This window comes from Ambystoma mexicanum, chromosome 14 (assembly GCF_040938575.1).
Source record: "Ambystoma mexicanum isolate Mex_15411 chromosome 14, UKY_AmexF1_1, whole genome shotgun sequence".
NCBI classification, from domain to species: domain Eukaryota; kingdom Metazoa; phylum Chordata; class Amphibia; order Caudata; family Ambystomatidae; genus Ambystoma; species Ambystoma mexicanum.
The window spans coordinates 143,082,693-143,154,781 of record NC_090940.1 but is presented as its reverse complement, the minus strand read 5'-3'; the positions used below and the strand labels follow the sequence as shown (position 1 = coordinate 143,154,781).

Genomic DNA, 72,089 nt, shown 5'->3' with positions numbered 1-72,089 from the left:
CAACAGTACCGTTACTGCCACTTGGTCCAGCGGTATCACTGCCAGATTCCAAGTGGTGGTTTGGCGTTGTTAGTCCCCAATTATGGAGTCTGTAGCACTCCAGGGTGGATTTCGTCGGTATTTGTTGATAGAAACCTAATGTGGTGTCATTTACATTTTATTGGAGTCTGTGACAAATCTGTGGGTGCTGTCCCCTTCTCCCCGATGGGGGAGACCATTCCCATGGGGCCAGGGCAGTACGTCCTCGGTACAATAGCTCACCTGAGGGTAGTGCACAGGGAGAGGATCACATGGGAGAGGAAACTCCTCATGTGACTAGGAACGACCCTACCCTGAGAACGCAATATCCTCGCCAATCACCAGAGCCTAGACTCCCCCCCCTTCCTATAACCCAAAGAACAATCCCTTCCCTAATAGGCTCATGAGCTATAGTCGCCCTGCCGTTGCCCTAGATAAGTACTGGGACTATGAAGAGCACAACCGACCCAAGGGAGATCAAGGGTAGAAATACTGAGACAAGGAAGAATGGGGAAGAGTTGAAAGATATGCTATTGACAACCACTGAGACAAAGAAGATGCATGGAGGAATGTAGAGTGTTCCACATAGCCAACATGAGCATTCTAGACAACTTGGAATAAGTAGTGGGATGAAGAGGAGGAGTGGAGGCATGAAGAGTTCTCCTAAGAACTACAATGAGCAGTCTAGTTGTTGCTGGCTGCTCTTTGGCCAATGCAGAGCAGAAAAGGAAGAGGGACTCAGGAAGAAGTTGTCTAGTCCTCCATGAAGGAGCTGCAGGAGCCAGCACAGTGCAGGAAGGTTCAAGGAAGCACACTAGGATGCCAAGAGGGGAGCTGGAAGGACAAGGGTCAGTCCACAGTGGAAGGACCAGAAGGCGAGCTGGCAGAGAAGCTCCCGGTGTTCCTGCAGACAGGGAAACGCGTGAAAGGAAGACCACGCTGCCCTGGGAAAGATTGACACTGCAGTGTTCCCGGCAGACCAGAGCCTACTACAAAGGGTGAGCACTCAGGCTGGCTGGTAGGAAAATAAGACGGTGCAGTCAGCATTTTAATAGTCACAGTACCTGGCAGGCATGTGCACCATGTCTATCCCCCAACAAGAGAAACGTATGGGTCTGGGACCCACCAAACAAAAGCAACAGGAGTCCTCTTCCTTGTGGTGGTACTTGGACGGAAAGGGCTCCAAGTATCCACACACAAAGAAGAGGTGCCTGGGACCCACTACACGAGAACCACACAAGTCCTCTTCCTTGTGGTGGTACATGGGAGAAGAGGGCTCCCAGTTCCTGAACATAAAGAGGGGTCTGGGGCCCAATCCCATGAGAAGAAGGTAAACCACAGAGTAATTTACTAAGGACCATACTTGGCAGGGAAGTGAACCAAGTTGGCCCAAGCGGAAAGAGAGAGAAGCAGAGATCTGGGACCTACAAGAGAAGGAACCAAGGCAAAGGAGTCATTCCCCCTGGTTGTGGTCCAATAAATAGAGAGTTGCCAAGAGAAGGAACCAGGACAAGGGAGTCGTTGCCCCTGGTTGTTGCGAAGTTTGTGCAACAGAGGAATATCTAAGAGCTTTATGGAACTTTGTTTTACATTTAAGAAATTTGGGTTTGGAACCTTTGTTACTTGGAACTCTTTGATTGGATCTACAACCTATTATTCTGAATTAAGAAGACCTTTTGTTTTTTATAGGTTAGTGAATAGTGTGAGGGATGGAAATAGGCTTGGGACTTGTGACAATGGACTATTTACTTTAGACAAGACATTCTGACAGTTTGCTTAGTTTTGCTTGAGGAAGGGAAACCCCTCTTAGCTTTAGGGAAAGGCAGGCATTTCCCCAGTCCCCCACCCTTTTACTTTCAATAAAAGTATATGTCAATCAACATGAGCCCACTGTGTCTGAGTCCTACTTCTACATTCATACAGGTCACTAATGGTTTTTTAAGTCTTATCCAACGTGATACCCAGACATCTCAGCATCTGTCCAATATACAAGATTGTGGAATTATACACTGTTTTCCAACTCCAATAAAGGTGACAAGCAGGGATGTCAGTTGGTCCCAATGTATTCCTTTTGGATGTTTATTCTAGTACTTCTCTTAGGAAAGTTAATCCACCCTCCACCTGAAGGGTTCATTTTATAGCATGTTTCCTTATGCAGAAGACACAGCTGTTTTGGACTTGCCCCCAGCAGGTCTCCAACAGGGCCTGCTAAACACAGGTTACTATTTTGGGAATTACAGTTTGAAATTAAATATAATAAAAACAGAAATGATGGTGTTCAGGCAAAGGGTGAAATCTTTTAGCTAGTTTTTAAATGAATGTAGAGATGAGGGGGCAGTCTCATTTTTATTTTTGTCTACTCTTCTGCTGAAAAGGCATCATTAATGATTAAATGGCTGTTTACGTTGTTATTTCAAGTTTGCAGCATTCTGATTGGAGAAGTGTATGGAGGTATAGAAGACAGTTCTGCTCCATGATTTTAAGGCCACAAAATCTAAGGTGGTGAGAACTGTCATTTCCTGGAGGTGCTGCAAAATAAATTCCTGTGGCAAATAGCAGGTCTCCTTGCAGATACACCTGCTAGCGCCTTGTGAGCTGAATTCGGGGTGTTCAATTTGAAAGTGTCAGGCCAGTTAAGAATGTTCCTTATTTTTTAAAAGCACATCTGGGATTTTTTACTAATCATAAAGTGAATTTCAGTGCAAGTGCGTTTGTAGTCCCCCTGGTGAAGAAAAATACTTATGTTTATGGGCGGTTGTAAGGCACTGTCCATTTGGATAGGGATGGGCTATAACTAAATTTGGTGCATTTAAGCCACCTCAAAATAGCTCCAAAAGCAAGAGCTTGTCCGATGGAAAAAGAGTCAGATGTCCAAAATATACACAGGCTGCCCACTTTAGCCTTATATACAGACTTACGTACACATAAGATGGCAAGGAGAAATCTGTGAAATAAAATCCCCAAGAATGCAGGAGGCTGGTGGTAATGGTACATTCAAATGTACCCACTCCTCAATAAATTAAGAAAGCGTGCAGGAGAAAGTGCGCTTGCAAAATAGGAGTCAAACATTTGGTTCATTTTCTGTTAATTTGCTGTTGTTTCTATGTTTTGCATAAGCGTGGAATGCATGGGAGCGATGTTATATATAATTAATTGTAATGATCAGACTTTGATATATAGCAGGTTTGAATATGTTAAAGTTGCTTTTTTATTTTGGGCTTGTTCTGTGTGAATTATATGAAAAATATGAAACATGTTTTTAAATGTTGCTGACTTAATGGAGAAATACAATTAAATATTAATTAGTACTTCAGGTCATTACATGATAGGAACAGAATATGCCAATTTTCTCCATGACACAAACATGGTTCAAATATTGTACTCATTAATACATTTGTCAGCTGGGAAAGGTAACTGGAGATGACAGGGTTTTAGCAATGACACTACCATAACAAGTAAGGACATTTACTGAAAAATGATGTGCATGGTGGCAACAAACACAAATCTTGCATGTATAAAAATAAGCCAGCTGGAAACACAGGGGCTCATTGGCCAACATTCCTGCACAGTCCAGGAGTCTGTCCTGACTACAGTGCTACTGAGGTCTCATCCATTCAGCACCTCCTTCTAGGCCTCCACACCATGGCCCAGAGCAACTGGCGAGCAACAATTTATGGTGCCACGAGCAACATGTTGCTCCCGAGCTACACGTTGGGGATCCCTGCCTTAAAGGTTAACTTGCCTACAAATAACACCACCCATATGTCTGTCCAAAACCATTTAATATTTAACAATTTCATAAGACAATGGCCCTCATTACGACCCTTGCGGAAATCGAAAAACGATGGCGGAAATGCAATACCGCCATCGAATAGCGCTCGGTGCGACTATGACCCGTCACCGCAAAGTACGAAGCCATTAGCGACACCGTAGTGAACGCCAACGCTAACTGCACCAAGCACGCGCGCGCGCGCCATGCCAAACCGCAAACACCACCATGGTGCAACGGTACGCCAATTCCGACCCTAGCGGACATGTACCTAACGCCATCAGGCATGGCGGAATGTACCATTCCGCCATGGCGAGAAGTACGGCATCGCGAATCAACCGTAAACGGCCCCACTGAGTGCCTGTACACCGCTCCCTGCCCACAAAGTACAACTCCCCGTAGGTGCAATGAAGCCACAATGCAACCATTGAAATGTACAAGTCACCCATGCATGCCAACGAACAAAAGAAACACAACAGGGGCCAATGGGAGCTGCAGGGCACAGATGGCACGAATACAGAAGCCATCCCAATGGACATGACCACAGTCCCCCACCAAGAAACGCACGCAAACACAGGCACCTGTGACCAGCAATATACCGAAAACCACATCATTCAACCAGTCCACCTGGCTGACCGGCATCTGTCACACAAAACCCAATCCCCCGCCCCTGAGCATGACAACATTCAAACTGGCATATTGGCAGCCCCCATCCCTGACCTCACTGGGCTTCGTAGGCAAACGCGCACAGCACAGTACCACGCAACGAAACCCCGAAGCTGGAACCCAATGCAGATCTCCTCACAATACATCGCCCCCCAAATAGGCATATGCCACATCACTTGCAAAGAAAAACGCTACACGGGCCAAATCAGAATAGATATTTATGCAGATCAAAATCACCAAGCACATACAGCCATCAGGCCATGAAATCCAAAACACCAATCACCATTGTGGGCTGCTTCCGCAAGAAATGACCAGCCACTACCTGTGTGTCGCCCTGTTCCCCCATGGTACACAGAGCCACATTCACGTCCGATAAGGCAACATGGAAGCGCACAGAACCGCAGGGCCGTCCCAATGGGGAGGCACTAGTCCAGCTGAAAGGCCGAAATGTTGCTCCGAGCCACCAGTACTGCGTAAGGGCATGTGGCCCATTGGCGATCGTCCCATAAGATCGTAATGCTGCTCCACTGATTAACACGAAGCAGCAGGTGTCGGGAGTAAAATCCATCTGCAGGAGTGGCATACAGATGGCAGTGGCAAAAGGGGAGGAGATACCTGTCAACCAAAAGAAAAGAAAAAGAACAGAATGGCCATCAGAACTACATACCAACAACTCACTTCAATGATCACACTAAATCCACAGCCATATGCATGCTAGCCCACTCCAAAGGAACATCACCACCCCAAAACCACTTGCGACTCATAACCATCTATATCGAGGTGCAAACACCATCGCAAACGAGTGTCTGAGGGCGCCTCGAGACAGGGAGGGCTCAACAAGGCCAGATGGACGATGGTCCCACTATGGCAGCCCTGCATCACATAGCGTAGGGGAGGCGGATAGATCCCAAGAAGCCCTGTACATGGCTAACTCTGTATCAAATCACCTGGCCATGCATCCATCCATCATTCCCTCATCCCGGGATCAAAATGCCTGATTAATTACTCACATGACATTAGAAACATCCATTGAGTCTGTGCGTTATGCAGCCTGCTAAATCCACAGTGCCCCAGCCCGTAATTCCAGTGTTGTGAAGTAACATGTATTTGGGAACGGACGGCCTCATCGCCCACGTAGCTATTGCGCATCCCAAACTATTCATATCAATCATTGCTCCCTCGCCATGGGCCCTGTCTCAAGGACATAGAACAATAGAACGTTACATTTGCAGTCAGACCTGTGGGCATCTCCTCGCCGCTAGCTGGAAACCGAAAGCGCCGCCCTTCGAATTCCTCATTTGCAACATCACGTCGAAAAGGCATCTGTGGCCGTTTGAAATCACTAATCATCCCATCGAGTGCGGCTGTGTGTGAAAATGGCAACTGCCTTCACCCACGAATGGGACGCCCCGCCCGTCGTTGCAACTCGGTACAGTGATGCATGAGGGCCCACCGTTACTCGAGTACTACGTCCCACTGACCCCTCACAAATCTGTTCGCGACTGCACAGATAGTATGTGAAACAATGGGACCACAGCAGAATGAACATATCAACCAATCTTACACGGCCATCGGGTACTAATACATGATTGCAATAGCAAGATACAATTCCCCGAATTGCAGCGTTGTGCGCGGGACGTGCTCGGCCAAAGGGGAGAGCCGTTTGCACAGGTGGAATCAATCACCACAGGTGGAGGCCATACAGCCTGAAAACACATAAATTGCACAGCCAGTCTCCTCCCACAACCACACCGAAATGCTACCGGCAGGACTCGCGATGTTGGCCCTGGGGGACCTGATAGCACTGCAAGTGCTCCGACTCCAAGAAGTAGACGAACACCAACTACAACCAGCCGCACGGAGGAGACGCAGGAGGAGGAGGAGGCCAAGGCAGGGCCAACAAGGCCCACCAGCACAGCCACTACCACCACGCAGGCAGCCCGCAATTCAACGCCTCCGAGCACATCCGTTCAACCTCACTGATGAGCAGATCCACACCCTCTACCGTCTGGACCGGGACACCATAGCCGCCATTGTGGACATGACACAGGCTGACCTTGTCAGCATGATAGATAGCCCAACCGCCATCCCACCCCTACTGAAGGTGGTGTCTGTACTCCACTTCCTGGCCACAGGCACCTACCAGCACACAGTCGGACAGTTGCATGGCATTTCTCAGCCACTGTTCTCACGGACACTATTGCAAGTGCTCGATGCCCTCCTGAAGCACGCAGACGACTACATCTCTCTACCACGCTTGGAGCAGGAAATAACCAACACAAAAGTGGGATTCCATGCACTTGCCGGCATACCGGGTTGCATTGGTGCCATCGACTGCACCCATGTTGAATTGGTCGTCCCACATGCCATGGAGGCCCAGTACCGCAACCGAAAACAATTTCATTCTCTGAATGTACAAATGGTGTGTGACTCCAACAGGATCATTACACATTGTTGTGCCCGATTCCCTGGATCAACCCATGATTCTATGGTCTTGAGGAACTCTACAATACCACGCTACATGGAACGACACGCAGGGAACAGATCCTGGCTACTCGGTGAGTCTCATTACATGCATGATGATGTGGGGTATGTGAATTGGCATTGACCTGCCAGGAAGGGGGGGGGGTGTGCGTACGTATCAATGGCATTCCACATCATACGTTTCTCGTCCACATACAGGTGATGCTGGATATCCACTGAAGAGATGGCTCCTCACACCAGTCCGGAACCCACGGGACCAGCATGAGGAGGACTACAACCATGCCCACTCACGTACCCGTGTAGTCATAGAACAGGCATTCGGCCTACTGAAGACCCGTTTCCGCTGCCTCAGCAGGTCTGGCGGGGCACTCCTGTACCGCCATGAGAAGGTTGCAAAGATGGTGATGGCATGTGTCATGCTCCACAACATGTGCGTACGTAGAAATGTGCCCATGCCCCCTGACGCAGAACTGCAAGCACCTGATGATGGTCATGATGAGGGTGGGGATGTGGCAGCACCTCATGGAGTCTGCGAGGCACCGGAGGGCCGTGACATTCGTCAGCATCTCATTGATGTATGCTTCTAGCACTCACGCCTGGTGGCTGATGCATGGACACGGGACTCGTGGCACTGCGTGTGTCTGGGACATGCACAATATGGACTGTACGCCTATGATGGCCTAGTACACAAAGATCAATGTCCACACTTCTCATTGGTTGATCGTGCACTTTTTATGGCATATGTGATATCATGTTGAACACCCTATCGACCCGCCACCCAAGTGAGCCCAACACACCCCCTCCACCCTCCTACCTCCCACCCGAACACCAGTGTCCAAAGATGCTCATTGTCAGTGGGCTGTCGCTATTGCATGCCCCCTCTGCGGGTATCAGGGGCACCCCTGCCTGTGGAGCGCAGGTTCCTTCCAGATCTACGTTGGGGGCTGCCCTGGACGGAACTTGCAACGGATGATGTGTCTGCCTGCTCACGTCCATGCATGTCCCTAAGGGTTTGCGAGAGCTCAGTGAGCACACGGTGCACTGCGGCAAGTTCGGCACATACGTCTTTGGACGTCGCATGCAGTTCCCCCCTCAGGCTCTCGGTGCTACTCTCCATTTGGACTCTCAGGCTCTCGGTGCTACTCTCAATTTGTGCCCTTAGCGTCTCTGTACCTCTCTCCATTTCTGCCCTAAGTGTCTCTGTTGATGTTTCTATGTCTGCCTTGGTGCCCCCACATTCATCGGCATGGCCCTTGAGGAGTGTGGCCATTTGCTGCTGTTGGACGATTAACTTGTCGAGGGACTGTTGCCTCTGCTGGGCCATGGCCATTTGCGGTGGTGTCACAGAGGGGCTGTTGTCCTCATGTTGCCTTGCCACAGGGCTTGTGGGGGATGGCCAGTCGTCGTCTTGTGGCTGCACCTGCGTGGTATCCTCATGTTGTACGGGAGGGGACAGACAGGGGGATTGGGACAGGTCATGGATGGATCTGACCTCGACATCCCCGTCTTCTGTGTCCGAGCATGCTGCCATCAATGGGGTGTCACCTATGGTGCTGCTGCCACCAGAGGCAGTGCCTTCTGTGGCATCCATTGGGGGGACCTGTGGTGGTGGTGTTGTGGCCATGCTGGCTGCTGGGGTGCCTGTTGATGTTCCCTCCTCTGTGCTGCCACCTGATTTGTGCTGCTGCCGTGTCTTGATGCGTGCAGCTGAGGTGGAGGGTCTCTGGCCGTTGGTCTTGGCCCTCTTTGCAGGTGTGCTGGTAGGGGTGTCCTGTAGCTCGTCGTTTGGATCGGACCCTGTGGTGGAGCAAAGGAGGGCGAGGGTTATTGATGGGTCAGTGGGAATTGGAATGGCATTGTATCACATGCATTGGGGTGGTACCTGAGGGTGATTTGGGTCGGGGTCTTGGAGGTGCTTTGATTTGTGTGTGGAGTGAGGGTGCAGTTGTTTGGCAGCCTGCAGTTAGGGTGTGCCTGCTGCACGTGTAGTGCGTGTATTAGGGGTTTTTAATTATTTATGTATTTATTGTGGGTTTTGACGTGCGCTTTCAGGCCGATGTGTGTGGACGTTCTCCTGGACATGTGTTTCTGTTGCACTATGTGGACGCATGGTACTTCACATGGTTGGACTTTGTGGATTTGGCATTGTTTTATCTGGCCCACCTACCTGACTCTTCGGATGTCTGCACTCCTTTCTCCATCCCTCCGACTCCCTCTATGCTCTCCATTCCGATGGTGGAGGCACAGATTTCTTCCCAGGGGGTCAACTTGATGGGTGATTCAGGACCTCCCCCGGTGGCTGTGGCAATGTTGCGGTTGGCAGAGAGTATGCTGCGGACGCGTATCCGCAGGTCGTCCCATCGCTTGCGGCATTGCTGTGGGGTGCGGGGTGCGGTCCCCACCGCACTTACCCGCTGTGCCACCAGAGCCCATATGGCCTTCTTGTTTGCAAGTGCCGTCCTGGTCATTTGCGTGGAGAAGACGACGGCTGCATTCTCCTGGAGGGTCTCTGTTAGCACGGTGAGTTCCTCACGGGAGAAGTGGACCTGCCGCTTGCGGTCGCACGCTTTCTTCGCTACTTTTCCCATTTTTCGTGGTTTCGCTAGGGTGGTTGACGGGTTGGGGTGTGTTTCAGGGTAGTGATTTTAGTGGTTGTGTGGTTTTGGTGTTTTTATAGGTGTACGCCGGGATGTTTCCCGTTCCGGGCCCATGTTTTAACTTCCGTTTCCGTATATTTCCGGGCACCGTACTTTCCGGTAGGCGCACACTGCGGTGACCGCTAAGTGGGGTGGCGGTATTGCACCTAGGGCGCCGTACGGCGGCGGTGTGGGCCGTTTTGGGGTCATTTCCGCCATCGCGGACTTTGCACTTCCGCCGTGGCGTGGTGCTCGTGCCCGATGGGTCGGAATGGGCCGCACTTTGCTCCTTCGTACAATGGCGGAAACGCTATTTACGCTGTGGCGCTCCGGTCAGTCGCTTTCCGCAAGGGTCGTAATGAGGGCCAATGTCATAAAATGATGTAAACCAACACACAGCAAAATTAAAGTAAATAATCAATTCCAAATTTCCTAAAACAATGAAACAGAAATCAAAAAAACAAAATGGCATTACAAAAAGTTAAAATATACAAACAACATTCAATATGACAGAAAATACATGTAAATTGCCATTCGGATCAGTTCCCTAAAATCTATAGTTATGCTCCCCAACATTTGTTTTTGAAGAAACACCTGTTGATTCCAGGTTTGGATTCCCTCATGGGAGAAATTAATACCTAATTAAAAACAATGGGCCTCATTACAAGTCAGCCGGTCCGGAAACAACGGTGGCGGTAAACCACCACTATTACCGCTTATGCCACTACCGCGGGTCCCCCTGGCACTGCCAGTACTATCACTGCCACTACTTCTATGACTGCAACTGGCACTATTGCTACTACTGGTAGTAGCAGTGCGTCTTCCAGTAATCCTACTACTGGTAGTGGTAATAGTAGTTGTTCTGGTAGTAGCACTACTGCTGCAATGAACCCAGTAGCTGGTAGTGGTAATCGTGCTACTACTTTGACAACTGGTAGTAGTATTGCTTCTGAAATTGGGAGTAGTTCTTCTGCTATTGATAGTGCTGCTATTAGCACTACTACTGTGACTACAACTACCCTCATTGGAAGCAGTGCTAGTACTAGTAGTTATACTACAACTACTGGTAGCCATACTACTACTAATGACAAAAGTAGTTGCAATACTGCTGTATGTAAAATTACTACAACCGGCAATTCCACTGCTACCAATATTGGTTGTATTAGTAGTACCACTTCTGATGGAGCTAGAAGTATTATTACTAGTAGTACTACCACCACTACTATTGGTGTTAACAGCAGTAGTAGGAGTAATAATGCTTTATGTAATACTACTACTGCTACTAGTAGTTCCACTGCTACCAATAGTGGTTGTATTAGTAGTGCCACTCCTGATGGAGCTAACAGTATTATTACTAGTTGTACTACTACCAGTACTATTGGTATTAATAGCAGCAGTAGTAGTAATACTGTTTCGTGTAATATTACTACTACTACTACTGGTAGTTCCACTGCCATCAATATTGGTTGTATGTTACGCTCACCTGCTCTCCACGGGGGCGTCGCACAAAGCTGAGCGATGAATGGCTGCACGTGCCTTCTCAGTTGTCACTACTTCCTTCATGAGTGGGCATTTGCCTTTGGTTTATTTATGGCGGGCTCTCCATCCTGCGACTGTATGCAGGGGCGCGTTGATGTTTTTTAGCCTCTCCACTGGATCTAGTTGCGTCACTGATCCTGCGGGCTGTAATGGAGTTCAGAACAACTGTGGCTTTGTAGGTAAGTCTCTGTGCCAATAGATTCTTGGTATAGGTTTGCTTAAAAGTTCTTTGTTGCCAAAGTTCTCACTTCTGTGCTTGTTTCTTTTTGCAGATGCAGTTTTCGGTGTGCCAGGTGAACGAGTGACACCTCTCTGCGATGTTGAGCAGAAGCCCTGCAAGTGAGTACTAGCGCGAAAGCGCGGCATTGGAATGTTATTTTTTAAAGAAATGGTTCTTTTCCCCTTGCGTGACTAACCTGATGTTTTCTTACTGTTCTGCAGATGCAGCGACACCGGAGCGGCGTTCGCGTGTGGACGCTTTAATGGATCGCAGAAGAATGCAGCCTCCGGGTGAGTATTGTCTCTTTATGCTTGTGTTTCCTTTCTGCAGGTGCGGCGACTCCGGAGCGGCGATCACGTGAGGACGCCTTGATGGATCGCAGGAGAATGCAGCCTACGGGTGAGTATTGTCTCTTTATGCTTGTGTTTCCTTTCTGCAGGTGCGGCGATTCTGAGAGCGGCTGAAAAGGAAGCCTTCCGGATGGAGCTTCTCAGGTAAGGACTTAACCGCTCTTCTTGTTCTCATTCTCTCTTTTCTTATCTTCTCCACAGGTGCTGATGGTTCGTGGTTCCCAAGGCTGCGTGGCTGAAGACCGGGTAAACTGGAGCTAGCAGACACAGTGAGCGTTACGCTGCAGGAGTGCAGAATAACGCGAAGCGTGTTCTGTTCTTAGGGTGTGGTTTATATATCCTTGTACAAGTAGTCCCAAGTTAAGTAGTCCCTCCAGCCACACCCTGCACAAGTAGTCCCAGGTAAAGTAGTCCCTCCAGCCACACCCAAAATAGATTGTATGGCTCAATACCTTCAGGCTGGACTGAATGTGTCTCCATGCCCCCTGAAACCTGCCTTACATGGTGGAATAATATGAGCCTGGTGCCAGCAGTGCCAGGACTGACTCCAAGAAGTCTTGAGGTAAACTTTTGGGGCCTTACAGGTGCCCATGGGTGCCAGCGGATGGGGTAGGCTGGTCTGCTCTTGATGTCTGGGGGCATGCACCATGACATTGTATTAGTAGAATCCTCACAGATGGTGCCAGCAGTATTATTACTAGTGGTACTACTGCCACTGTTAATGGTACTAATAGCAGCAGTAGCATTAGTAATACTGCTTTTTGTCATAATACCACTACTGACAGTTCCACTGGTACAAATATTGGTTGTATTAGTAGTACCACTTCTGATGGCAATTTAGCAAGCCCCGCCCACCTGGTGCCTTCCTGCTTGCCACTCTGTTTCCCTACTTAAGGAGTCCTCCAGCTTATTTTCCTTTGCAGATGGGGAGCAGGTGCAAGTGGATCTAGGTCACCTGGCCTAAGCACCACCCACCTTCTTATCCCTGCCTCTTCCTTCCTGCTCTTGACTATTAGATCAAGGGACGTCTCTCGCCCGGGCGTTTGCAGTGAAGGGCAGACGAAGAAAAGGGCAATTCCTGTTTGGACCAGGAGGACCCAGGCCCCGACCCCCTGCTCAGACAGCAGGTAAGCATGCACCAACATGTGTTACCACCTCTGTCCCCACAGGCCATCCCCACCCCCTCAACTCCCCCTGTGATGTTTCCTTGTGCCCCCCTTCTCGCATGCAGGTGTTGCCTTTTTTGCTTGATTCTTCTACCCTGCTCCCCCTCAACCTCCTTCAGCCTACTTCTGCAGGAGTCCGTCCTGATACATTCTGGTTTCAATATCACTGTCTTGTGGCCAATGCTGGATTTGACTTTTATAGACTTCATTCATTCACGGTGTGTCACTCTTTCTCAACTCTCATGCTGGATTTCCTTTGCATCTTGTACTCATGGTGGCCCTGAATCATGCTGTTCCCATCTTCATCTTGTATCCTGGCTTGCAACATTATGTGTTACTGACTTCTGCAATTGTATTCGCTCTCCACTCTTGCTTCTCCACTCTTTTTGACTGCTTACTCTCTGTTCTCTCCTCCTTTCCCTTCTCTCCTTCCTATCTCCTCCCCTTACTTTCTTCTATGCACTTACTCTATCAGAATTGTCCCTGGACCTAATATGATAGCAACCTCGTCTGTTTCCTCCACCCTCCCATTACTGTTTTTTCCTCCCCACACCCCCTCCAGCACTATCTGAAATGTCGTCAGGCCTAGTATGATAGTCGCTTGTTTTGTTCCTCCCCTCCCTTTCTGCACCCCTCTCCCACACCTTTTGTTTTTCTCCAGCTCTACCAGAAATGGCGCCAGGCCTAGTGCGGTAGTCGCCTGTCTGTTTCCATTTCCTTCCCACTCTACCCCTCCCTTCCTTATCTATGTCTTAGCTCTTGCACTATCTGAAATGTCATCAGGCCGAGTATGATAGTTAATTTCACATCCTTACTGTTCATGGCCTGTAAGAATGTCATTGTATTTTCCCTTGTTCCCTCCCTTGCCTTGAAGCGCTTTGAAACACATTGTGTATAGGCGCTATATAAATAAACTAGCATATCATATCATATCATGGAGCTAGCAGTATTATTACTAGTAGTACTACCACCACTACTATTGGTGTTAACAGCAGTAGTAGGAGTAATAATGCTTTGTGTAATACTACTACTGCTACTAGTAGTTCCACTGCTACCAATAGTGGTTGTATTAGTAGTGCAACTCCTGATGGATCTAACAGTATTATTACTAGTTGTACTACTACCAGTACTATTGGTATTAATAGCAGCAGTAGTAGTAATACTGTTTCGTGTAATATTACTACTACTACTACTGGTAGTTCTACTGCCATTGATATTGGTTGTATTAGTAGTAACCCCACAGATGGTGCTAGCAGTATTATTACTAGTGGTACTACTACCACTGTTAATGGTACTAATAGCAGCAGTAGCATTAGTAATACTGCTTTTATGTCATAATACCACTACTGGCAGTTCCACAGGTACAAATATTGGTTGTATTAGTAGTACCCTTACTTATTGGTGCTAGCAGTAGTATTACTAGTGGTACTACTACAAATATTACCACTAGTAATTACTAGTTATTAGTATTAATAGCAGATTTAGTATTATTAATACTGTTTTGTGTAATTCTACTACTGCTGGTGCTTCCACTGGGACCTATTTTGGTTGTATTAGAAATAACCCTACTGATGGTGCTAGCATTGCTTTTACCAGTGGTACTGCTACCACTACTATTGGTATTAATAACAGCAGTGCTAGTATTAATGCTGCTGTGTGTAATATTACTACGCGAGCAAACTGAACGCTGTTCCAAACTATCTGAGTACATTTCCCAATAAATCAGTCAGAAACCTGTTCATGAGAGCTTGCTTAAACTTACTCGAAACACAGGACATTTTGGCAGTCCGAGGTCAAAGCAATTAAAACACGTGTTGATTCTGCCAAAACGCCAATGAGATCGAAACTATTCGTCACCTACTGCTTAACTGCCCTGGCACAAAGCCAATCGGAGAAAAGTATCTGCTACCACATCTATCGGCTTCCTACTATGGTGGGGCCGGCTAATGGGCGGCGAAAGGACTGCTTGGACAATAGCAGCAGCACAGACGCTCAAACATATTCTAGCGTCAGTCAGCTAATGTGAAAGGACTTGTGTTTCTTTTCCTTCTTCTTTTGTAAAAATCATTAATTTGATTAAAACAAGTAAATACATAAAATATTACTACTACTGCTAGTAATTCCACTGATACCAATATTGGTTGCATTAAGAGTACCCCTACTGATGGTGCAGCAGCATTATTACTAGCAGTGCTATTACCACTCTTATTGCTATTACTTGTAGATTATACTGCTCATAGTTGTACTGCTATGCCTGCCAGTACTGCTGATGGTGAGGCAGAAGTACTATGTATTTAAATGTGTTGGTAGGAAGTGGAAACATGCATCCTTTAAGTTTTCCATTTTGCTGTCTCAAAGAATATGTAGATTGCACTTCCTCTCCGCCTCTGATGTCACTTCCTATTCAATGGATTGAGAACAGTTCACAAAATGAATGACAATCTAACATTTGGTGTTGTAGATCCTCCTGAGTGAAGACATTCCATAAAGCAGGTTATTTGGACCATGTTCGTTCTCAGGAGAGGGGTTCCCACACTCTTGCTTAGTTTGTAAAATTTGGGGTGTCACTCGAGGTAACGAAGGGTAATCTAGACGTGGACCCCTTGCTCACTTTGCCTTAGAGAGGCTCAGCTTCACCTCACTGAGGAGGCCCAACAAGCCGAAACACGTGTCTGTGGTAGCTGATGGTACTCTTGCTGGACTACCATTGTGGGTGGGACCAGAGTGATATGCAAATGGATATTTCTCCCCTGACGAGGGTGCAGTGAGCTAAAATGTAGACCCTCCTGAGTGGAAGGAATGACCTAGAACAGGTTATTTGAACCCTGCTCATTCTCAGTGGAGGGGCTCCCACACTCTTGCTTAACATTTGGGGTTACATTGCACATTTTTTCTATATTGGAATATGCATTTACCATTATTTATACCACCAAACAACACTTCATCACAGTATTGCATGATGAAGTGATATTAAATCTCATGCCATCCTATGCTAGAACGCTTTTATACTGCGCCACACCGCCGCTGTAGTGGTCTCAGAGCACCAGACTTTTACGGCAGTTAGCAGCTTGCGCCCCCACAGAGGGTACCAAAACCTTAGGAATAGTCTCTTCATGTGGACACCATGGATGTAATCATCTTGGGATGGGTGGCTTCTGGTGTGTTGGGTAGAGGTCTGCCTATATAGGCTGATGTCCTGTCCCTCCCCAAGGCCCGACTTCTGCAGGTTTATGTTGGCCAAGTCCTCTTGTATCATCTGGAACTTCTGAAGATCCTATACTTTCTGCCTAAGCCACTTAGTGATACCATTCATTTCATTTGTAGGCATCTGAACGTACATTATATTGCCCTGATGAAGACACGGGTGGGCTCAACCTACACAAAATAGCTGTTTGCTAAACATCAGTGAATAACTATAACTGATCTTGGACAACGGCGCATGGACGTCGAAACACGTTTCGGCTCCCTTAACGATGTTGATGCTTTTCCATTGGTGTTCACTATGGCTTTTTCAATGATGATTTTTTTGTGATAAATATTCATAATCATACTCAGGAGTAGTGATGAGTGATTGAACTAATGAATAAATCATAGAGCAAGTTCTGTTTTCTGTATGATGCATATTGATGTACAATGTTGATTTAATCTTAACATAAAATGATGACATTTATTCACATATTGATGATTCCGAGTGTTAACTGTTGATACTGGAGACAGTAATGTAGGTGCCTGCCTCTAAGTTTGAATTTTTAACAGAGCTTTTCATAAATGAGTGGTAAGTCACCCCTTTGGTCGCTCCATTCATTGTTTGTGAACCACTTAATAAAGCAGCTGCACACAGCTTTATACCGTCAAGCGTATCACACATTCTTAGCGACCGGGATGCTTTCTACTTGCTACGTGATGGGATTCCACTTCTGGACCTGCTACAGAAAGTTCTGAAGGCGGAGACCTGCCTTTTTAACAGGCTTAGCAGGACAGCCACATCTCAAAGGCTCCAACAGCCCTGCATTTTTCGTTTGGTTGGCAAGAGAGTTCCCTTTGAGACTTTGTGGTCCAACCCTCCATAAGGCAAGTCCTTCATTTTTCATACTATGGTCATTGTATTTTATTGTATTGCATTGTATTGTATTGTTTATTTATATAGCGCCTGTACACAGGCAAGTGTTTCAAAGCGCTCAAGGAGGGCGGGAACACAATGAAAAAACAAGTCACTCACAGCCCTTAAAACTCTGAGACGATAATAGTCTGCACAGGCAGAGTAAGTGCATAAAATAAATTTAACAGTGTGGGATATACCAAATAAGCCTGACGGTGATTCTGCAAGTTTTTAACAGTACAATTGGGGTGAAGACAGGGGAGAGACAGGCAAGACGATCTTCAGGCGTTGTGCATATGGATCAAGAAGTGCACAGAGGGTCACAGGGAGGGTCAAGTGCCCCCGGTCGGTTGAGACTGGGGTAAGTGCAGAGAGACACTCTCTTGGGTACATTTTTCAGTGCGTTGAGTGCAGGTGGGGTGTAGGGCCCTGAGGCAAGTGCGAGAGGACTGGTGGGGTGCCGGGGACCCGTGAGACTCTGAGGTACACCAGACAGCCAGTCAGCATACTGTAAGGAATAGGAGTGAGAGAAGGAAATGCAAGTGAACTAGGTTAGCAGGGTAGAGAGAGAGAGAAAGAAGAGGAGAAAAGGAAGGTCTTCAGGAGTTTCCGGAATTTTAGGAGATCCAGCTCAAGTCGTGGGGCGGCAGGGAGGCTAGACCCTTGAACATCATTTTATAGAATGCACATACTTTGTCTCTCAAGTGGGAGTTGTATTTGATGCATTTCATTCATTCAAAAATCATCCTAGATAGAGGGGTGGACTGGCCTACAGGAAACTCTGCAGATTTCCCGTTAGGCCTCCACACCCTGGGCAGGGGTGGACTGGCCTACAGGGAACTCTGCAGATTGCCCTTTAGGCCTCTGCACACCGGACATATTTTGTGTAGGCACTTTCAATTGTTCTCATAGGACAAGGGTTGGGCTTCCTCAGAATGTGTAATATTGGGCCACTTTGAACATTATTTCCAGAGCCTCTTGGTTGCCAGTTCACCCCTGTGTATATACAGTGGAGTTCTGGAAGTGTACACTAATGGGTAATCAGACCTCATTAGTAATTGCTGTTTTAAACTTCTTATGTGACATATTGTGTACTTAAAGAGGAATCACGTACCTTTTAGTAAACAAATTGGAACATTGAAATGAAATGCTGGAATTTTGATAACTTAAATTGACATGCAATTAGAATGTTGTCAATAGTTCTGTCAATTTTTTCTCATGTGAATCTTTGGGTACTGTGTGAAACTTTGGGCACTGTGAGAAACTTGAGGGTATTTTCATGCTTACTCCTCTTGGATTCTCTGCAACGGTGGCCAGGAAAAGGCCATCACTCTTGGATCCTGCCTCTGGGGGTGCAAAAGTAAGGGAGGATCACCTGGGTGGAGGGTCCTTGAGGATTTGGAGTGGGGAACCCTTAGGTGAGACATGGTACTCAACTTTTTCTATTGATGACAAACCTAGCACCCTCCCCCCCGCCCAAACCTTTATGGACTATTATAAACCAGCTCCCCTAATTTTTCCAGACGTGAAATTTGACAGTACTGAAACAAAGAAGAGGCGAGTAGGAGTTATGCACACCAACGTGCAACTACACCACTTTGGTACTGAGACGAGGAAGAGGGCAGGCATCAGAGGAGTACCGTTGCCAAGACCAGGCATGTCTTACTAAAGGGCCTAACCATAGTCGGGCAATTTGGAGAAAGCACTCACACCTGTTACCCTTTTACACAAGTCAGGTGTATAAAAGGGGTCTGGACAGGAAGGTGAGTGAGAGGTGAGACGCTGATGGGAGCCCTAGCGGGCTGTTCTGCAGCTGGAGAAGCACAATAAGGACTGAAGCAGCTGAGGGTCCTGATGAGTGTGAAGTGGGAGCAAAAGCTCTCTCAGGCAGAGGCAGGGTGAAGGAAGGAGACAGATGACAGGTCGTTCTTCATTCCCTCAAAGGGATTGCTCGTTCTTCCGTGGTGCTGCAACAGCGCGAGAGTGTCCGAGGGGTAGAGAAAGACCCCTTGAAAGGAAGCCGCCAAGTTTATGGTCGGCGTGATATGGAAGAGGACTTCAAAGTGAGCTGGTGAGTTGCCCAGATAGAAACCCGGTGTTACTGTAACCGCAAGGCTCATAAAGTGAACAGCTTTTGTTAAATGAGAGCAGAGACTGGTACAATGTAGCAGAGTGGTCGCGTGCCTTGTTAAGGGAAAAAGCACGTTTTCGAAAAAGTCTCTGAAGTTACGAATCCTTCCCTTTGAATCAATTAACGTGTTGTTAAATTGTTTGCATGCCTTTGAAGGAACGTTATTAAAAGTCTCAACCAAGGAATGAAAGTAAAACACGCAAAGCGTATGAACTGTGAATTGAAAGGAAGCCACTGCATATTGAATACCGAACTTAAGGGAAATTTAACATTGAAGCAAACCAGTAAACTCTCAAAACTGAATGCATGTGACTTAAATCTTAAATCTGAATATAATTAAGCAACATAAGACAGCATTAAAGTTTGAACTGCAATTAAATAATACTGAATGATTGCTGCAACACAAATGAACCCAAACTTTAAAGCTGAATCACATTAAAGGCTGAAGGAAACCCAAACAGCAAAACTTAATAAGTGAATACAGTGTGACAAGGCTGCCGTTTAAAAAGGGATGTGTGACACATGGTGGCAGAGCCACGAGATGGATAAGGAGAAGCCAGGGGAGCCCAAGAGCACACACTGAACCCAGAAACCAATAAAGGAAACCAGCTAAAGTTGACCTGATTCCCAGGAACAGGTACCAAGGAACCTGTGTGAGACATTGAAGTCTTGGGGAGGGGCACCCTGAGGCTTGGCAGGTCTATATGTGTTGGCTTGGGATTGGAGTCTCAAGACCCCCTTTTTTGTTTGGATTGTGTTATTTGAAACTTGGGGAAGGGAACACCAGGATTGCTTCCGAGCTATATTTCCTTGAACTGGAGAAAGGCAAACCTCAAGACTCTTTTTAATGGAACTTTCTTGTGCTTGGGAAAGGGGAGCTGAGAGGAAGCTGTGAGCTGGAAGAAGCGCAGAACTTTGAGTTAAGCACTGTTTCTTTTGACTCTGGCATAGCTACTCTTTTGTTTGTTCTAGTTGTGAGGGCAAGAATAGGTTTTGGACACAGCCGGACTATTAAGATTAATTCTTTGACTCAGTCTTTCCTTAGTTTTGTTCAGGTATGAAATCCCACCTTAGCATAGGGCAAATTAAGTCTTCAACCATCCTGACATTTAATAAATATCTTTTGTTTGAACTTTAAGTCTGCTGTCTGTGTCTTGCTTAATGTTGGCTTTACAGAAGGTAAATTTGAATTAAGTACCTTTTCGTGATTTTATCTTTGAAATGTATTATTGTGATATTTTACATGTTTTTCTGTCCATATATATCGTGCTTATTAATTGGGTTGTCAAAGGTTGCCTATGTAGAACTAATTCACAATAAATAAATAATTATTTGGGCTAATTTTACAGATTTGGGGCCGCAGAAGGGGCTGTAGGTGAACGTTGTAAGCCACTGAAAGCCTTGTTTCTCAACCAATTAATCCAAAGCTTGGTTACACTTGCTTTGCCGACTAAAGTGCAGCACTCTACAAGCGCTGTAACACAGCACACGACTCGGCCGGAGTGAGTGCTGGGCTTCTGGCCTGTGATAGAAAATGATAGTGCAGATCCAGAGTGAGTACCAGTGAGAACTGAGTCGGATTTATTTGCCCTACACCCCACTCCCTTTGCAACGAAGGCCCTGATTCGCAGTGTTTACCAATGGGGTTTTCACATTATAAGACGCTTCTGCGTATTAGGCCCTAAGGGTTCCACCCACCGGCCCTGAGCAGAGGCATTGGGGCTGATACCGCTCATGAGAAGCCTCCAGAATCTCATTATGGAAGGGGGAGGCGGTAGGGGGTGGAGCAAAGAGGAACAGATGCAAGAGTGACGCCTAGTGGCCCACCCAGGGGAGGTACAAGCTGCGTACTCAGAGTTAACATATCGCCCACTTTTTGGCGCAACCAGTCACTGCATCACCTGCTGGTGATCTGGGACAGAGAAACCGGTAGCCGGCATTTAGCCTGAACAGAAGCCGCATGAAATAATTGGCCCATATTTACGTCTACTGTCTGCACGCCATCTTGGATGTTACAGCTGCATCACTGCGGACCAGACATGTTCTGAAAACGGACCGGTAAGGTTTGCCAACATTTTCTATTTATCCTTAACAGGTTTCAACTTCAAAAGTGGATCTTGTTCACAAGGAGAACTCAAAAGAGACAGGCCTGAACAAATCTTAATTATCCACGCCTGTCATCGCTCCTCTATGTTGCTTTCAGTGTTTTGACTGGACGTGAAATGAGGCAGAGAGGCGCACGTGACAGCGTCATTAACGGGGAGCCTTCCAGAAAAGTCTGCGGCTTCGTTTTCAATCTAACGTACGAGGCACGCATTGTCACAGCTGGCCAATAAAACTGCTGGGGGATGGCACTGAGTTCTCCCACTTTGGGAAACAGAAAAAAAAAATACATTAGAAACATTTGAACACACTTTTTCCCCCCAGCAAAATTTGGCATTCGATTTTAGAGACCAAAAAGTGAGGGGAAAATTTGCCAGGGCCAACTCCCCCCAAAAAGGGTACGTGATCAGTGGAAGAAAATGAAACGTTCTGAAACACTTGTGGCCCAGTAGGTTAGTTAAAGGAATTCATAAAATGCGCCCCACCGATCCAAAAAGTCCAGTGTTGGTCATTCTCCAGAAGCTCATGGAAGCTCACTAAAGAGAATCTCCTCCAGCACCTCCTAGCACCTGCCCTCCAGCCACCATTTCCAAAGGATCCTATGCTCCTGGCTAACCCCTGTAAGCAAGTCATCACCCTTGCAGTTGACACCACAGCTCCTCTTACCTTTAAAAAGGCTAAGAAAACCAAGCATTCCAATGCATGGTTCACTCAGGAACTAATGCTCATGTGTTCTAATAAAAGGGCCTCTCTCGCCACTTGGAAAAAAACCTTACTGAAAAAAACAAAGCAGCATTCAAGGCCATCGCTAGAGACTATAAAGCAGCCATCACACAGGCCAAAGCTGCATCCTTCAATACTAGGATCAACAGCTCTCAGTCTGGGACGAAGGAAATCTTTGCTATCTTCAGGGAATTAGAGACTCCCACTACCCCTCCATCAACCCTCCTAAAGGACAAGACTTGGTGTAACACTATCCAAACTGCCATGTTAGATAAATTGGACACCCTGCATTCCAAAATTCTAGCCCACCAAAAAGCCATGTCCGCTCTTCTAGACTCTAGTCCTACTCCACCCTGCACAGCATCTGCCTGTAAGGAGATACCAGCATTTGAATTCTCAGACATGAGCGAATCGGAAGTCATTGCCCTTATCAGGTCCATCAAACCCTCCAATTACAAAGGAGATGCCTGCCCGGCACATATAATTAAGGACTGTGCTCCCGCCCTCGCCCCCTTCATCACTGCATTCATTAACTCATCCTTCCGCTCTGCCCAAGTCCCAACGTCACTGAAGGAGGCCTGGATCCGGCCGTTCTTAAAAAAACCATCCCTTGACCCCTGATCCCGGAGAACTACAGATCTATCACCACTGTCCCATTCCTACTAAAGATACTGGACAAAGCAGCTTACTTGCAAGTGCAGAAATTCTTGGAAGACAACCAACTCTTGGGACTACGCCAGTCTGGCTTCCGTCCACGCCATGGCACTGAGTCGGCACTACTTGATCTTAAAACCCAAATTGATGACCTGAGGGACATAGGTAAGCCAGCTCTCCTCCTTCTTCTAGACCTCTCAGCGGCTTTTGAGCTGGTTGACCATAAAACACTATGTCATCACCTATCATGCTCAGCCAACTTCTCCCCAAAGGCCTGTCAAGGGATATCATCCTTCCTCAAAGGAAGAGTGATGAAGGGGTTCTCTGACTCCTCGAGTGCTAACCCCAGTCCCATCAAATGTAGTGTCCCACAAGGTTCCTGCATAGCCCCGACTCTCTACAACCTCTTCACCAGGCCCCTATTCCAAATCCTCGACGGCATGGGCATCTCATATACCAATTATGCAGATGACACCCAGGTGCTCATACCCCTGAGCGTTGACTACCCCTCTGACATGAACACCCTAAACCTCATCTACTCCACAATTTAATCTTGGATGGCTGAAAACTGGCTCTGTCTCAACAGTGACAAAACGGAACTCTTGCTAATTGGATCCACTGCAACACTGAGCAAATTGGACAAGCAGTACGGCTAATTCACAATAGACAACATACCTATCACTGTCTCGCAAGTAATTAAGACGCTGGGCGCATATCTTGAACCTAGCCTGACCATGGTGAGGCAGGTTAATACCATCATGTCCGCAGCAGCCTATCATTCAAAACTAATCAATGCATTTAGGCCATTCCTATCACAAGAGAACTGCTTCACTATTGCAAGGGCCATCATTGGATCTAGGCTTGACTATTGCAATGCCCTTTTTATTGGAACGTCCCTAAAAAACCTGGCTAAACTCCAGCTGGCTCAGAATAACGCTCTAAGGGCTGCTACTGGTATCTCATGTAGGGATCACATCTCTGGTGTCAGAAGACAAGTGCACTGGTTACCTGTCAAAGAAAGGATTGTTTTTAAAACACATAAATGTCTTCATGGGCTAGCCCCTCCCTATCTAGCTCAAAGGATCATCAGACAAACATCCTCTAGACCGTCCAGGACTGCTTACGCCAATTGCATCATTGCCCCTCCTACACGCAGAGTGCGAGCCGGTGGATCTAGCTTCCCAACCATGGCAGAGACATACTGGAACACCCTCCCAGCCCAAATCGAATTGTTCGAATCTCATGCAGCCTTCTGCAAAGCACTAAAAACCAGCCTTTTTGGATGACGGCCTCCCCTTCCAACCTGTTTTGTGCCTCATACCTTCTGTTGTTCTCATACCATGTACTGTACCGTGAAATGTAACCTGTGCTGGGTCTACGGACTCTCTGTAACTAAGCAATTGTATCAAACTGGGGCCGCTCACCTGTAAACCCGAAGCAAGCCTACTTTCATCTTCTTACAGCGCCTCGTTGCCCATGGGTTGTAGTGCGCTATACAAATCCAAAATAAATAAATAAACAAAATAAATACATTCCCATTGTGTCACTATCCTGAAGAGGGAGTGCCTGGAATAGCCCTCATGTCCCCTATGCGAATGTTAACCCCCAAAATGAAAAATGAAAGATGTAACTCGCTGTTCGGTTCAGCAACAACTGCACCAATGTATCCTACATATGCAAAGAGATATTCTCTCAGACGGCCTTTCAAACCATATCCAATTGATGGCTTTGAGGAGACAGGCGTCCCATCAATCGACCAAGTTGACTGAGAGCGAAGTCCAACCGTGATGACATCACCAGTGACAACACAACATAGCAGCGTTAGTCATGAAGCAAATTTGCACTGCTGCATGAAGATACGCAGACACACACAAACATACATGGAGAACATGCTTATACCCTCTGTAGACAGAGGACAGATGCATTTACACACCGCCAAAAGCTTTTAATTTTCTTTAGCCAAATGCAGAAACGCAAGAAAGCCAACCATATGTGGACCAAGCTTGTAGCCGCTTTATTGCAACTAATCATAAGGAGCTACGGGAACATATAAGGAACCTATAGGGCTCTGTCGCGACTAACCTCTAAGAAGATATTAGAAAACATAGGGAAACGGAAACCATAGAAAGACTGTAGTGAATACACATGAGACCATAGGCCTCAAATACATGACGGGAGAGATACAGGATCTGCAGTACGAAGCACAGAGACGGTGTTCGCAGCCAAGGACAAGGGCGGTGGAAAATGTCTAGTTCCCGAGGCAGTGAGCCACCTGCAAGAATTCCAAATAAAATCCTCTTAATTGCAGACAGAAGAGCTCGTTTTGCGGTCTTCACACACGTGACCCAGCAGAGCCGAACAATGGCTATTCACTTGTGGTGAGAAGAGAAGCCGTTCCCAGCAAAGCAGAGGAGACTAATACATGTGTTGCCCACCAAAACTTGCAACCTGAAGGCACTCTCTCAGGCTAGGTGATTGGACCAGTGGCCACAATGGGGACACATAGGCCTTCCCATTACCTTTGAAAGGTACACCGAGCGTTGTGAACAGAACAGGGTTACAGGCCTGGGAGGACCCGCTTTAGCCAATCCAGATGCTCTGATCATGGGGTGGTGTAGAATGTTGCACAGGCCAATGGCCTTCGTGCAACCCCACAACAATGTAATAGATCGTTTTTGGGGAAGTCTCAAGCTAAGCCACCTGACATAATAGACCAATCAGGATTCAAATGTATGCTGGCTCTGCAGGTAATAGACTCAAGCTAACCAATTGGTATACCCCCTTAGGTTTTTTAGGATGGAGTTGATGTTTGTGATGTCACCGGGGTACAAACCAGGTGACACCAGCTCAGGAGCTGTGGTGGCTGGAGATTTGTGATTTACTTTATGATCCCTGTCCATTGGAGAATAAAGACAGTAAACTTTGATCCTTGGCTGAGTCTTCCGTTATTGCCTGGGGAGGTTTTGATGGGCCCTAGATACTCTAATGACTTGTGATATCATTGATGTGAGCCTCTCAGTCCTCTGGCCTATTACAATCTGCTGGCCTGACAAGATCACAGAGGCTTCTGCTGGCCTGACTAGATCAGGGGTCGGAAACATCTGGCTCTCCCCCATTGACTTCAACTTCTGAAAGACCTAGTCAGCATGGTCGCAGTGGCTTCCATCAGGCCGAATCATTTTCTCTTCCATTGCGACCCAACGAGCAGCAGAGACTTCTCTGTCACTGAGCAATCGCGCCCTCTGGACATCTCATGCCATCAATCTATTGCGAGCTTAAGCCATCCTATTGCCTCACATCTTTGTTACTGTTATTACCTTTTGACCAAGGCCCGTGCGGGTTCTACTGATTTGTTTGTGCCAAGCCATCTCGTCTTCAATTCATTCATCCAATTTCCCAGGAATGGGAAAAGCGGGCTTCAAACCCACCGTGCTGCTGCAATCTCTTTTATTATGGAATACTGGGCACCTGTGGATGTGTTTTATCGAGTATGACATCCTTATGTAAATATTTAACCCCCCACGTTTTCAGTTCCTCCAGACGGCCTGGAGACTAAGAAAGTGGCAGCAGTGTGCTCTATAAATCCCCACAACATAATATTAGAATATTAGGGGGGAGGGCAGTGTAAACTGTAAGTACTAGATTCTTAAACCACAATGTCGTGGCCGAAGTAATTAACACTTCCTCCCATGGTGCGCTCGTCTGTAATGACAGACCACGTCTAGACCCACCTCTTCAAGAAGGCTCTCCTGCTCAACAGCTAGTCCATCACGGTGACACTGCACCACCTGATTCGCTACATGCCGTCTGCCCCTCTCCTCCCCGCCACACTGTACAGCTGTACCCTTCCTCTGTGCCCTTTTATATCCTACCCTGTGCTGTATATCTGTTGTTACCTCGGAAATGCGCTTTGTTATGCAGCTGTACTGTTGTATACCTCTGTGAAGTGCTCCGTTGCGTATCTGTATTGTTGTATACCTCTGAAAAGCGCGCTGTTGCTTCGCGACGCTAGGTCCACGCTCAATAATACCACAATAACATAACATATTAACATAGCTGGTGAAATGGCCTAGCATGTTCCATGCCTATTGTGTTCCTGGGCATTCGCTGGGATACATGTGCTCCGATTGTGTTACATTTTGCCGCCCACCAGAATAGAAGATCTGCCTCATGACAAACAAAGAAACAATAAATGAACACACCCATGCCTTATAGACTTTTTAGATTTTAATATTCGTAAGAAACGATCATATACACCTTTTAATTGGCTGACAGAACTTTACTTAAAAAATGAACAGTTACATTGTAGCTTCAAGGTAGAGTTAAATCATATAAGGTTTACTGTACTGCAATTTTTTTACATTTCAGCCAAATTCTTTAACCATTCCGCTCCCGAATAAAAAAAAAAAACAAGTCTGTTCCGACTATGGGCAAAGCCAAGAATCGATGTCCGATTGCCACTAACAAAGATGTAAACTAGTTAAAAATGGTAAAGAAAAAAAAAAAAAACATTGTGCACTTCATCGGAAGCACTTCCTCTTGCTCGGAAGGTTAAGACAAGGTTATTTTTTCTTTCTTGCGACTGAAGTGTTCTGATTGTATTGTTTGCGCCTCGAGACCTGAAGGGAAATAAAAAAAAGAAGAGGTGCACAATGTTAAAAACCTCATTTACAGCATTCCGCAGAGCGCTCAAAACCAAGCTCTTTAACTAGCCCTGCCTCCCGCGCACGCAAGAACCGACAGCGCCTCGTGTAACCCTGAAGAACCGACAGTGCCTCGTGTAACCCTGAAGAACCGAGAGCGCCTCGTGTAACCCTGAAGAACCGACAGTGCCTCGTGTAACCCTGAAGAACCGACAGCGCCTCATGTAACCCTGAAGAACCGGCAGCGCCTCGTGTAACCCTGAAGAACCGGCAGCGCCTCGTGTAACCCTGAAGAACCGACAGCGCCTCGTGTAACCCTGAAGAACCGACAGCGCCTCATGTAACCCTGGAACCTGTCAGTTCTTTACCCTATTGCTGTAACTGTATGCATTACTCCCTATCTGTATTACTGTCTGAATACTGCCTGTTTGTTCCCACTGATGTACCATATGTGTTAATCAAATTCTCCTGTAACAGCGCCACGATGCTTTATAAATGCAAATAAATGAATAAAAAACAAAAATTACCCGCCAGATAACCGCATATTAGGTATTTTTTTCTGCTCCAGGTGCATTTCGATTGATAGAAAAAAATGTTTGTAGTATTCTTAATGTAAAGTGTTGCAAAGTCAAGAAATATTGGGTTTGTTTTCAAGGGTAAAGCTACCAAATAAGGGGTTGTGATCTTAACTTTAAGACAAAGTTTTCATGGTGTTAGTTACGGTGCACAGTAAAAAAAAATAACCGTGGAAAAATGAAGAAGAAAACTGAAAACACAGAGGCAAAAATAACTACATGAAAACTGTGTAAGGATTCAAAAGCAAGCTTACCTGTGAATTATTTGAAGGAATGACTTTCTGCCCCACCACGACCGAATCCTGGAGGAAATGAGAACCATAGTTACAGCGGGGTCAGGACACGTTCACTCTTCCCCCAAATTCCATCAGGCAAACAACTCTCAGGGTTTGTCAACAGACACCTCACTGTAGAATGTCAGCATAGGACTTGGCACGCACACGCCAGGCCAAGGTCATGCAGTACACATGGCCTGCTAATGAGAACACAGCCATGTCCCGCATTTGAACCCTTGGTTTCCCTCAGCAGGGCAGGGGTTAATGAATACAGGCATTGCACAGGGACTAGATGTTGCCAAAACCTCTTCTGCTTGGACAAGGAAACGGCTCATAAATAAGTCGGTGTATAAATGATGCTGCCCCCCACTGGCCACAAACGAGGCGTCATGCAAAAGCGCAGAACGCGCACCAGCCCGTGTACTTGAGCCCTGAAGTCCTTGGGTCTATTCAGTATCCCACGGTGTGTGTACGTACATCCCATAGGGCTGGGAGGATAGCTCTGTGGCAAAGCATTGGTCTTGGAAGCAAGACAACACAGAGCAAAACAGGTTCCGAATCCCAGTCTCGCATTTAGAGACTGTTCTCTGGTATTAAGTGTGTTATAAAAGATAAAATAACATCCCGCCCCTCCCACCAAATGGCTTAGGTCTTGCCCTTTTGCCCTATAATTGTTTCATCTGCTTGTCCACCCAACAAAATGCCCTCCTAATTACCAACTGTACATTAAAACATGCATCTGAAAGGCGGCACCCTCGCTTTTCAACATTTCCCCAGAAATTAGCAGCTTCCCCACCCCAAAGTCCCCTCTGAAAATTTGACTCCACGCAACCATGGGGCGCACGTACATCTTGCTGCCCTCTTAAGAGGAGAGGTAACCTGCAGCCCAGGTACTCAAGAGCGGAGACGGATGGCTTATATAGATGGCTACCAGAAGAGCCCAAAAGACTCATCCCAAGAGGGACCCTGTTTCCGACAATGGTATGACCCTTCCCAAAAGGCTCTTTGCAGGCATTAGGATCTTCAAGGCAGCCTGTTCCAGGCCACCTTGCTCAGAGGAGCCCCCGACCAAGGCCTACCCTTGTTGAAGGGTGCGCTGAGTCCCATCCACGTTCCCTGCGTGTAGATCCTCGCTGTTTGTGCTGTTCAGTTCCAAGGGACAGAGTAGGTTGGCACTTAATCTAATCTCTAATAGGCACTGCCAGAGCTGATCAGAGCCCCTCATCTCTCACCAGAGCTGGCATGAGGCTCCTTATGCTTGGACTGCGCCTAGTTCTTTTGGGAAAGGGAATCAAATCACACCTTTTCCCCACAGCAGATCAGTCTTGGGCATCTGCACCCACTTAGGAGGGGCTGGGCTGAACCAATAGGGGATATACTGCAGACCGCTCTCCTTCCCACACTAGAGGAAATGACCCATTTCAACGATCAGACTATCATGGAAGGTGATCAACATGAGGCCCAAACTCTCACTTCGTCTACAAGGCCGGCAAGAACTTAGCAGTGACTGCAAGACAACGTATAGCACTTTACAGAAAAACAACTTAATCATTTATGGCCCATTCCATATGAAGTCTACGTTCCCATTCAACGTACTTCATACATGCCGTCCTTCCACAACTTTTCAAGCCTTATACGCGGTGCTTGCAATGGCCTGGACTGACGGTTTGGTTATTCAGATCATTAGAAGCATGTAGACGGTTAAAGATGACAATACGTTATTTGTTTCATTGTTTAGTGGCGTTATACTCTGGTTCCCGATCAGAACATCATCGGTCTACAATCTCTGTGGCAGACTGAAGCGCGCAGTGGTGGGAACAAAAAAGTCTATCATGCATTATTTTCCATTTAAAACATTGAAGTAATCATAAACGTCCACTTGGATCAAATCAATAGCCCATGTGCAAATATGTAAACAAGCCCTCCAATTGACGCCTGTGGAGAGCCATGTTAGAATAAATCTGTGCTACTCTTGATAACGGTTACAAAGTAACAACAATAGATTGATGGCTGCAAGCCTGACCCTGTTCAGGGGAGGCTACCTAACATCTGAAGGAAACTGACATTGACATTACTAACTGTGCCGATCTTTCTCCCTCCGTGGCTGCGTGGTGCATGCCTGCAAGTCCGAAATGTCAATTTCAGTCGTCTTGTCCATCGTGCAGTGCACGGATACAGTGTGGCCCTGGGTTTCCTGTCATACAGGAAGTAGCTTCACCTGAACAATGTCAGGCTTCCAGACATCAATCTTCTCTGGTTACTTTGTAACAGATGCCGGAGAGTAGCAAAGAATCAACCTAAAATGGCTCTCCCTAGCTTGGCACAGTAGTCAATTTGAAGGCTCATATTTTGTGGGGCTAGTTGCCTGGTAACATAATGGCTATTGTTATCCGAGGTACCGCTGATAAATACTTACAAGTTTTAAAATCACCATGATGCAGAATAGCAATTATTTAATTTGTCTGCTTCCTCTGAGCTCTTGACGACCAAGCAATCAGCATAACGATGTAAGTTCTGGTCATGGAGCGGGGGAGCTCTGATGTGTGTGGCCCGGGTACCTCAACAGGAAGGGGTGGGGCTAAGGGTTGCAAGCGGTGCCTCACTCTCCTATATATAACATGTCGGGGCAAATAGCAGGCAAACTGCTAGTGAGCTGTCATTTTTGAAAAGTGGACATTTTCATGATTTCTACACTCTGACTTACCGCCTTACCTCTCTCCTCCCCAAGACCTGACGCCTTGCTATCTGATGAGCTCTGGCGCGGCTCACAACCCATGAGGTGGGAGTTACCTAACCCAGCCTTCTCATGAGCCTCGTGCCCGCCCTAATGGGTGGAAAGGTAGCTGGGCATTGAACGACAGATACCCACTGTACAATGACAGGCATATACTGAGCGTCGCCCTTACAGAGGAATTTTGCGATTGTCATAAAAATAATTTTATTGTGTAATAGGGCCTGAAAGGTAGATGGACACATTTACAAATGTAGCGCCTAAACACAAGCCTGATTGTTTGAAAATACATGGGATTAATCCTGCTAGTAGTAGAACTCTCAAATTGGTTTTAAACAAAATGCACGTGCACCTACCTTTGGGGCCAAACAATGCAGCATAGCACGGCTGGTTGCAGTAAGGCTTGCCTTCATGCTGGAAATAGAAGGCATAATAACACCTATTATTACAGTGCTTAGAAGACAGGAGAATCTGGCCTAAAGCACTTTAAAAAGCTGATATTACACATATCAAATACAGTTGCAGTTTTGGAAATGGTTTTGACATACTTCTGCATCCTCTCAGATGGTGTGAATCACAGCTTTCATGCAGGAACCTGGGCATTATTGTATACGACAAGGTACTGTGGAGGTGATGGGATGTTGTGTAGTACTTGTATAGTGCTACGTTCAGCGTATCAATGGCTTCTTGGCCCGATCGCTGTCTCTGAGGTGAATGTTCATTTTCCAGAGGAATTTCCTTGGAGTTGTGTAGATGTATACAAGAAATTGCCTTGGAAAAGTTTTCAAGGTCACTTCCCCTCCAGGGAAGTGACTTTGGAAGGTTTTCCAAGGAAATGTCTTGTATATATTTTTCTTACACCAAGTACCAGGTGCATATACTTTCCCTGCACCCTGACACATCTTTACCAGGTGCATATACTTCCCCTGCACCATGACACATCTTGACGTTTATTAAATGTGGTATTTAATCTAAGTAGTGCCCACAATACACATTCATAGTTGTGAAAATGTGCCACATCCCTACACCTTAGTGTGATACCAGTGTGCCTTTGGTTCGGCGTGGTCAGTGACGCCTGCGTAAGAGTGTTAGTGTGTTTGCTGTTGTAGTCGTAGTGCGCTTTATAGTGTGATGTCGAGTGTTGGTGCTCTGTGTTGTACAGACAGGCTTGGGATTTGTGGGTTGTTCCTGTAGGAATGTCTGTTTGGCTGAACATGGCTAGAGGAAAATGGTGCAAGGGGACCTAAGTGCTAAAAGGTTCTCTGCTTAACGCAGGGCCGCTGCCTTAGGGCTGGGTCCACCACCCTGCCGAAGAGTAAAATCCTGCAGGGTTTCTATGATTTCCCCAAAAACCGTGGGCAAGCAAAATGTTCAGATAAAGAATTTCAGTGGAGATTATTTACACATTTTTTGGTCATTGGAAACATCGCGACAGGATTTTCCCTATTTGATGGTAGTTTTTCTTTTACTATTTATTAGCCCTCTGCTGGCTTTAGATTGGTGTCTGATTTGGAGTTACTACTTACAGATACTGACAGTAGATCATGTGTGTGTCCCGCAGTGAGAATGTCCATACTCATCCCTGTACTTTGATTCCAGGGTGAAATGCCTCAGCAGTGGCTGCAGAGGGTTAGGATGTTATATATGATATAGTGTCCTGAGCCATACACATTAATTTCACTGTGCATCATCTCAATTGATTTTTTCCTAGTCTTTTTTTACTTGCTGTAACCTTTGGCTACGTGGTATGAGACCTCCTGCTCCCACCAATTTTCATTACTCTTTAAACATGTCAACTACATCACAGGGATGATCCCAAGCAGGACAATAATGTGATATGGTAACTGACCGTCTTTGAGGCGTGATTGTTTTTGACTGACAAAATCATGTTAAAGCGACACTGTACAAATTATAGCAACCTGGATTCCCTGAGGGAGGCACAAAGCATCACTCTACAGACATGGCTCTGTGCTCTGCAGCGACTACGGTGACAATTTGGCATAGTATAAAAACATTTATTATCATTATTCCTCTGACCTTCTGCTTGGAATTCCTGAAGATAAAAAGTGGGTAGGGTTCGGTCAAAATAGACATACCTGCTGGTTTCTTCATTGCAGGCAGTAACGCCCCAAGGCTTCCATGCATACATGATCCATGGACATCAAGTAGGTTAAATATGTCACCTATCGCTGTTCCACTGTACCTTTCCTTCCTAGCGAGTCTGATAGATGTACTGAGCAAGTAAAAAGCATTGGACAAGGACACCACCGACTTTGCAAAAAGTATTGATGAACCCATTATTTTCCTGAGGCGATGCCCCAAGTACCAAGGAGTTATATACCCCTGAAGTTCTGGACATGGTGAACAGGAGGGCCGCTTGCTGCTTCTTATGAAATAAATGCATTGCAACGACCAAATGTGTGCAATGCGATTCGGTTAAACATTAAAATAATGCAACTCTTATAATCATATATATATACAATGTTTATAGTCGTCCACTGAACTCTATAGACCAGGTTTACTTTATTTTCATTTACACCGATTCCTAATATTAATTAATTGATATACAGACCTTTAAATCCCTATGAAGAATTGAACTGACTTTATTATATGCCTTGTGTATTTCATGAGCGTGATTAATGCGTAACAGGCATACATCTCTGCACCTCGATATAGGATTTGAAAATTTTACTGTTAGTTATGTGGAATGGACAATCACGCAAATAATATATTGTAATCAACAAATACTGTGTTTGGTCAAACCTGAGCAGAGTTTACTATTGAGTGGATCAATGAGCCGAACCCTAGAGTGAGACTGCCACAGGTCCCTCAGAACCTCATTATCTAGCGCTCACAGTCACTGGATTTGTAATGTTTCAACTGCAGATTACAACATCTGCACTGGGAATGTGCTTTAGGATTGCTTACCCAATTAGTTCAGAGTTCTGCCTGGTCGTTTTGTCATATTCCAAGTTTCAGAAACGTTAGTATTATTTCCTCCTTTCCTTCGAGGGCCAAATATCTGCGCATGAGTGGGTGGGTGAGTTAGTGGGTGGGTGGGTGGGTGAATGGGTGGGTGGATGAGTGGTTGGGTGGGTGTCAGAGTGGTTGAGTGGGTGAGTAAGTGGACGAGTCAATAAAAGTCTTATCCTGATTTCTTATTGCAGACTCTTGCCCCTCATTGAAGACTATTTCCTCTATATCCTTTGGGACTAGATAGTGGATGAGTGAATGGCACCGTGTTACACAATAAGTAGTCTCAATCAGGGCTGCATTCATAAATTGGTGAAAATGTTAGGCATTATGGCAGGTTTTGCAGAAATACTGAGCTGTCCAATTCTGTTGGGTTTTCAGAATAACCAAAAAAGTTTGCAAATTACATCCACTGAAATTGATTGCATGTATATTTTTCTCATACATATTCATGGTGGCGCCCTGAAAATCTGACTGCATTTTGCCATTTGATGTGCCGGCAAACCCGACCATACACTGAATTCTGCTCACGGGGGTGAGCTTCTGAATTACAAAACATAAACGCTCACGGATTACTCACACAGTTATTTACCAGTTCAAAATATTTGGTTGGTAGTCATTTTGACTGTACACATGTGCTCAGCGACTTTAGTTTTGTGCAAATATCTAATTCTTTGACCCTATTTTCTGAAACATTTGACTGCAGACCCCCAAAAAGATACGTCTGCAAATGAAAGCCTGGCCAAATAAGAACCGTCAAACATAGCTGTACGGTCAAATCAGGGCCAACCAAATATTTAACACCGGCCAAAAATGTTCATGTGATCTGCCCCCCTGGGGCCTTTTGATTTGTATGGAATAGGCAGGGAAGAGGAATCCGGGAGGCAAAGTTCTAACCCATTGGCCCAATGCCTATCCCTTTGGTACAAACATGTATAACCTGGACAGAAAATGTTACAAAGTAATAGTCTTCTAGTCTACTGGGCAGGAACTCTTGGAGGCCAGTGTGGCTGGCAGATCCTAGGCACATGCATGGCTTGTTTCGCACACCCGCTCCCACGGAACAAGGTGGGGCGCTGCTCGCTGGAGAAACATCTGCAGCGAGCCAAGAAGAATCCCACAAATGCCTACCTCTGCATGGCTGCCAGGGGACAGGGTCTTCTTGCACTTCTCGCATTTCAAGCAGGGTCTGTGCCAGTCTTTGCCCAGGGAGGTGACCTTCTCGGCTGCCAAGACACAAGACAAGAGAACAATGAGCGGCGCCCAAAGATTAATGAGATTGGCAGAGGATCAGATCCTGGTGGCTTAACCTCTGCTATGCCACTGAAGGTGCAGGGCAACCCAGACAGAGCGCCCAAAATAGCATCGCTTTGAAACAGACATTTATATAAATAGCAATGAGTGACTTTGCAGATGGGATATAGACTCCATGACCCAATGATACCTCCTTTCAGTGATGCATGGGATGTGAAACTAATGCAGCTGTAATATAGGCCTCTGCCTTTAACACTGTCCCCTTGAAGCAGTTTCTATGATATGATAGGTTATTTATAATATGCTTAATACCCAGAGGTTTCTAAGCGCGGACTCGGGGTTCGCACCTGTGGTGCTCTATGTCGTCTTGCTTTCAAGGCGAGCATGTTGCCCCTGAGCTATCCTCCCAAGACACTCCCCCCCGGGCGCCGTGCAGATCACAGCTTATCACCACCAAATATTCTGAAATCATCACCAAATAAATAAATAAATAAATGTGCTTGTGCATGGACACGCTGCCTGTTTCTGAGCGTTCAAGGAGGTTTTGCCGCAGCAGATTTCGTCGAAAACAATTTCATCAAATGTATTTTAACTAATGTTGCCGCAAATATATGTGGGGGGTTGGTTTAGGTGAATAAATACTGTAGTGGGCTTATTGGTGGCGTAACCTGGGGGTCTTCGCACACATACATTTGGGGCAATATCTACCACAAAATAAAAATCAATGAGTTCGATAAAATCTTTTTGACAAAATCACATTGAACCCAGGACAGTCACCTTTGCCAACAAAGGTAACCGACAGCACTGTATATTTAATGAATACACGCGGAAGAGCCCAGACAAGCTCAAGCGGCAGTCAGCAATCCGTTGCATGTCCTACCACCGGCGTAGCACTGTGGCATAACATCGTCTCGGGCACAAATGAAAAAATGGGCCACAGTTGCAAATGGCAATTCTTTCCTTTTGTGACAGACTGTTTTAATAGTGCGCAAAGGGGAATTTTTGTTTAAATGTAATGCAAATTGTGTAATTTAAAGAATTTGTTTTTCAGCAACAATAGTCATAACTACTAGTTGCCTAGTGAAGAAACTCATCAAACTGGCCAACATTGCCCAAAAAAGGGCCCCACTTTGACCCAAAAAACTGGCCCACACTAGCATTTTGCATTTTTGGTTCGGGCATTGCCTTAGAGGCCAGTCTCAGCCTGGCTACCACTGGCATGACGTGACCTTGTAACAAAGCTGCCAAACGCCAAATTTAAAACATATACCTTATACAGTCAGACCTTGGAAGCAGCTCGCCAGTAATTCAGTCCCATATGGAGTGTCCCTGATGGGAATGTGACAGTGTCCCAACTGGCCATTGGCTGTCAAATAGTGGCACGGTTGAGTCTGAGTCGGCCACACATCACCCCATCAGCCTTTCAGAGCACATGGGTCAATCACAAGACTTGTTCATTTTTAAAGGCCTGGTGCCCAATAGGGCCACCATCTTTGCCGCAGAGGAAAGCTTGTGAGCTAAAGACTCTTCGCCAAATGATAGGAACGTTTCCTCGTAGCCAAAGTCTCCCGTTTTATTTTTACGTGTCTGCAGCGCAAACCTTCCAACCAGTGAAAGAAGTGTGCTTTGCACGTCAAAAATACACTTTGCACTGCTCCATGAATCAGGGTGTTTGTTGGCATTGCAAGTCGCTTTGCACCAGTGAAAAGTCACTTTGCACCGTGCAAAAAAATTCCATGAATCAGGCCCTGGATCTTCTGTGAAGAGCACCAATAGCACCCACATTTTATAACACATAGTTGACCATTGAGGTTATTCAATCCTCTTACACTTAACTATGGGCGCAAGTAAGTGTAGGATTGTCCTTGAATGTGCATATTGCGCACTGTGCCGCATTCACGCCAAAGCCTGCTGAATGCACAGGCCTCCGACCTAACGTGGTGAAATTTGCGCCAAAATGGAATTCGCTGCTCCCGGGCCTGGCACTTAGCAGAATGGATGAAAACCGAAGTTCAAACCTTTCAGCATACATCGTCCAAGGCTAAGAATCCTGGGCGTACTCCGGACGCCACTCCATCGGACATGGTACGGGCCAATGACAGGTCTGAGTGACACGGGAGATAACATCCGCTGCATGGGGCGGGTTCTGTAACGCTGGTCCCGTGATGTACATCGATATGGTCTGAGTCACATGAAAGGGTGTTGACAACATGTTGCGAAAGGAGATGCATCCAGTGACACAACACCAGCAATTTAAAAGGCACCCGAACATGCACCCTCTCCGGGGAATAATAACTAATAATGGCGGATCTCCATCATAAGGACATATTGCAAATGTGCTAAGACTTTTTTTTAGGTCCGGTGATTGAGAGCTTTAGCTCTCTCATATAGCGCGTCTTCCTTAAGAAATTCCAATTCTTAGATCTTTTAAAACCTTGTATATCAATGGTGCTAAGGCAAGAAACCCATACTAACCTTGCTGTAGACCTATTACTTTTTTCGCTGTAGCGTATGTAATGTCTGTACATGAATGGTGTTGTTTTTTTAAGAAGTCTGTTTCCAATGCAGCAGCCATATTGGGGTCAGGCTCTCGGACTGCAGAAATACAGCGGCCATTTTAGGGTTAGTCCATATGTCTGGTCTGTTCATGGCCTCCACAGAGAACAGGGATTGTCATGTTATGTTACTATGCTTTTGTACAGCACCAACTCACCAGCTTAATAGTTTCAAGGCTTTGATTCTTGTCAGAATATATATAAGACCCCTGTCTGGCCCAGAAGATGCACCATCTCGACACAGGAGTGCTCACCCAATCCCTGTCTCGTGGGTTCCGGATGCCTGGTAAGCCCTGTTGAGCGACTATCCACAGAAGCGCTAGCCTCCTTCAACATAGCCACAATGAAGAAGACGTTTGTCGCCCTCGCCCGACTCGATTGGATCGCTGTGGAACAAAGACAGCCTCCTCTAGGAAGCCGGCAGGCGTCAACGCCCCCCTTTAAAGTCTGACACTCAAGGCCTTCATCTGAGAACCCTGTCTGGGCCTGTACGGGCATGGAAGGGCTTCATCACCAAGGATCTGTTCCAACTTTAACCTTTTCTGGACTGTCAGCAACTCTCTTCACAGCAGGTAAGATGGCTCAGTGCCATTTTAAACCACTCCCCAGCCTACTCTGGTGCTACACCTTCCTCGCCTCTCCTTTTCGTCTCCCTCTCCTGTCTGTGATGGCTTTGGTCAACCCCAGTAACTCGGTTTCTGCTGCTCCTGCCATTCACCAGGACCTTACTATGTTCCACAGTTCCCTGCTTTCATATAACGGAGGCAGATGCACAGCTGACTCTTGTGGCCACATCCAATGAGATCTTAAACATCATTAGCAACCTCAACATACCTGACTTGGCAGCCTTGTGCTGTTTATGAAACTCTTCCTGACTATTTTTACCCGAACTGACCTGGCAGCATCGTGTTGCATTTGAAACCCATCTTGTCTGCCTGCTTAGCTTATACAGCTCCATGTCCATTAGGCGAGGCATGCCAGTTTGTGTACCCATTCCCATATTGCTGCTACCTACCTACCTGTACTTGCACACCTGATGTAGCCTCCGTAACATGAAGTGAGGCTTTGCCAGTCTGTATGCGCACACCTATTTTGACTTTAACCAATATGCATGTTCTTGCACTTTACAAACTGTACTATGCACTTTCTGTAACTAGCGCCCAGATACTTGAGGGTTAAATGTAAAAAATAAATAAATAAATTGTGCCCCCATTTGGGGAAGCCAGCACTGAGTCTGCTGGGAAGGAGAGCAAGAGCAGATTAATACATTCTGCTCCTTCCATAAACATATGCAAATAGTATGTGTTAATCATCTGTTTGCCCCTCTATTTCTTTAGAAATTACAACTTCTCTTGAAGTCTTGATCAGAGTAGACGGCCTCGATATCAATCATTTGTTTATCTGACACACAGCCACTTATTATCCTGTTATCCTTTATAAATATTATAAAAATGTTGTTCCCCTCACTCAGTAAAGGAAAATTCCTGCCAGGTTATTTTTCAATATTTTCAGTATTTGGGCAGTGTCCCTTGCTTCAACTACCCCATCTCTTTCTCAACACCCTGCACCTACAGTGTACCTGGAGTTGTTTAGTTTTGTCAGTCCCTAGAGAGCAAATGTTTGCCCTTAAAACATTTGCACTGTCCACTGTTGATGCTGGCATACTCCTAAGGTGTGGCTCTCTGGTGTGGGGCCATTTTTCCTTTAATACCCCTGTTTTTCCCACAAATCCCCTGATGGCCTAGGTAGAGCACACTGTCCGATGCCAATGCATTATTGCCGTAACCGCTACATGCTCCGGTGCCCTCTACTCCAGTGCCCCGGAGGCCAGCACACTTCTATCGCTTGGTAGCCGCTGGCCTTCTTTCCATAGGACAGCCTTTTGGCGCACTGCCTCCACCACCCTCCGGAAGCTGCTGGAGAGCCTGGAGGCAGAATTTGTAGAAGGCTTGCAACGGATCTCGGAGCGCAATAGGCCATCTTTGGACCTTCCGTGTTCGAGCAAGCAGGCCATTAATGGGCAGTATAAGATATCCAGTAGGATGATTATAAACCGAAAGATAAAAAAAGGATGGAAGTGGCCCGGAGAAATTGGAATCTGCCGGAAATCGATTTGAAGGGATTTCTAGGGAAGATAGCCATGACACAGTTAAATGTCCGGTTGTCTGTAGGGTTGTCTACAGTGTATAATAGGTAACCAAGTATGGTTGTGCATTTCTTGCTTTGGGGGTTCTGATTCGTATCGGTTGGCTAATTTGCCGCTTTCTAGATGTAAAGTCTTGACTGCCCATCTCCCTCCAACCTGGTTCCTGTCTGCTGCACACCGCGAGGGAGCTGAGGAAGGAGAAATGGGTGAAGCGGAAAATGGTGACCGAGGAGGTAGCATAAATCTCTAGGTCATGATGAGGATCCGATGAGGTCTGGCTACAATGTCCAGTCTTCGAGGTTTTCTCAACTTTAGGCATTCTTGTTCCAAACAAGAGATGAGGAGTAAGAGGCCCGACATGTGTCCAGGTCATTGGGAAAGCCTGGTGACCAGCAACAAGTGTTAATGTCTGGAAAATATGTAGATCATGGCTATAATAATGTCTCGGGCGGAATGCTTTGGATCATCAACCCGATGCATCGAGGAGCAGCGAGTCCATTTTCACATCCTCTAAGGATTGAAAAATAGGGCCACGTGTACATGCTCTGGTAGTCACAAGGAGGTTATTGACGGGTATACCACTATGGCACAGACCTTGGCACACATGCAACAACTTGGGACGGTCCTCATGAAATCCATGTGTCTTTTCCAAGGTACAGCTTTCCATAGGCTGCCTCTGTGTGGCGATCGGGAACAGAGCGGTTAAATAGCGACAACGACTAGAATGTATAGGTAGGAATCAGGCTGATGCCCAACAATGTCGCTAATCTCCAATTACACAGCCGCTAAACAGCAGAGCGGAAACAAAAGGACCTGCGTAGGCAAAATAATGCCTGCTGAATGATTTCTGCATAAAATATTCAAGAGTGTGAACATTGAAGAGATTCTAATAGAGAAGGCCTGGTGACTCAATTGTTCAGTATCCCAGGGACGCGGAACAAAACGGGAATTGATTATGCTGATGGACAGGGCACGTAACCGCAGATGGTGTTCAGGTGACGTGGCGCACCCATTGGAAACAATGGAGCCGTTGATGCAGTCGAAGTCCCAGTACAGCTTCTGGTGGTGGGAATTATTATCTGAACACGCTGCTCTCTTGAAATGTCACTGCAGACATGACATGAGCTACTGAACTTTGCATGCTAAAGATGGTTAATATAGAAGAATAAACCGACCTAAACAAAATGGAGTCAGGGTGGCCATGTTGACAACTGCATTTGATGGTCAAGTGACAAGTTGGATAGGCAGAGATAGGAAATGGTGGAAGAAAAGAACCGGTGGGCAGAGGGAATACATACATCGGAGTGGAAAAGCCATCCTAGGTTTGGGGGACAGAAAGAAATGTTAGTTAATGGCGACGCATGAATGCAGCTTTTAGCAGATGGCATTGACTAGACTTAAGGTGATATAAGGGTACATGTAATAGCGTGTGTAGGCTGGACCATTGGTTATGTACCTTGGGGCAGTGAGATGACACTAGATGGCTAGAGAAGGAATGCAGTGATTGGGAAAATTCGGAATCACAGTGGGCAGAACTTTGGAAGAGGGGTGCCGTGGACTCACTTCCATCTGGATGCCTCACTAGGACCTCCTTCCGTTGTGGTCAGTCGGCAGAGCCGGTCTTAGGGCACGGCGCCAGCTCGGAGGGGGGTGGATCCTTTCAAGGGCTACTCCGAGCTTGGGTGGAGAAGTGTCATTTTGAAATTAAATGCACTCAACAACAATAGGGTGCTGGCACCCTATTGAGATCATAACCACCCTCCTCTGGCGCAGGAGTGGGGCAATAATAATCTTAATAGGGTGCCACAGCACCCTATTGTTGTTAAATGCGCCGGCTTCCGCAAGCGCGTTGAATTTTAAAATGACATTTCTCCCACCACAAAAGCAACATTTGGCGCCTCCACCCGCCCTCAATTGACCAGGGCCGCGGCGGGAGGTGCCAAATTGTTCTTTTTGTGCCCGGGGAACTGCTGCCACTAAGGCCGGAATTTGCATTCGGGATCAAGCCAACTCGCCTGTCTCAGTCAAGTTTCATTCTCCCTATTTTGTCTGTGCTGCAGATATCATCCACGTTCCTCTACACATTCCCTCTGGTCCCCGGCAGCCTGTATTAAAGCATGTCCACACCAGAGTCTAGGCACAAGCAGGAAGTGTGGGCCATGCAAGTATAGAAATAATAATAATCATCATATTCATATATGTAGCGCTTTTGCCAAAGCAGTGCACATAGAACACGTGTATATACAGTTATTAGTACCCGGCAAGGACACAATCAGAATGAAAGAGCCATTCTGATTGGCCCTCGTCGAGGCATTACCCCTCCGAGAATCCTTCGATTCTCGGCCGGGATTCCAGCTGCTTTGTCCTCGCCGGGGAGTGTGGCAGCCCCTCAGCCAATGAGGAGGCTCGAAGCGGGCCATCCCCGCTCCGAGCCTCCCCACGGCTTAGAGGATGCCTTCGCCCCCCGCCGGGGGCTCAGGTAACGTTCCCCCACCCCCCCTTTCCTCCCTCTTCCCACTTCCCTGCCCTTCCCACCCCACTTACCTTCTATCCCTTGGTCCCATTGGGTCCCGGTGGGGGACAATGGCAGCCTCCAGGTGTGTGGGGCCATCCCCGCTCCGAGCCTCCATACGGCTGGAGGCTTCCATCGTCCCCCGCCGGAGACCGCAGTACTTTCTTTTTTTTAAAACTGTTTTTTTCCCTTCCCCACCCTTCCGCCCTCGCAACCCCACTTGCCTTCTTTTTTTTCGGGGGCGGACGCTTTGGGAACGCCTCTGTTTCCAGCGCGTCCACTCCCGCTGGCCGCCATGGAAAGGGAAAACTGACTGTTTTCCTTTTCCCGGCGGCGATTTTCTTAGTCTTTTTTTTTTTTTTCTCCTCAAACACTGCAGCGTTTCAGGACCAAAAAAAAGCTTTTAGTACCCTGGTCACGCAGTTCTTGCGGGCTGGGGTACTAACTAATAGCTATATGCCCGTCCCAAAGGGGGCATAACTGACGGAGGTAATGCTTGAGTCAGTAATGTCCCTGCCACGAAGGGCACATTGCTTTATTATACCCAACCGAAGGCAGTGCGCATTTATTGACCTCTGAAAGATGAATGGGTGAGCTGGCCTTGCTGGGATTCGAACCTGCACATCACACACGTACGAGTTTCAGCAGCAACGTGATTCCAGGCTGAAGAGGCGCCTTCTTCAGGAGAGAGGTTGCCTCGCCTTCACAGTGGGGTGGAACTTCCCGGATAAAGGGGCTGCGCGGGGCTGTGACCACGGAAGCTGCATATATCCCCCAGCACGGCCTGTTCCAGTTTACATACTTGCCTAAGAGTTACATTATTCCGCTGCTACCTTTGTTGAAACAGTACAAACGTCCACTGGGGCTTGGCTTCCGGTCTCTTTTGATGCGCAACATTTGTTCATATTGACCCTGGCCTTCATTCTGCCTTCAGACTCTCGGCCCTGGCGGCTATTCTGCCTGTTTAGACCACACTTCCATTAACTCTTCAGCCTCACTGTGCACGTGTGTGCAAGAACATGCGCGCGAACTCTTCATTCCCTACTGGGGAGGAACTGAGGGGAACTAAGCGGAGCTGTGGCAACGTGTCTTACCCGGAGCACTGTTCGGCTCGATGCCCAAGGCCCACGGCTTTAAGTGCGGCTTCTGACGAGGCTCTCCCCATGGCACCCATCGCGTTGGTCCTCGTGGTGCCCGCCGTGGCTCTCCTTGAGTTAGCACTTTCAAATCAACGGGTTGAAGAATGCACGAGACACAGGTTTTGCTGGGAGTTGAGGGCGGGGGAGCATTACTTAGGTCTGGACATTTAGCAGTCGCGTTGAGGCTCAGCCTTGTATTTTTGATTCACTTTATAAAGGACTTTTAAAGTTCCTCTCAGAATATAGGCCCAGGTACACTTCATGGCAAGCAAGGCTTTGAGATAGGGAAAGAGGAGACGCGACACTATAACGCATTGGAATGAATAGCAGCCGTGCAAACAGTTGTTGCACGCTGTGCTGTTTTGGCTTCCAGAATGGTCCTCGTATTCTTTTTAAGTCAAGTGGCGTACTCACCTTAATTTTCAGGTCGTTTCCCGTAGTTTAGATTTGGCCCGGGTTGGCTCTCGTATACCGTTTAAGGTTGAATCAAACCAAGGTGGGAAGTGGACCTGGTTTCTTGACTGGTGTTGGGGAGCATGGCCTGCCAGGAGCCGTAGAGCTATTGAACGCTGTAATGTCCACTTCCCGAGTGCGGCAGCTGTCCCTACCATTAGGCGACCTTCCCTGCATGTGGGCTTGGGACTTTTAGGAAGCGTAATGTTAGGGAGAGGGGTCTTTTTCCCTCCGTTGGGCCACCAGTATGGAGAACTCAATTAGCGCATGGTCTGATAGCACCCGTCTCAATTGCAATATCAAGGCTCTACATCCCATCCCCAGAACAAGCTCTTATTTACAGACACTCCTGGACTAGCTGAGTGCATTCTTTTATTTTAATTAATTTTTATTTTTAAAGCGCAGGCCTAGCGCGAGAGCAACGGAGTGCTGTACAGAGTGTGGGTAGCCCACATTTGGGCTGCCATCTCTTAACAGTAGCGCAGTACTGTGAGGTATGTGCATCCATTGGAATTAGTCCTTGGTCAGCTGTTGTTGAAAGAGCCATGTTTTGAGAGATTTGCGACATTGGAGAATTGTGGGGGTATTCAGAGTCGTCACTGAGATCGAGTACCATAGGGTGGGTGCATGACAAGGGACGGATTGTTTGCAGGTCCTCTCTTTTTTCGGATGAGTTGTGATTCAGGCCGGTTGGTTGATTTGCTGCACAAGGAGCGTGTGCCACCAGATATGTGGAGTTTAGCCGCAAGGTATGCTGGTGTACTACGCGCGACTCAACATGTTGAGAATGTGGTATGGAACTCTTGAGCTTGGGGGTAAGGCAAGGAATCAGCCCAAAGATTAAAATCATAAAGCCCTATGTGGGTTGGTCGGTGTCCAAAGCAGGCCACAAAATGTGCACTTGCCGCTCGGCGAGTGATAATTCACTCTTGGTGAGTAAGAAATGATGTGCTGCAGACTTGTGGAAAACTGGCATTCATATCAGTGGGAGAATGACTAATATATGACGAATAAGCTTGAAACTGGACATTGTTACCTTTGTTCAGAGAATTAAATGCATAATATTGGTTCGTCCTCGGAAATGGACATGCAATTAGATATTTGTGGTCAACAATAACCACAATCGGTATCTAGAAAAGTATTCTGTACACGCACCCATTGTACATAATACTCGTGCCCGTCCCACATCACAATGCCACGTTTTTATTTCCCTCCCAATAAGGATGGGCTCGAGGATGCACTTTGCTCATATGCCCACAGCAAAGATGGCCAGGTTTGCAATCTTCTATCTGCAAAGTCAGTTCAAAGCCAGTGCATAGTCATTTTTGCAGTACAAAATTACATTGTACGGATCTAGCACTGAAAAAATAAACTTTGCACAGTTCCACGAATCTGGGTTTCTGTTGGCAGTGCAGAGTCACTTTTCAACAGTGCAAAGTCACTTTGAACCGTGCCAAAAAGTCCATGAATCGGGCCCTAAGACTCATTTGATTGCACAATCATCCAATAAGCATTGATGTTCTACGAATGAGAAGAGGAGACCGGCGCTCGCCCATTCGATTGGCCTGCGGCCATCATGAGTCATCGCAGGCGAAGTACCAGGTGCTCCCAGAGGCAATCAATTCAACGCCCATGATCAGCGGAACCCGGAGACTGGTACTAAACGCAGGATGGCAGCTATCCACCATGCCCACGTATCTCCTAGCAAAAAGACGTGGGCAAAAAGGGCTCGGAGTGTGGTGCACAGAGGCAATGTAAGGTGAAAGGGCAAAAGGGGAGAAAAGTACCCATTTATCATCACACAATCCAGTAAAGATCCCAGCAAAATAGCAACCCACAGAACTGGAATTCCCCCTCATAAAGCAGTGGTAGGATCTTCCGAGTATGGCCTCTAGGGAGCCTCTAAGGAGGCACTCTCTGGACAGAAGTAGCGCAAGATTTCATTCATGCACAAATGTCTTTGTCATCCAGCCAGAGACGTGGCCAGGATTGTCTAACAAGTGGGGCCGGAAGCTAAAGTAGTTGGGCCCACCGCAGTGACATTAACATTTGCAAATGCCCACACAGCCCTGCAGAGTGGGCATTCACAGATTGTGGGTGGGTCTTGCTCACTCAGGCCCTACCCTGTCTACGCCTCTGCATCCAGCCAACAATCCATGCATCTCCCGACTGACACTTATGGAGGTGCTTCTTGACTTGGCGGTTACACATCACAAGTCGATTATCCGTTCCTGGGTTCCCTGTTCGTGTGCTGAATAATCTTATCACGGCCAAGAGCAACCAAAATCTAGAACAAGCATTGGCAAAGCCAACAGTTTGGGCTTGTGTGTAGGCATGGGATAGACATTTGCAAAGGAATGCCATGTACTACCATTCCATAAGATGGCAGCAGGTGGAAGATGGGGTGATTACCCGGGCATATGATAACCGTGCCTGGGAAATGTCTCTTCTGTTGGCTTTGCCAGTGTTTGATTTGAACAGGCATTCGGTGGAAGGACGCGTGCACTGCTTATAAATGAAGCGGTTGAAGGCACACTTGGTTGAGACATGTTTATTGCACCAGTAATGCATTTAGAACTTCAATTAAGCCATTAACTCTCAGATGACTGTTTAGAAAGAACACTGGCTGGCCAAAGTTTGATATTGCTGCTAGATAAAGGTAGCTCAAAGACATCCCAGGGGGATGGGTTTTCGGCAGGGAGGGGCCAGAAGAAGATGGGAATGGCCATAGGAATTAGCATGTCTCTGGGCAGTTAATGGGTGGGTAAAAAACCAAATCAGACCCACATCCTTCCTAGCTGTACTTCAGTGCACATGTTTCAGCTTATAGGTGGCACTTAAGCACCAACTAATAGCCAAAACTAAAAGTAGGTTGGTCTGGATTGGATCATTAAAGCCTTTTTGGGTAAGCAGTGCTGACTTCACACAAACTTTGCCTGTGCCTTTCTTTCATCTATAATATCTGTGCTTAATTGCCTTCTATTTCCTCTGGCCAAACAGTCTTTATTTCAATGCTGACATAATGGTCATCGGGCTAACCTAAGTGACCTAGCATATAGGTGACAAATGCCAACAACTTCTCCAATTAACCAATTAACCAAAACATGGTCTTCAAAAACCTAGGAATGGTCCCGGATAACCCGCCATAAAAGTAAAGACACATATGAGCACAAAATAACACATTAAGCACCAAAGTACACAATGTACAACATTGACCCAATATCATTTTATACAGATCTGGGCATGCCACAGCTGCCAGGACCTTGGTAGAAACCCAGCTAGAAGAAAGAAGGGGCCAAAAGGACTGGGGAGGCCCACTCTGCGCACTCACTGCTCCCTCTATGCACGCCCTAGTCGACCAATCAGGGGTCGGACAGATCATGCACCAAAGTGGATTGTTGCCCGCTGTGCCAATGTACCGTGAGGTGCAATGGATGCTGGTACCCTGCTTTCTGGGGTCTCCCTGGCGCCACAGGAGTGCCAAGCGTATAGTTAATGAACTCTTTCCTTGCCATTCGATTGATTTCCTTATAGCATATTGGTGCTAACAAATAATATTGATATTGCAGTGCCAAGTTGCGTTGTCACAAGGTCATCAACATTGAAGAGGGACTGCCTGCACGACAGCACTGTGTGGCGCAGTGCTGCGCCGCAAAGGCAAGTTTCATTTTGGGGGTGGGGGACCACACTCTTAGCACCTGTGTACAAAACTATGCAGTTGCTAAGAGGTGAGGGGTTGGGGGAGCAGAGAAGTGATGGGGGCGCTGGCTGAGCAGGCAGTTCAGAACATGAGCATGTACCATACAGTATGGCCCGCGTTCAGAGCCTCCTGATTGGGCAACGCCCCTCTCCCAAGGTGCTAATGTTCTCTGCTAGTGACAAAAGTGGGTAGCAAAATATCATGCCACTACCAGTGCCATACATCTTTCCCCCAGTCCCGGTATGTATACATGCATGTATGCATGCATCTATATCTGGATGGGATTTATAAAGCGTGAACCTAGCTGGGAAGCGAGAGGACTGCTGTACATCGGGGACTCCTCACTACCTCTGCTGTACATCAGGGACTCCTCTGCTACCTCTGCTGTACATCGGGGACTCCTCTGCTACCTCTGCTGTACATTGGGGACCCCTCACCCCACGATGCGAGGGTAGCAGAGGAGCTTGGGTGGCTAGGGGGAGCACGCACGTGTAAGGGCTCCAGAGGGGCAGAGTTAGGGTTGTGTGAAGGGATCAGCGATCGGCAAGATGTTCTTTGAAGGGTGGGGTCCTCAGTGTAGGATGGAGGGAGGCAGTCTGGTCTGCGTGGGTAACCTGTTCCAGAGTTACAGTGCTTTGCAGGAAAAGGACCGTTTCCTGGCCCTTCCCCACATTCAGTGCATTGTCTCCAGTCTAGTGATGTGGTGGCTCGCTGGCCTTCAGAGACTGTGAGTTTCTGGCACAGCTAGAGTGGTGATTTGCTTACAGTGACTGCTGTACATCGGGGACCCCTCACCCCACGATGTGAGGGTAGCAGAGGAGCTTGGGTGGCTAGGGGGAGCACGCACGTGTAAGGGCTCCAGAGGGGCAGAGTTAGGGTTGTGTGAAGGGATCAGCGATCGGCAAGATGTTCTTTGAAGGGTGGGGTCCTCAGTGTAGGATGGAGGGAGGCAGTCTGGTCTGCGTGGGTAACCTGTTCCAGAGTTACAGTGCTTTGCAGGAAAAGGACCGTTTCCTGGCCCTTCCCCACATTCAGTGCATTGTCTCCAGTCTAGTGATGTGGTGGCTCGCTGGCCTTCAGAGACTGTGAGTTTCTGGCACAGCTAGAGTGGTGATTTGCTTACAGTGACTGCTGTACATCGGGGACCCCTCACCCCACGATGTGAGGGTAGCAGAGGAGCTTGGGTGGCTAGGGGGAGCACTCACGTGTAAGGGCTCCAGAGGGGCAGAGTTAGGGTTGTGTGAAGGGATCAGCGATCGGCAAGATGTTCTTTGAAGGGTGGGGTCCTCAGTGTAGGATGGAGGGAGGCAGTCTGGTCTGCTTGGGTAACCTGTTCCAGTGCTACAGTGCTTTGCAGGAAAAGGACCTTTTCCTGGCCCTTCCCCACATTCAGTGCATTGCCTCCAGTCTAGTGATGTGGTGGCTCGCTGGCCTTCAGAGACGGTGAGTTTCTGGCACAGCTAGAGTGGGGATTTGCTTACAGTGACTGCTGTACATCGGGGACCCCTCACCCCACGATGTGAGGGTAGCAGAGGAGCTTGGGTGGCTAGGGGGAGCACGCACGTGTAAGGGCTCCAGAGGGGCAGAGTTAGGGTTGTGTGAAGGGATCAGCGATCGGCAAGATGTTCTTTGAAGGGTGGGGTCCTCAGTGTAGGATGGAGGGAGGCAGTCTGGTCTGCGTGGGTAGCCTGTTCCAGTGTTACAGTGCTTTGCAGGAAAAGGACCGTTTCCTGGCCCTTCCCCACATTCAGTGCATTGTCTCCAGTCTAGTGATGTGGTGGCTCGCTGGCCTTCAGAGACGGTGAGTTTCTGGCCCAGGTAGAGTGGTGATTTGCTTACAGTGACTGCTGTACATCGGGGACCCCTCACCCCACGATGCGAGGGTAGCAGAGGAGCTTGGGTGGCTAGGGGGAGCACGCACGTGTAAGGGCTCCAGACGGGCAGAGTTAGGGTTGTGTGAAGGGATCAGCGATCGGCAAGATGTTCTTTGAAGGGTTGGGTCCTCAGTGTAGGATGGAGGGAGGCAGTCTGGTCTGCGTGGGTAACCTGTTCCAGTGTTACAGTGCTTTGCAGGAAAAGGACCGTTTCCTGGCCCTTCCCCACATTCAGTGCATTGTCTCCAGTCTAGTGATGTGGTGGCTCGCTGGCCTTCAGAGACGGTGAGTTTCTGGCACAGGTAGAGTGGTCATTTGCTTACAGTGACTGCTGTACATCGGGGACCCTTCACCCCGCGATGTGAGGGTAGCAGAGGAGCTTGGGTGGTTAGAGGGAGCACGCACATGTGAGGATCCAGAGGGGGAGAGTTAGGGTTGTGTGAAGGGATCAGCGATTGGCAAGATGTTCTTTGAAGGGTGGGGTCCGCAGTGTAGGATGGAGGCGGCCAGTCTGGTTTGCGTGGGTAACCTGTTCCAGAGTTACAGTGCTTTGCAGGAAAAGGACCGTTTCCTGGCCCTTCCCCACATTCAGTGCATTGTCTCCAGTCTAGTGATGTGGTGGCTAGCTGGCCTTCAGAGACGGTGAGTTTCTGGCACAGGTAGAGTGGTTATTTGCGTACAGTGACTGCTCTACATAGGGGACCCCTCACCCCGCGATGTGAGGGTAGCAGAGGAGCTTGGGTGGTTAGGGGGAGCACGCACGTGTGAGGATCCAGAGGGGGAGAGTTAGGGTTGTGTGAAGGGATCAGCGATTGGCAAGATGTTCTTTGAAGGGTGGGGTCCGCAGTGTAGGATGGAGGCGGGCAGTCTGGTCTGCGTGGGTAACCTTTTCCAGAGTTACAGTGCTTAGCAGGTAAAGGACCGTTTCCTGGCCCTTCCCCACATTCAGTGCATTGTCTCCTTTCTAGTGATGTGGTGGCTCGCTGGCCTCCTGAGACGGTGAGTTTCTCGCCCAGGTACAGTGGTGTTTTGCTTACAGTGACTGCCTTGTAGGTGATGTAGGCAGCCCGTGCCAGTACAATATGGGTGGTGACATCTTAAAGGGCAAACACCGCCTTCAGCTTGCCTAGGATTGGTGCCTGCTAGAGTCCCCTTAATGTTCCCATGTGAATCAACACCTTGCCGAGCACCACCGGAGTGTGTCCACAGTCCATAGCGGTGTCCACCCTCGTGAAATGAGCCGTACCTTCCTGAGCAAGCACATCCGCCGCTGCGCCGATAGCTTAAAAGTCTCTAAATATTAGCCTAAGGAGGGAGTGGTGTGTTGGGATCTGGATTAGCGCCATCTTCTCAATGAGGGAGTGTTGATGCCATACTCAAATGCTGATGCAAAGCAGGAATTTACATTAGCAAAGTTCACACCCTTACTTCCTTGCTGTTACAATAGAGGCACTGAGTTCATCTGGACTCGAGATTCGTCGCCAGGGGTGGACTGGCCTACAGGGACCTTTGGAGATTTCCCGGTGGGCCTCTGCACACCAGATCTCTTATGTGTGGTCTCAAAGGGTTGGCCATACTCAAAATGTGTAATATGGGCCACTTTGAAAACTATTTCCATGGCCCCTTTTGGTTCCCAGTCCACTCCTGGATGCGACCCAAGGAAACATTCCACCATCATTGTGTTGTGGAAGCGTACAACACTCTCCTCCACTGATGCACAGAGCACAGATCAGCAGGGCAGGCAGAGCACAGCTACTCCAAGCTGCAGAAGAGGCTATGCCTGCCTCTAAGAGCACTCTCCTCCACTGATGCACAGAGCACAGATCAGCAGGGTAGGCAGAGCACAGCTACTCCAAGCTGCAGAAGAGGATATGCCTGGTTCCAGGAGCACTCTCCTCCACTGATGCACAGAGCACGGATCAGCAGGGCAGGCAGAGTACAGTTACTCCAAGCTGCAGAAGAGGCTATGCCTGCCTCCAAGAGCACTCTCCTCCGCTGATGCACAGAGCACGGATCAGCAGGGCAGGCAGAGTACAGCTACTCCAAGCTGCAGAAGAGGCTATGCCTGCCTTTAAGAGCACTCTCCTCCACTGATGCACAGAGCACAGATCAGCAGGGCAGGCAGAGCACAGCTACTCCAAGCTGCAGAAGAGGCTATGCCTGCCTCTAAGAGCACTGTCCTCCACTGATGCACAGAGCACATATCAGCAGGGCAGGCAGAGCACAGCTACTCCAGGCTCCAGAAGAGGATATGCCTGCTTCCAGGAGCACTCTCCTCCACTGATGCACAGAGCACAGATCAGCAGGGCAGGCAGAGCACAGCTACTCCAAGCTGCAGAAGAGACTATCCCTGCCTCTAACAGCACTCTCCTCCACTGATGCACAGAGCACAGATCATCAGGGCAGGCAGAGCACAGCTACTTCAAGCTGCAGAAGAGGATATGCCTGCTTCCAGGAGCACTCTCCTCCACTGATGCACAGAGCACAGATCAGCAGGGCAGGCAGAGCACAGCTACTCCAAGCTGCAGAAGAGGCTATGCCTGCCTCTAACAGCACTCTCCTCCACTGATGCACAGAGCACAGATCATCAGGGCAGGCAGAGCACAGCTACTTCAAGCTGCAGAAGAGAATATGCCTGCTTCCAGGAGCACTCTCCTCCACTGATGCACAGAGCACAGATCAGCAGGGCAGGCAGAGCACAGCTACTCCAAGCTGCAGAAGAGGCTATGCCTGCCTCTAAGAGCACTCTCCTCCACTGATGCACAGAGCACAGATCAGCAGGGCAGGCAGAGCACAGCTACTCCAAGCTGCAGAGGAGGATATGCCTGCTTCCAGGAGCACTCTCCTCCACTGATGCACAGAGCACAGATCAGCAGGGCAGGCAGAGCACAGCTACTCCAAGCTGCAGAGGAGGATATGCCTGCCTCTAACAGCACTCTCCTCCACTGATGCACAGAGCACAGATCATCAGGGCAGGCAGAGCACAGCTACTTCAAGCTGCAGAAGAGGATATGCCTGCTTCCAGGAGCACTCTCCTCCACTGATGCACAGAGCACAGATCAGCAGGGCAGGCAGAGCACAGCTACTCCAAGCTGCAGAAGAGGCTATGCCTGCCTCTAAGAGCACTCTCCTCCACTGATGCACAGAGCACAGATCATCAGGGCAGGCAGAGCACAGCTACTCCAAGCTGCAGAGGAGGATATGCCTGCCTCGAAGGCAGTGGTATTCAAGCGTTCTTATGCCAAGCCCCCCCTTGAGTAAACATGGTGTTGCCAAGCCCCCCTTTATTGCTGCTGGGCCGCCCTAGATGTAATTTCTGCTTATATACCGTACTCCCTTTTAGAAGAGCCCCATGCCCCCCCCGCCTCCCCCAGACACCCTTTGGCCCCCACAGGGGGGCCAGCCCCACAGTTTGAAGCCCACTGCTGTAAGGCAACTGCGTGGGTTACACCGCGTATGCCCACCCTGGTCCCACCAGCTGCCGGGCACAGCCTGCCCCTCTACACCCATCGGGCCTCTTTCTCCTGCCTCTTCGTACCACACCCTACGCCTGCACCTGCCGCAGAGCCTCGCCCATGCACAGGTGCGCCTCCTTGCTCTGCATATGCCCACAATGAGTCCATATAGGTATACCATAGGGGAGAGGCGTGCAATGAAACCCCTATAGACTCAGCAATGCAGAGGCCAGATGCTGAGCGGCAGAGTTCCATAGCCAGGTGTGCCAACATGTCCAGCAAATATCAATATCGATATGTATGTGAAAATGACTACGCCTTCTTTCTTGCAGCCCCTCGATGTCCTCAGGGTGCATGGGGCCCCAATCCCTGATCTAGGCGGGGGAGCCCCCACGTGAAAGTATTTATGTGCCTTGGGGCTTTGGTTTTAAAGATTTTCTAAAGGCGGTGCCACTTTATTGGATCTCTATTAGTCAGGTTGGACATATCCCAGAGGAATGGCGTATCCCAGAGGAATTGCGTATCCCAGAGGAATGGCGTGTCCAGAGGAATGGCGTGTCCAGAGGAATGGCATGTTCCAGGGGGATGGCATATCCCAGAGGAATGCATATTCCAGGGGGTGGACATATCCCACAGGAATGGTATATTCCAGGGGGATGGCATATCCCAGAGGAATAGCGTATCCCAGAGGAATAGTGTATCCCAGAGGAATGGCATATCCCAGGGGAATGCCATATCCCAGAGGAATGGCATATTCCAAGGGTATGGCATATTCCAGGAGGATGACATATCCCAGAGGAATGGCATATTCAAGGGGGATGGCATATTCCACAGGAATGGCATATTCCAGTGGGAATGCATATCCCAGAAGAATCGCATATTCCAGGGGGTGGCATATACAAGAGGAATGACATATTCTAGGGGGGTGGCATATTCAAGGGGGATGGCATATTCCAGGGGGATGGCATATCCCAGAGGAATGGCATATTGCAGGGGGATGCCATATCCCAGATGAATGGCGTATCCCAGAGGAATGGCATGTTCCAGGGGGATGGCATATCCGAGAGGAATGGCAAATCCCAGGGGGATGGCATATCACAGAGGAATGGCATATCCCAGTGGAATGGCATATCCTAGAGGAATGGCATATTGCAAGGGGATGTCACATCCCAGAGGAATGGCGTATCCCAGAGGAATGGCATGTTCCAGGGGGGTGGCATATCCCAGAGGAATGGCAAATCCCAGGGGGGTGGCATATCACAGAGGAATGGCATATCCCAGTGGAATGGCATATCCCAGAGGAATGGCGTATTTCAGGGGGATGGTATATCCCAGAGGAATGGCATATTCCAGGGGGTGGACATATCCCACAGGAATGGCATATTCCCGGAGGGTGGATATATCCCTCAGGAATGGCGTATCCCAGAGGAATGGCAATATTCCAGGGGGAATGCATATCCCAGAGGAATAGCATTTTCCAGGGGGGTGGCATATCCCAGAGGAATAGCGTATCCCAGAGGAATAGTGTATCCCAGAGGAATGTCATATCCCAGGGGAATGTCATATCCCAGAGGAATGGCATATTCCAAGGGTATGGCATATTCCAGGAGGATGACATATCCCAGAGGAATGGCATGTTCCAGGGGGGTGGCATATCACAGAGGAATGGCATATCCCAGTGGAATGGCATATCCCAGAGGAATGGCGTATTTCAGGGGGATGGTATATCCCAGAGGAATGGCATATTCCAGGGGGTGGACATATCCCACAGGAATGGCATATACCCGGAGGGTGGATATGTCCCTCAGGAATGGCGTATCCCAGAGGAATGGCAATATTCCAGGGGGAATGCATATCCCAGAGGAATAGCATTTTCCAGGGGGGTGGCATATCCTAGAGGAATGGCATATCCCAGAGAGATGGCATATTCCAGGGGGGTGGCATATCCCAGAGGAATGGCAAATCCCAGGGGGGGTGGCATATCACAGAGGAATGGCATATCCCAGTGGAATGGCATATCCCAGAGGAATGGCATATTTCAGGGGGATGGTATATCCCAGAGGAATGGCATATTCCAGGGGGTGGACATATCCCACAGGAATGGCATATACCCGGAGGGTGGATATGTCCCTCAGGAATGGCGTATCCCAGAGGAATGGCAATATTCCAGGGGGAATGCATATCCCAGAGGACTAGCATTTTCCAGGGGGGTGGCATATCCTAGAGGAATGGCATATCCCAGAGAGATGGCATATTCCAGGGGGATGACATATCCCAGAGGAATGGCATATTCCAAGGGGATGGTATATCCCAGAGGGATGGCATATTCCAGCGGGATGGCATATTCCAGGGGATGGCATATCCCAGAGGAATGGCATATTCCAAGGGGATGGTATATCCCAGAGGGATGGCATATTCCAGGGGGTGGTATATCCCAGAGGAATGGCATATTCCAGGGCGATGGCATATTCCAGGGCGATGGCATATCCCAGAGGAATGGCATATTCCAGTGGGATGGTCTTGTAATCTTTGGGAGTTGCTTCTGAATTAATCCTTCTTGCCTTGGTACACAACGCAGTGAAGTGGCTGAACAAATAAGACGTTTTTTTATAACTATTGTCAACACACACATCTATTTGTACACCTGGTCTAGTCTTGTTCATTTTACTCTAGTTTACTCTATTTAATGTACACAGTAATCAGACTGGCCTGCCCCATAACTAGCAGCAGTTCCCAGAATCTGGCTACTGTGGCTACACGCTGGGTGCTTAGAAACCCTCGGCTAGGAAGGCTAGAAGCCCTACCATGAGAGCCGGAGTCAGGCCATTCCAACCCTTCCAAATGAACTAGACCCCCAGACTAAGGGGGGTTTCCTGAGACGCTCACAAAGAATGCTTAATGGCTTTTTCTTAAGTGGGCATTTAGCGTTTCAGCTCCCCTTTCTTTGTTCTGCCATGCAGAGAATGATAACCCTTTCTTAGAGAACCCCTGAAACCCCAGACCCAGGCTGAAATCGTAGGCATTTCGCGATCAGATGAATGCACTGGGAGTATAAAACTGCACCATTTGAGCTGTTTGTATGTACTGTTTTTCAACTGCTCTCTTGCTTTTAAAACACTTAGAGTAAACCTCATCAGTGCATTTTTCTTGCTGACATGAGCAGGCAGGCTTTCACAGCTGAAGGCCAGGGGGACTCTCCCATCCCCCCAGATCCCACCACAGCCCCCTAGACACGATTTTGAAATGGGAGATACTAGTCCAGTCTTGATTTTAACTCTGCTTTCAGGGACTAATAGTTCTAGATTTATAATGGAGAAACCCAGGAAAACAAGTCCCAGAACGCGAAGTTAAAACCAGGAATGTGCTAGCATCTCCTTGATGGAATGGAGCATGTTGGCCTGTTTGCTGATTACCTAGTCAATGATCTCAATCTGGAATGAACGACTTCCTGCCCCCGCCCCCCTCCCCCCGCACTAATCCTGCCGATAGCAGTGCATAGAGGGGACTTATTGTGCCTAGTCGCTATGTTCATTTCACCACTCATCCACTTAATAAAGAGGGAATGCGTTGTGTGTGCGCTGTTTGAGTGCAGTGTGGAAAGCAGAAATCTGTACGCATGTCGCCACTTATTTTAACCCACAAAGCGAGCCTTTGAATGTGCTTTTATTAAACTTCTTAAAATGTGTCCTGGTAAGAGGTCAGCATCTACATTTTGCTGTGTCATTTCCAACTAAACACATTCTATGGGTATTCCACATTCCATCACCTGGAATAGCTCCTGAATCGGAGCAAGCAGGTGACCAAGCGCTAAAGGCGATAACGGGTGACCATGTAGTATAAGGAATAAAAGACCCCCTTGCATACATTAATGGGCCCTCGCAGGTCACCTCGGAGATCCGGATTTAATTAATCGCTGCATTTCCTGCTAGAAACTAGATCAAATAGTAACTAAACCAGTGGGTCAGTGTGAATCCTCACCCTCCACCATCTTCCTGCTCTAATCTAAGAAAAGGATGCCTGGCCCAAGGCGCCACCCACCTCCATCTCTACAAGAACCTTGCATATTTAAGGGGCAAAGTCTGCCACCGTGGCCAATGCTGGTACTTATGGGTCTAGAAACGAGACCTATAGGCCTGACCCTAAACCTAAGGGTATACATGACTAGGGCATTATCAGATTCTCCATCCCGCACCATACGCGAAAAAGGAAAATGAGGTGCAAATCGCTGAAAAGACAAGTGAAGCATTCCAAGATGGCTGCCGTGAAGCTGGTGCACAGCTGCAGTAAGAGAGGGGAGGAGACAGGCAGTTATTGCCTGGAAGCCATACATCCTGAGTGGCTTTTATAATTCCAATGTCCCACTTTGGGTGCCGCTCTGGATCTGTAGTATATGGAAGCAATAGCACCCCATTCTGAGGGCCGTAACGGGTGGTAACCACCTGCAGCACAAGATAACAGGCCCGAACAAAGCAAATGGATGCAGAGAGGATGAGGAGTCAGCAAGCTGGGTGAAACGTGGACTTTCCTCTGAGAATAAAGCTTGCATACCGTGCACCCTGATTGGCTGCCACGGATTGCCCCGGTTGCTAATGTTGTTGAATGTACCCTCCCTAGCACACTGTTGGTAAAGAGAGGCCCCAGTGTGAATCACTGTCACACTGTCTGTCCTCAGGGAGACTGACACACAGTGTGATCTTTACCCAGGCCAAGATATTCCACCCGATTGGTGTCTGCGCTTGAGATGCAATCGTCCCCCGTGCCTTTTAGATCCTTTCCTGAAATCAAGGCTGTGGGGACCTGGCTAGGCGGGTGCTCTGCGGCCGGGGTACCCCACTCCCCCAGGAAAACCAATCTTTAACAATGTTAATACCCTTTCAATGCCACTGCCCTAATATCTGGGCAGTGGCACCCCCAGGAAAAAGCATATGTTGGCTCCTCGGTAAGGTTGCCCGTGAGGCCCTGCTCAGATTAAATTGCATTGGATAGGAAAGTTCCTGCATCCACAGGCGGGGCAGGAAATGCCAAGCGGTTTTACACACAGTGGGGTATTGTGGAGTTCCAGTGCACATACCACGTGATCTACAAAATACAGCTTTATGGGTTGCACCAAGCATGTGAGACATAGCCAACATCCACCGATGCTGGCCTGGATCTGACCACAGCTGATACTATACAGACATGCACACAGAGGGGGTGGAAATGCCAAAGCTCTCTTAGACATGGGTTTTATCCAAAGAGTCACTAACCCGACTCATACCAAAGGTCGTATACTAGATTGGATAGCTGATCACAATTGTGCAGCTGACTTCAGCTCTATTACACCACGACCACTGACCGATCGCCATCTCCTACATTCCCACCTACCATCCAGAGCTACCTCTAAACCCAGCCCACCAGTGCCGTCAGCCAGGGCTAGATCTGCACGACTCCTCACTAAAGACAGGATTCTACCATACCTAGAAGCCTCAGCTCTAAAACCCCCGTTCTCTAACAACCCCTCAGAGCTTGTAGATCTCTACAATGCCACTCTCAAAGAGCCAATAGATGCCACCGCCCCACTACAGAAAAAAAAGCTAAGACCATTAAACACTCCAATTCATGGTTCACTCAAGAGCCACTTGACTTAAGAGCCCTTAAGCGGCAATCCTGCCCCACTGACTCCACGCAAGATGCCTACAGAACTATTGCCAAACAATACAAAAAGGCCATCACGGTAGCTAAAGCCACATCATACAACCTCGGAATCGCTAATGCCAAATCTGAGTTTAAAGAGTTCTTTGCGATATTCAATGAACTTGTCGTACCCCCAACCAACACACAACAACAAACAGTGAAAGACGATGTGTGCTGCAACAACATTTAACATGCCATGTTGGCCAAAACAAACACCCTCGAGAATACAATTAACGTTCACTTCAACGCTCTGCCCAAAGTCACTGTGCCCGACCCCCTGCCCAAAGTCACTTTTCCAGTGTCAGTCGACACTCTGTTGAATAAAGACTCAAAGCCCTTTGCTTTTACAGAAACAAGCGAAGCAGAAGTCCTACTGATCATGAAACATATCAAGCCATCCCTCTGCAAGGGTGACATCTGCCCAGCTAACCTTATCAAAGATTGCGCGGATTCACTAGCTCCACTTCTCACAGCGTTCTTCAACGCTTCATTTGCCTCAGGCATCGTCCCTCCTTCACTCAAGGAATCATGGGTTCGACCGTTGCTAAAAAAAAACAACCCTTAATCCTGACTCTCCCGACAATTACAGGTCGATTACCACTGTGCCTTTCTTGTTAAAAATTCTAGATCAAGCTGCGTACCTGCAGATCCATTCTTATCTGGAAATGAACTACATCTTGGGGGAAAAGGCAATCTTGATTCCGTCCACGCCATGGCTTTGCTCGACCTCAAGAATCAGCTACCGGAAACAATGGACAAAGGTAAGCCTGTGCTGCTCCTTCTCCTGGATCTGTCGGCCGCCTTCGATCTGGTCGACCACAGGATCCTCTGTAGAAACCTCAGGGAGGCTGCCCATTTCTCCCAGGAAGCCACAGGTTGGATTACATCCTTCCTGGAAGGAAGAGCCATGAGAGTCTTCTCTGATCAGGCTTCTGTTACCCCATCTCCCATCCATTGCGGAGTCCCACAAGGTTCATGCACCTCCCCCACCCTCTACAATATCTTCACCTTACCCCTCTTTAATGATCTATACGAGCACGGCATAGCATTTACAAACTATGCCGATGACACGCAAATTCTCCTACCCGTCAGCGGCTCCTATGAGAAAGGCCTAAACACTCTCACAGAGACCTATGCCTTCATGCAGGCCTGGATGGCGGCTAACGGTCTATGTCTCAATGGGGTAAAAAACAGAAATCCTACTGGTAGGTCCCAAGGAAATTCTGAACAAACTAGACAGTCAATACAGTACCTTCAGCATTGAGAATAACGTAATCACGGTCTCAGCTGCAGTTAAAACATTGGTTGTGTACGTGGACTCCACCCTATCAGTGAAGCGTCAAGTCAGTACCATCTCATCATAAGCGGCTCTCACGACTAGTCATTAATGCAGTAAAACTGTACCTCTGAGCCAAAAACTGCCTTAATATAGCCAGTGCCACCATTGGGGCCAAGCTGGGTTATTGCAATGTCCAATTCCTAGGCACTTCAGCTAAAAACCTCAACAAATTGCAAACCACGCAAAATACCGCCCTTAGAGCGGCACTAAGCATTCCTAGGAGGGATCATATCTCTCAGGCCAGAAGAGACACCCATTGGCTCCCAGTCAAAGAGCGTATACTGTTCAAGACCATCGCCCTCACCCACAGATGCCTCTCTCACTCGGCACCCCCATACCTGTCAGAAAGAATTCACCACGCGCCCGCAAACAGACCGAAATGGGCCCAATACTCACACTAGCTTACAGTTCCGGCCTTCAAAAGAGTCAATGCTGGAGGTGCTAGCTTCTCTGTGTTAGCACCTAAAAACTGGAACGCACTACCACTCAAGCTCAGAAATGAAACCCCCTTCAGCGTGTTCAGAAAAGCCTTGAAAACAAAGCTCTTTAGCTAGACTGTACTTGAGGGAGTTCCCCTGTAACCGTGGAACACACCTACTGTGTAAATGTGTTTATCTCACTTCTTGTTCCCATGTAATCTGTATCCAAGTGAATCCTCTGAACAGCGCCACAATGCCTCAGGGCCACTGCGAACTTCATAAATTTAAATAAATAAATAAAGATAAAATAAATAAAAACATATGACACCTTCAAGCAGCTTAGGCGTTTCATCCAACAGCACTTTGTATTCTGGGACTTGTAGTTTAATTTTTTAATGATCTAACCAGCTCCTCCGGTTGCTCTCCCCTCTACCCCTACCCTAACCTCCCACCCTACCCTCTCTCACACACCATCCTACCTGATATGCAATCAGCGCCTTGATGCCTGTGGGTTTTGCACGCTCTATCAATGCAAAAATAAATAAATAAAATAAATAAATAGATATGGGGCACGTCCCTGGAAGAAAAGCGCCGCTGGCTAACGAGTCAGGCCTGGCACGAGGCCAGTGCCGACCCTTATAATTACAACAACATGGTTTATTTTATCGGGACATCTGTCAACATACCATGGAGCCAGTTGGTAGCTAGCCTGATAAAATAATCATATTTCCTATTAAATATGCAAGGGCTGGCGTTGCGCCCTGGCTTTTCAACGTGCGCGCCAGACTACCGCAGCCAGTCATGGAAGCAGTGGAGACCTAATTCCAACTATTTGTATCCACTGGGCCATGACTGGACATCTGACCTACAGGAAATGCAAGAATGGATTACTCATGACACCCTCAACGGGGGGCAAATCTAAAATATTGACTAGCGGCACACGCAGGGCAACTACTCCGCCACTCACCTGGCCTGCCTCCGCGGGTGCTCGTCTGACAGCGGCGGAGGATAACAGGAAGGTGTCCTTCAGACCTCATGTCAACACGTTGACTAGGAACGCCCATCACCAATGATATCTGCGCTTAAAACCGCTCCCACTCCTAGAGTTCCAGCACTACCTTCATGAGACCCTTGAGCTTATCCTTTCCAGTTTGGACTATTTCAATGGTAGGATTGCAGGACATCCCAAAGGCAGTCCGAAACAACTACAGCAGGTCCGAAATAACAATCCCGCCACTTAGACGGGAGGACCACATCACTCCTGCCTTGAAAGGCCATAACTGGCTCCTCGTCGAACGAAGAGCAAGGATTAAAGTGGTGTGTACCACATAGAGTGTTATCTAGAGCACCGGGCCGGAACATCTGGACAATGAAATGAAACGGAGTCTTCCAGAAACCTCGATCTGCAACCTATGGTCTCCTCTGCCCGCTTATGCCAAAAAGGGTACTCAGACTGAAGGTCAGCGGCCCCAACCTCGGGGACAGTCCACCAGAGAAGGTCAGACACCAAGAGCATCATCCCTGCTTCAGGGAAGCTCTGCAAGCATCGCTGCTCCTGAAAGCCTCGCCTGCAGACCACGGACCTTTGAGGTGAACTTCTAAGATCCTTGACGCATCCATGCCAGGGGTGCGGCTAAGTCTGGACAAGATCCGGAGCGACACTAATGTCGGGACTCGGGGCGAGCTAGCCGTTTGGTTGTAGACCCTGAGCTTCTATCTGGGGCTGCAACTAAAAGATCCGGGGTTATAGCCCCTCGAGTCCCCCCTTAGCGATGCCTCTGTTCCAGGATCCCATCCTACTAAACTGGGGGCTGCACAGGCGAACACACATCAGTGGTCAATGGCCAGTTCTGGTAGCCCATACCAGCACTGGGCCTTAAGGAACGCATCTGCAAGTCTTGCTATGATTAGTGTTCCACAATCACCCCCCACCTACTTGCCCCCCCTACCACTCTCTTCTAATTCTCTAGATCCTACTGGGATTGGCCGCGAGGATAGCTCAGGGGCAACGTGTTTGTCTTGGAAGCAAGACAACGCAGAGCAACACGGGGTTGAACCGTGTCCCGCGCTTAGAGACTGGTCGCAGGTATTAATTGTGTTATAAAGGATTCATTAATGTAATTAGTCTCTCCTGACTGTTCCCTTCCAGAGCTGTAAAGCCGTTTTCTCTGCACCTGGTGCTGCATAAAACACCAACAGAATGCATTCAAGCTTCTTTGACTGTATGACACCTTTATTCACTCTTAGTTTGATTTGTAACGGGCCAATCGAAACTACAGATCCCAGAATGCAACGGAAACATAGGCCTGGTTGAGCATCTCCTGAATGGCATGGAGCATACATGATGCGGTGCAGGCCCACGTGTAACAGCCAAGATGACATCACAGCACAGGGTACTGTGTTCAAACCTAACGTGCAGTGACCTCAGAGGGGGGAGCCCCAGAACGCCCACATAGTCCCATCCCAAGAGGGAGTTCCACATCTAGCGCTATATTTATCTTTGCATTGTGGGACTTGTAGTTTGGATTTTTCCACTTTAGCAATGCAGGACTGCAGGTCCCAGAATGCAAGAACAAAGAGGTCGTTTTGGGCTGATTATGCCTGGCGTGAGTTAACTTCAGACATCTGTAAATCCAGACGCACTTACTTGCATACCAGAGCTTTGGACGTGCTTTTTTTGCGAGCAGCGGTGCGCACATCAATGGCCCGTCGGGTTATCAATCATGTCCAGATTGCGCAGTGAACGGGCGCGTGAGCGAGGCGGCTCCGGGGCAGAATAGTTCACATATTTTTGATGTCGTCACAAAGCCGCTGTGCACCCCTGCGGATGAGGCGCGGTCGCCCTGCTTCCTGCTCTTTGCAATATCCCTCTCTGGGGCAGGGGCGTAGCCAGGATTGTCTAACAAGTGTAGTTGGGCGCATCGCAGTGACATTAACACCTAGAAATGCCCACACAGCGCTTCAGAGTGAGCATTTACATATTTTGGGTGGGCCTTGCACTCTGAGGCCCTACCCTTTCTGCGCCTCTGCTCTGGGGGTGTGCATAAGGAGAGAATGGCGCTGCAGTGCCCGGGGGCAATGCAGGCGGGCGTGCAAGCAGCCTGCAGAAGTAGAGCATAGCGTGCGATTCATACACACATGCCAACATGCACCATTACTTTAGGAAGAAGAGTACGACAGGCCTCACTTTTCTTTGCATTCTGGGACTTGTAGTCCTGGATTTATAGTGGTGGAATCGTGGACTACAAGTTACAGGACTGGAGTACTCTCTCTCACGTGGGGCAAGCGGGCATGTATGTAGCAGAACTCAGAGCACAGATCTCAGGTGTGCTGTGTCCGGTGTGAAGGGTCCTCGAGCTCACACTCTGATGCTTGCAAGCCTATTATGTTAGCTGAACATTTGTAAAGCGCTGAACTGCCACAGGTGTGCCTCGTAGGACTGCCGCTGCCCAGGATTGGGGTTCGGTATGCTGCTGCGCGTGCCATAACATGAAATGCAGTATTACGCACATGCCCACTGTCCCAGGCCCATCGCCAGATGGTGTCCTTCGCTCGTCTTCAAACTGAAGAAATCGAATTTCCGCATTAAAAAAAAATCCAAGACAAGACTCAGAAAGCAAATTAAAAAAATGTAAAACACAAGACTGGACTTGCACCTCTTGAATGGGGCATGTCGATAGTCTGTGGTCAGTAGGGGCAGATAAGCCAGGGGCAAGTTACAGACATTGCTGATGCTCTGGGCCTGATTCATGGAATATTTGCCCTGTTCAAAGTGTATTTGCACTGCTGAAAAGTGACTTTGCACTGCCTACACAAGCCCCGATTCATGGAACTGTGCTAAGTGTATTTTTGCCTGGCAAAGTCCGGGCAACCTCAGAGCAGTAATTTTTGAAGTACAAAATGACTTTGCACAGACTTTACACTGCAAAAATACACTTAGCACAGTTCCATGAATCAGGGCTTGTGTAGGCAGTGCAAAGTCATTTTTCAGCAGTGCAAATTCACTTTGAACAGGGCAAATATTCCATGAATCGTGCCCCAATCATGGGTTTGTTTTCTTTGTGTCAGAATCATATTCAGCAGCCGTTGTAGGTGTTAGGGTGGGGTCAAAATGGTGCTTAAGCCTAGTAAGAGGTTCAATGACCCAGCGTTATGGGGGAGCTGGTGGTATGGGGGAGCTGGTGGTTGGCAGAAGCATGCACTGGGGGTCCTCTGGGCTCTGCCCTACTCGAAAGTCTGAGCTGTAGCGAGCGCACACGTAGAATACATCAGTAAGTGCATTAGCCGCCTGAGCTTTCTTCTATCATGGTGGTACGGTGACTAGATGCTCTACATGAAAACTGGACCAGCTAAGAATATTAAAAAAGGACTCCCCCCACCGCTCCCCCACTGCAACCTCACGGCTCACAAGCCTCCTCTGCCCCCCTCCTATCAATCGGCCCCCCAACCCCCTGGGATCCCAGTCTTTCCAGCACTGCTCCTGCATATAAATGGTGCGGTTTTGGCATTGGATGTTAATAAAAAAAAGGAGGTTTTGCTCTCGTTGATATTGCAGGCCTTGATGTTTATTGCTTCCAACCCAGTCTCCGTGGCAGGATCCGTTCACACATGTGCCTGGCATCTCAAATGCTAGGTGTTCGAGCCCACGCTAAGTATTGTACAGTCTGTCTGGTTTGTAACTGTTGCAGAAAATGTCACCCTCCCTTTTCCCAGGAGTTGACTGGCCTACTGGGAACTCTGGAGATTTCGGGATTGGTCTCTTTTGTGTGGTTATCTTCTTTTATTTCCAAATGTTCTTTTATTATTATTATCAATAACATATTTATTGAGTGCAGATCTAGCTTCGTGAAGCAACGGAACGCTTTACAATCATAGGGGGAAGAAAGTGCGGGAGCAGAGAAAACTACAGGGGATGGCGGGTCATTGGAAGCAAGGGATCTACAAGCAGCCAGGGCATGAGACAGTGAGGAGTTCTTAAGGGAAAGGGGTTGGCCTCGCTCTCGCTGTGCAATAAGGGCTCACGCTGTGTAATAAGGGCTCACGCTGTGCAATAAGGGGCCAGTTTGAGGATTATTTCCATGGCCTTTTCTGGTTCCCAGTTCTGCCTTTCCCTAAATGAGGGGCAGATTTGTAAATTAAAAAAACACTTAGGGCGGATGCTGGGTGCTGGGTGAGGGGGGGTGCGGGGCCCAGGGGGGAGGTGGACAGGGATTCCGGTCACCCTAAATGGTGGGGAATTTCAGAGCTCCAAAGCGCGTTTACTTTTTTCTCTTAAAGAATTCAGAAGCTAGTCCAGTTACTTTTTAAAGAGGTATATGAACTGTTTTATCAAATAACAGGAAGTTTTCCAACCAAATGATACTTATAGCTCAAGATTGGCAAGGTTGTTTCGTGTGCTTGATCTGCGGCGAGCAGCTGCAAAACGTGAAAAATCCTAGGTATTTTATGGCTACATTTTTTTTAAAACTTACTATGGTCGTTCGGGAAAATCAGTGGAGCCTGGTATTTGCGCATTCCATCGCGTTTACCTATTGTGTACAGAGGGCAGAGCCTGGCAGGGAACAAGATACAGTGGCCCTGGGCACTCCCTGGAAGGCGCAACAAACGAGTGCAGTGCGAGGGGCACGCCCTGGTAGATAATGGGCGATGCCAGGCAGGTACAAGAACAGAGTGAAATACCCAAGGGCACGACCTGGCACGTACTGGAATATCCAGAAATACAGCTGCCAGGTAACAGGAGAACACATGAAGCCCATGGGGCACTCACTGCCTGGTAGTGGCAAGAACAACGTGAGGCCCAAGGGCACACTTGGCATTAAAAGGAACAGCATGCAATACTCAGGGGTGGTGCCAGGCAGGTAATGAGCAGTGCCCAGGGCTGGAGCCTGACAGTAGCAAAAGCACAAGCGTGTAATGCCCGGGGGCCAATGCTACACAAGGGACATAAACCGACGTAGTGAATGGGCAGTGCCACACAGGCGCCAAAAAGACATGCATGTCCTTGGAGGGGATTTAAGAGCACGCTAGAGGCAGTGCCCAAAATAAGCAAGAAGGGCAAGCCTGGGACAGTACGATGCAGGTGACAACTGTATGGAGACACAGAACCTGACAGGTGGCAGAAACACATTCCAAGGGCAGTGCCCGGCGGGTGGTAGAAGGACATGAATGGGGCAGTGCCCTGTAAGTGACAGAAGGGCGTACCAGGAGCAGGCAGGGTCTGAAGAATATGCTTGGGGCAGAGCTTGGCTGGTGACAGGAGAACAGGAAAGGAAGAGAAGCTGGTAGCAGAAGAACAAGCCTGATGCATCAACTGCCAGGTGACAGAAGGACATGCCAGATGAATTACCTGGCAAAAATAAAGGCATGGCATGGCCAGTATTTCACAGGTGAAAGAAGGATATGCCAGATGCATCACCTGGCAAGTATAAAGGGACAGTACGAGTGGTGCTTGAGAGGTGAAAGAAAGGCATGGCAGGGCACCACTTGGCAGGGATCCGAAGAATATGCTTGGGGCAGAGCCTGGCTGGTGACATGAGAACAGGAAAGGAAGAGAAGCTGGTAGCAGAAGAACAAGCCTGATGCATCAACTGCCAGGTGACAGAAGGACATGCCAGATGAATTACCTGGCAAAAATAAAGGCGTGGCAGGGCCAATATTTCACAGGTGAAAGAAGGACATCCCAGATGCGTCACCTGGCAAGTATAAAGAGACAGCATGGGCGTGAAAGCCGGGCATGGCAGGACACCACCTGGCAGGTACCAGAAAGCAATGCTCGGGGCAGAGCCTGGTGATCACAGAAGAACAGGAAAGTGAGAGAACCAGGCAGGGACAGAAGAACAAGAGAGTGAGAATGCGGCCGGTACAGAAGGACATGCTAGATGAATACATGGCAAGAATAAAGGCATGCCAGGGGGATTACTTGGCAAGTGAGATAAGGACATGCCAGATGCATCACCTGGCAACTGTAAAGAGACGGCACGGCGGCTCTTGGCAGGTGCAAGACTGGTATGGCAGGATACCACCTGTCAGGGATCAAAAGGCAATGCTCAGGGCAGAGCCAGGTGACGACAGAAGAACAGGAAAGGGAGAGAAACAGGCAGGGACTGAACAACAAGAAAGTGAGAACGTGCCAGGTACAAAAGGACATGCCAGATGCATCACCTGGCAAACATAAATGCATGCCAGGGGGAATACTTGGAAGGTGACAGTAAGGCAGGCCAGGAGTGCACACACACGGCAGACGACCGAAGGTAATGCCACGGACCTCCCATGGCAAGTATAAAGTAATGACTGGGGCAGTAGTTGGCAGGTCACAGAAGCACCTTCCCAGGGAAGCGCCTGTGTGTATCATAAAAGCCATGCCAGGGGCATAGCCAGCAGTTGAAGCAGCAGAAATACACGCCAGGGTCAGCCCTAGCAGATGGCAGAAGACATGCCAAGTGCAAAGTGCGGCAGCTACCAGGCAACAAGGGGGGTCGGTCTTTGGAGGAGATAGAAGGCTATGCCCTGGGCAGCAGCTGGCACGGATTGGCCGGACATGCCAGGAGTAGTACCCTGCATGAGATACATGGCCATGGCAGGGGCAGAGTCCAGCAGCTGATGAGACAGAAGGACACGCCAGATGCTGCACCTGGCAGGTAAGTAGCACATGAGAACCTGGCAACCCGCAGTTCCTCCCCATCAGTGCCTGCCTATGCGCGCCTGGGTGTGTGCCGCCTGCTAGAACGCCTTACCAAAGTACACTTCCTTGGTGCAGTTGGGGCACTTGGGCATGTCGGCGAGTGGCTGGCGTCAGGCTCGGGAAGCGGATATCAGGCGGTCTGGGCTCTGCAGGGTGTCCGGCCGGGCTGTGGAAGCGGCGCTCCTCCTCGCTCTGAGTCTGAGTCCGGGGCGGGTCCGCTCAGCCTCTTTTACTCGGGGTGCGGCTGGGTGGGGCGGAGAGGAGGGCCTTGCGCCGCAGGGGAGGAGGAGGCGGCCCGGCCTGGTCTGTGTCTGCATCGACTGGAGAACTCGGCGAGGCAAGGGAAACCACACGAAATGCACGCGAGAAAGAGAGACCAGAGCAAAGGAACCAAGACCCGCGCAAAGGAAGTGCAGCCACTGTGGTAGAATTACAACCACCACAAACGGACGACAGCCGCATCCGAGCGGAGGGACTACAGTAAGGGCAGGAGAAACAGAAACGCCCAGAAACGGGAATAAACCCAGTTAGGAATGCAAACCCAGGAAAGGTAGAACATAGAAAGGCAGTGAAAGAAGGTGCCACACAAGAATACACAGGGAAAGAAACAAAACCCAAGCAGTGGAAAAGAAAACAAGAGCAGGGAAAAAAGCCCGAGCAAAGGGACTAAAAGGAAAGCAATACACACCCAGAAACGGGTATAACCCCGAGTAGGAATGCAAACCCAGGAAAGGAAGAACATAGAAAGGCAGAGAAAGAAAGCGCCAAAAAAGGATACAAAGGGAAAGAAAGAAAACCCAAGCAGTGGAATAGAAAACAAGAACAGGGAAAAAAAGCCTGAGCAAAGGGAATACAAGGAATGAAATACACACCCAGAAACGGGTATAAACCCGAGTGGGAATGCAAACCCAGGAAAGGAAGAACATAGAAAGGCAGAGAAAGAAAGCGCCAAAAAAGGATACAAAGGGAAAGAAAGAAAACCCAAGCAGTGGAATAGAAAACAAGAACAGGGAAAAAAAGCCTGAGCAAAGGGAATACAAGGAATGAAATACACACCCAGAAACGGGTATAAACCCGAGTAGGAATACAATTCCGGGAAGGAAGAACACACCAAGACACTGAAAGAAAGCGCCAAAAAAGAATACACAGGGAAAGAAAGAAAACCCAAGCAGTGGAAAAGAAAACAAGAGCGGAGAAAAAAGCCAGAGCAAAGGGAATACAAGGAATGCAATAAACACCCAGAAACGGGTATAAACCCGAGTAGGAATACAATTCAAGAAAGGAAGAACATACCAAGGCAGTGAAAAAAAGCACCAAAAAAGAATATACAGGGAAAGAAAGAAAACCCAAGCAGTGGAAAAGAAAACAAGAGCAGAGAAAAAAGCCAGAGCAAAGGGAATACAAGGAATGCAATACACACCCAGAAACGGGTATAATCCCGAGTAGGAATGCAAACCCAGGGAAGGAAGAACATAGAAAGGCAGTGAAAGAAAGCGCCAAAAAAGAATACACAGGTAAAGAAACAAAGGTAAAGAAACAGGTTACGTGCAACCTGATCAGTGGTGATAGCAAATAAGAAACAACAAATGATATCAGTTGAGGAATGTAATGGGGGCACTAGACTAAGATTAAGTAAACCCGCTGTGGAACAACTAACGCAAGCCTATGTCACCAATACAGGATCTGGCAGCAAGGTGTTTAAGCACCCCATAGTTGACTTCATCCCCCTCCTGAAATTATATCGATCACAAAAAAAGGGATTGAAGCAAGATCAGGCACAAAGAATCCATACTTTTCACGCCCTATTGGCCGAAAAGAGAAGAGCAGGGAGAAGAGCCAAAAGATTAGCTGCTAAGACAAATACCCATGAAGATTCAGAAGATGCAAATATGGCGGTCAGGAAATGTAGAACTTGGCTTTGGTTACAGATTGAAATTGTATCAGAACGATTCTGAACAAATGTTGCAAGCTATTTGTGGTAAAAAATCTGAAGACTTTTGGTCCCTGGTTAAAAAAACTGGATCACATATGAGTGATGTCCAACAAAACAATGTTCCAGGAAAGAGTTGGTAGAAAATGTTTCATCTCTCTCCCAAAAAACAACCTATGTATTATACCATCACACTGGGACCATTAGTGCACCATGGGATATTCCACACGAGGTTGATGACATCTGAAGAAAACACCAGAAAATGAGTACCTCAAGGGCACCAGGCCTGGACGGGCTAACTAATGCAACCCTGAGGGAACACACAGAGCAATGGGCACTCTTCATTCATAAGGTGATTGAAAACATCACCAAAAGTCACTCAATCCCTAGCTCCTGGAAAACAGCAACACTTGTTCTGATCTTTAAAAAAGGGATGAAGGAAAACCCAAGAAACTATAGGCCGATTGCACTCCTTGATGTGATTGGGAAGATCTTTGGCTCTTTTCTTCTGCAACGGTTCCAAGAGTGGACAGAGAAAGTAGACTGTAATAACCCCTTTGAAACAGGATTCGTAAAGGAGATTGGGACAACAGCAAATATTCTTCTCCTAAGCATCCTGAAAGGGAGAGTGTTGGAAGGTAAACCAAGAATTATTATGGCCTTCATAGAGCTGGTCAGGCGTTTGATCAAGTCGACCATGAAATCCTATGGCAATAGCTGTCAAACCGAGACTGCCCAAGGCCAATTCTGGACCCTTTAATTGCCCTTCACTCTAGTACGTCGATCAGAGTGCGTATAAACCATGCAGGAACTCCGTCAACAGAAATACATACAGCAAGAAGTGTGAAACAAGGTTGCCCACTTGCTCCTGCTCTATTTAACGTCTACCTCACACCTGAAGGAATCCCAGTCCACAGTTAGATCCTTTCCCCCAAGCAAACGAGGAGCACAGTTGCTGCATCTTCTGTACGCGGAGGACCTAATTTTAATAGAGCAAACTGCGGTGGGTCTCCAGTGTCAATTTGAGGCCCTCCAGAGATGCATCCCAAAAAACGAATTGGAAATAAACAAGGAAAAAACGAAAATCTTCTGCTTCGAGAAAGGGAAAAAGCAAAAAGAGAAGCTACAATGGCATTTGGACTACTCTATGATCGAGCAGGTTAAACAGTTTAAATACCCAGGAGTGATGTTGAGCGACAGCTCAGTGGAGGTTGCGATGCAGGTTTTCTTACGTGAGAAAACAACGGCCTTGGCGATCAGGTTGGTGTCTTGGACAAAAAATATGGCAACACTGGTCCTGAACTTCTATAAGGCGAAGGTAGTACCAACTGTGACATATGGAGCAGAGCCCATCCCTGAGATACCAACAAAACTAGGGCCAAAACTCGAGGGCCTATTCTGGAGACAAGTGTTGGGCTTGCGCAATTCGACCCCTATCGCTACAATACAGAGAGAACTGGGTTTGTTGTCATTGCACATGGTGGTCGAATAGAATAGCCTAGCCCTTTTCAGGAAAATCCTCCCCCCAAAATGCCCAAAACATTTTGAAATCATCAATGAAGAGTTAAACGAAGATGCAAGTAAACTCTTAAACAGCTATGCGGAAAAAAATAAAGCGAAATTGGGGGAAATTGACTGTTCGGAAGAAGATCTATGTTCAAATCCCACAAGAGTCAAAAAGAAACTGGGTGAACATGACTGGATCCGGACTTTGGAAGTTGCTTTGTCTTACCAATGAACGATAAAACTCCCAATGGTCGGCAGAAAATTAAACTTACCTGTGACCTACTTGGTAAAGTTCCCAAGTAGACTCTATCGGGAGAGAATTTTGAGGATAAAACTTAATCTTCTTCCCACCAATGAGATCTTGGCAAAAAGAGGCAAAACAGGTCAAAATAACTGCTGTTTTTGCAAGGAACCAAAAAAAGTAGAGAGTCTGAAACATCTATTGCTGGATTGTCAGGGCTTCGCAGAGGTTAGAGAACTTCATTTGGGACAGCACTTCTTAAAGTTTCCATCATATAGTGCAGAAGACTGGTGGCCAGTTTTGATGAATGGAGAAAGGACATCAATGGTGAGAGCCGTGGTCTCATTCCTAAATAAAAGTCTCCCATGAGAAGTGAACGAAATAAAACCAAATCAACTGAATGCAACAAAATGCTCTGCATCAGAGCAAACAAAATAAAACCTGTGAAACAGCCAAT

General features: G+C 47.9%; 1 protein-coding gene across 1 annotated transcript; it reads right to left on the bottom strand.

Annotated features, from left to right (window-relative positions):
* Positions 1–27,120: 27,120 nt before the first annotated feature.
* CRIP1 (cysteine rich protein 1) lies at positions 27,121–68,169 on the bottom strand. Its single transcript, XM_069638743.1, has 5 exons — positions 68,008–68,169; positions 34,887–34,981; positions 31,139–31,196; positions 28,031–28,078; positions 27,121–27,177 (listed from the first exon to the last, which is right to left on the bottom strand). Exons 1-4 carry the CDS (start codon positions 68,045–68,047, stop codon positions 28,038–28,040), a joined length of 234 nt encoding a protein of 77 aa, XP_069494844.1. The 5' UTR covers positions 68,048–68,169; the 3' UTR covers positions 27,121–27,177; positions 28,031–28,037.
* Positions 68,170–72,089: the final 3,920 nt, after the last annotated feature.

Coding starts and splice junctions, on each gene's coding strand:
- CRIP1 (XM_069638743.1), bottom strand. CDS start 68,047: ATGCCCAAGTGCCCCAACTGCACCAAGGAAGTGTACTTTG. Junction 34,982..68,007: donor CACCAAGGAAGTGTACTTTG/GTAAGGCGTTCT, acceptor GTGTCTTGGCAG/CCGAGAAGGTCACCTCCCTG. Junction 31,197..34,886: donor CCCCTGGCAGCCATGCAGAG/GTAGGCATTTGT, acceptor TTCTATTTCCAG/CATGAAGGCAAGCCTTACTG.